Genomic DNA, 71,659 nt, shown 5'->3' with positions numbered 1-71,659 from the left:
ACTGTGAATTTCTTGCTAAGATAGTAGATGGCCTGCTCCTTCCTTCCTGTGTCATCATGTTTCCCCAGTACACAACCAAATGAATTTTCCAAGACTGTCAGGTAAAGGATTAGGGGTTTCCCGGGCTTAGGCGGGACCAACACGGGTGGATTAGACAGATACCCTTTGATTTGGTCGAAAGCCTCTTGACACTCTGTCGTCCAACCTTCTGCAGCATCCTTTCTCAGTAGCCGAAATATGGGCTCACAAGTTGCTGTGAGTTGAGCGATGAACCTGCTGATGTAATTGAGTCTACCCAGCAAACTCATTACCTCTGTTTTGTTCCTTGGCGGTGGCAAGTCTCGGATGGATTCAATTTTGGATGGGTCTAACTCAATCCCCCGTCGACTGACGATGAATCCTAGCAACTTTCCTGATGGAACCCCGAATGCGCATTTGGCCGGGTTAAGCTTGATATCATACCTCCGGAGTCTTTGGAAAAATCTCCTTAGGTCTGCCACATGGTCCTCCTGACGCCAAGATTTGATGATCACATCATCGACGTACACCTCTATTTCTTTGTGTATCATGTCATGAAACACAGCAGTCATTGCTCGCATGTACGTTGCCCCAGCGTTCTTTAACCCGAACGGCATTACCCGATAGCAGTAGGTTCCCCATGGCGTAATAAATGCTGTCTTCTCAGCATCCTCCTCATCCATTAGGATCTGATGATAACCTGCATAGCAATCCACAAAGGATCCGATCTCGCGCCCAGCGCAATTATCGATCAGGATATGAATGTTGGGTAACGGGAAATTGTCCTTGGGACTTGCTTTGTTGAGGTTGCGGTAGTCGACGCACACCCTGATTTTTCCATCCTTCTTTGGGACTGGTACCACATTGGCCAACCACTCGGGATATCGAGTGACCCGAATGACCTTCGATTGCAACTGCTTAATCACTTCTTCTTTGATCTTTACACTCATTTCTGTTTTAAATTTCCTTAGTTTTTGCTTGACCGGAGGGTATGCCGGGTCAGTGGGCAATTTGTGAACCACTAAATCGGTGCTCAATCCAGGCATATCATCATATGACCATGCAAAAACATCTTTGAATTCCCTGAGAGTTTCGATCAATTCTGCTTTGACATTCGGCTCAATGTGGATGCTAATTTTGGTCTCTTGGATGTTATCAGCGTCTCCTAGGTTCACAGCCTCAGTGTCATTTAGGTTAGGCTTGGGTTTCTCTTCAAATTGGCACAGTTCTCGGTTTATTTCTTCGAAGGCTTCCCCTTCGTCACCTTCGGATTCATTATCACAAACGACCTCTTGCATCATTGAGTCAGATTCAGATTGATTATTTAGACTAGGTCGAAGATCCGTTGTGCATGCCATGTCATTAGGACCAGTAAAAAGAGAACTGTTCAGAAAGAAAAAGAACAAAACAAGAAATTAAAATGGGACAAAAGAAAAGAACTTTATTAAATTTGCAGGATAAAAAGGGTTCACACTTTTACAAAACGGGAGTAAAATTTGGATTACACCCTTGAATAATCCGATCAAACAAATAAACAAACAAAACATTAATCAAAGCCTACTACCAAGACTCCCCTCGGACAGGAAGAGGAGTAACCGTCCAATTGTTGGTCTTGGCCTCAGGCCCCACGAATTGTATCTCTGCTCTGCTGGAACCCTCTCCAGCTTCCACCATACTGACATCCGCGAATAGTCTCTCAAAACTCTGATCCAGGTCTTCACTTATGCCGATCAAAGGTCCTCGAATCTTTGGGATCGCTGATCCCTTGGCCCTAGCTTTAACAAAAGACCTTGAGAGGCGTGGCACTGGTTTAGGCAGAGACCAGACTCTCTTCTTCATTTTTCGCGCTTGCTTCCTGTCTGCTGCGGTTGGTTTGAACCCCAACCCGAAAGTTTCCAGATTCTTAGGAAGGGAGACAGGTTGGACTATCCCTTGAAGTTCAACTCCCAGGCCTTTTCCCGGCACAAACCCATTACCCAGCATTTCTGATACCATCATGACTGTTGCGGCAGTCACCCTAGGGTGCGGGATGATTTCTCCTTCAGAAATTTTGTTGGCCGACCCTGTATCGAGAATCTGGTAGACCCAGGGACCCTTGTCATCAGTGGTCTCTATGAAAGGCACAATGGTTCCGCCCATGGTGCATGTTGTATCCTCGCCGTGCAACACGACCTCTTGTCTTTCCCACTCGAACTTCACTGTCTGATGTAGGGTGGAAGGCACCGCTTTAGCCGCATGAATCCAAGGTCGTCCTAACAGCAAGTTGTAAGATACCGTGGCGTCCAACACCTGGAATTCCATGGTAAATAGGACCGGACCAATGGTTAATTCAAGTACAACATCCCCCACAGTGGCTGTTCCGTTTCCGTCAAACCCCCGGACACAGATGCTATTCTCCCGGATTCTTCCACGGTCAATCTTTAACTGGTCCAGGGTGGATAATGGACAAATATTGGCGCTTGAGCCGTTATCCACCAATACTCGGGTTACCACCGAGTCTTCACATTTGACAGCTAGGTATAGAGCTTTGTTATGCTCCGTACCTTCCACCGGCAGGTCATCATCTGAGAATGTTACCCTGTTCACCTCGAAAATCTTGCTGGCAATGGTTTCCAGGTGGTTTACAGAAATCTCACTGGGTACATGGGCCTCGTTCAATATCTTTAACAGGGCCCGGCGATGTTCCTCGGAATGGAGGAGTAATGACAATAGTGAGATCTGGGCGGGTGTTTTTCTCAGCTGCTCGACCACAGAATAGTCTTGCACTTTCATTTTCCTCAGGAAGTCTTCAGCCTCCTCTTCTGACACTGGCTTCTTGGTTGCCACTGGGTTTGTTTTTCTTAACTCCACCGGAGCAAAGCATCGACCTGATCGAGTCAGCCCTTGCGCTTCACAACTGACTTCTTCCACCTGTTTTCCTTGGTATGTCACCACTGCTTTTTCATATTTCCAGGGCACAGCCCTGCTGTCAAGCATTGGCAGTTGGACCACCGGCTTTATGGTCACCCGTTCTCTACATACCCCTTTCAACATGACTGCCGGTGTGGGCAGAATCCCTGGTATTACCAACTTGCTTGGCTCGGGTTTGCTTGCTATGACGGACGGGCTCTTCCCCCATATTACTACCGGCTTGACGCCTTCTCCCTGCGACTGGTTAAGACTCCTCCGTTGGACAATATTCTGGTCACGATATAAGGCCCTTGCCAATTTGGGGCGAATTTGCCTTTTGCCTCGACCTGATGTGGGAGGATCTTCTTTAATACCTGCTGCCCTACTTCAAACTTCCTGGGGCGCACCTTTTTATTATACGCTCTTGCCATTCTCTTCTGGTACAGCTGACCATGGCACACTGCTGCCAATCTTTTCTCATCTATCAGGCTCAACTGTTCCAAGCGAGCTTTGATCCATTCATCATCATCAATTCCGGCTTCAGCGACAATTCGGAGGGACGGAATTTCGACCTCCGCTGGTATCACGGCCTCAGTTCCATACACCAACAAATAAGGAGTTGTGCCTATGGAAGTCCGGACGGTAGTGCGGTAACCCAACAAAGCAAAGGGTAATTTCTCGTGCCATTGTCTGGATCCTTCCACCATCTTCCGCAGTATCTTCTTGATATTCTTGTTGGCTGCTTCGACTGCTCCATTCGCCTTGGGACGATATGGGGTGGAATTGCGGTGTGTAATCTTGAATTGTTGGCATACCTCTCTCATCAAGCTACTATTAAGATTCGCACCGTTATCCGTGATGATCACTTTTGGGATCCCAAATCTACAGATGATATGGGAGTGAACAAAGTCCACCACTGCCTTCTTGGTTACTGATTTGAAGGTTTTAGCCTCAACCCATTTGGTGAAGTAATCAATGGTCACCAGGATGAACCTATGACCGTTGGATGCTGCCGGCTCGATGGGCCCAATGGACATCCATGCCCCATGCTACAAACGGCCAGGGTGCTGACATCGTATGTAACTCTGTTGGCGGAGAATGAATCAAATCTCCATGTATCTGGCACTGATGGCATTTCCTTACGAAAGTGATACAGTCGTGTTCCATGGTTAGCCAATAACACCCTGTTCGAAGGATCTTTCTTGCCAATACATATCCACTCATGTGGGGCCCACAAACTCCAGCATGTACTTCTGCCATAACCGTCGTTGCCTGCCCGGCATCTATGCATCTCAACAATCCCAAATCCGGGGTTCTTTTGTACAATACCCCTCCACTGAGGAAGAAACCATTCGACAACCGCCGAAGGGCTCTTTTTTGGTCTCCAGAGGCATGTTCTGGATATATCCCCATCCTGAGGTATTCTTTGATATCATGAAACCAGGGTTCGCCATCCGCTTCTTCTTCTATGGCATTGCAGTAGGCGTGCTGATCACGGACCTGGATGTGTAGAGGATCAACATACATTTTGTCAGGGTGGTGCAGCATTGATGCTAAGGTGGCTAAGGCATCCGCAACCTCATTGTGAACTCTCGGGATGTGTTTGAACTTTACCGATCGAAATTGCTTGCTCAGATCATGCAAGCATTGTCGGTATGGTACGAGTTTTAGATCTCGTGTTTCCCATTCTCCCTGAATTTGATGTATCAAGAGGTCCGAGTCTCCCAAGACCAAGATGTCTTGGACATCCATGTCGGCAGCCAGGCGCAGACCCAGAATGCAAGCCTCATATTCGGCCATATTGTTGGTGCAATAGAAGCGCAGTTGAGCCGTAACAGGATAATGCCGTCTTGTTTCAGAAATGAGTACTGCTTCTATTCCAACCCCTTTTGCGTTTGCAGCTCCATCGAAGAAAAGCTTCCAACCCGGTTCCTCAGGTAATTCCAAATCAGTCGTGTGCATCACTTCTTCGTCAGGAAAATACGTTCTTAAGGGCTCGTATTTTTCGTCAACGGGATTCTCTGCCAAATGGTCTGCCAGTGCCTGGGCTTTCATGGCCGTCCTCGTTACGTAGATGATATCAAACTCTGTGAGCAGAATTTGCCACTTTGCCAACCTTCCCGTGGGCATAGGTTTCTGAAAGATATACTTCAATGGGTCCAAGCGGGATATGAGATAAGTAGTATATGAAGACAGGTAGTGCTTCAACTTCTGAGCTACCCAAGTTAGGGCGCAGCATGTTTTCTCGAGTTGAGTGTACTTGACCTCATGCACTGTGAATTTCTTGCTAAGATAGTAGATGACCTGCTCCTTCCTTCCTGTGTCATCATGTTTCCCCAGTACACAACCAAATGAATTTTCCAAGACTGTCAGGTAAAGGATTAGGGGTTTCCCGGGCTTAGGCGGGACCAACACGGGTGGATTAGACAGATACCCTTTGATTTGGTCGAAAGCCTCTTGACACTCTGTCGTCCAACCTTCTGCAGCATCCTTTCTCAGTAGCCGAAATATGGGCTCACAAGTTGCTGTGAGTTGAGCGATGAACCTGCTGATGTAATTGAGTCTACCCAGCAAACTCATTACCTCTGTTTTGTTCCTTGGCGGTGGCAAGTCTCGGATGGATTCAATTTTGGATGGGTCTAACTCAATCCCCCGTCGACTGACGATGAATCCTAGCAACTTTCCTGATGGAACCCCGAATGCGCATTTGGCCGGGTTAAGCTTGATATCATACCTCCGGAGTCTTTGGAAAAATCTCCTTAGGTCTGCCACATGGTCCTCCTGACGCCAAGATTTGATGATCACATCATCGACGTACACCTCTATTTCTTTGTGTATCATGTCATGAAACACAGCAGTCATTGCTCGCATGTACGTTGCCCCAGCGTTCTTTAACCCGAACGGCATTACCCGATAGCAGTAGGTTCCCCATGGCGTAATAAATGCTGTCTTCTCAGCATCCTCCTCATCCATTAGGATCTGATGATAACCTGCATAGCAATCCACAAAGGATCCGATCTCGCGCCCAGCGCAATTATCGATCAGGATATGAATGTTGGGTAACGGGAAATTGTCCTTGGGACTTGCTTTGTTGAGGTTGCGGTAGTCGACGCACACCCTGATTTTTCCATCCTTCTTTGGGACTGGTACCACATTGGCCAACCACTCGGGATATCGAGTGACCCGAATGACCTTCGATTGCAACTGCTTAATCACTTCTTCTTTGATCTTTACACTCATTTCTGTTTTAAATTTCCTTAGTTTTTGCTTGACCGGAGGGTATGCCGGGTCAGTGGGCAATTTGTGAACCACTAAATCGGTGCTCAATCCAGGCATATCATCATATGACCATGCAAAAACATCTTTGAATTCCCTGAGAGTTTCGATCAATTCTGCTTTGACATTCGGCTCAATGTGGATGCTAATTTTGGTCTCTTGGATGTTATCAGCGTCTCCTAGGTTCACAGCCTCAGTGTCATTTAGGTTAGGCTTGGGTTTCTCTTCAAATTGGCACAGTTCTCGGTTTATTTCTTCGAAGGCTTCCCCTTCGTCACCTTCGGATTCATTATCACAAACGACCTCTTGCATCATTGAGTCAGATTCAGATTGATTATTTAGACTAGGTCGAAGATCCGTTGTGCATGCCATGTCATTAGGACCAGTAAAAAGAGAACTGTTCAGAAAGAAAAAGAACAAAACAAGAAATTAAAATGGGACAAAAGAAAAGAACTTTATTAAATTTGCAGGATAAAAAGGGTTCACACTTTTACAAAACGGGAGTAAAATTTGGATTACACCCTTGAATAATCCGATCAAACAAATAAACAAACAAAACATTAATCAAAGCCTACTACCAAGACTCCCCTCGGACAGGAAGAGGAGTAACCGTCCAATTGTTGGTCTTGGCCTCAGGCCCCACGAATTGTATCTCTGCTCTGCTGGAACCCTCTCCAGCTTCCACCATACTGACATCCGCGAATAGTCTCTCAAAACTCTGATCCAGGTCTTCACTTATGCCGATCAAAGGTCCTCGAATCTTTGGGATCGCTGATCCCTTGGCCCTAGCTTTAACAAAAGACCTTGAGAGGCGTGGCACTGGTTTAGGCAGAGACCAGACTCTCTTCTTCATTTTTCGCGCTTGCTTCCTGTCTGCTGCGGTTGGTTTGAACCCCAACCCGAAAGTTTCCAGATTCTTAGGAAGGGAGACAGGTTGGACTATCCCTTGAAGTTCAACTCCCAGGCCTTTTCCCGGCACAAACCCATTACCCAGCATTTCTGATACCATCATGACTGTTGCGGCAGTCACCCTAGGGTGCGGGATGATTTCTCCTTCAGAAATTTTGTTGGCCGACCCTGTATCGAGAATCTGGTAGACCCAGGGACCCTTGTCATCAGTGGTCTCTATGAAAGGCACAATGGTTCCGCCCATGGTGCATGTTGTATCCTCGCCGTGCAACACGACCTCTTGTCTTTCCCACTCGAACTTCACTGTCTGATGTAGGGTGGAAGGCACCGCTTTAGCCGCATGAATCCAAGGTCGTCCTAACAGCAAGTTGTAAGATACCGTGGCGTCCAACACCTGGAATTCCATGGTAAATAGGACCGGACCAATGGTTAATTCAAGTACAACATCCCCCACAGTGGCTGTTCCGTTTCCGTCAAACCCCCGGACACAGATGCTATTCTCCCGGATTCTTCCACGGTCAATCTTTAACTGGTCCAGGGTGGATAATGGACAAATATTGGCGCTTGAGCCGTTATCCACCAATACTCGGGTTACCACCGAGTCTTCACATTTGACAGCTAGGTATAGAGCTTTGTTATGCTCCGTACCTTCCACCGGCAGGTCATCATCTGAGAATGTTACCCTGTTCACCTCGAAAATCTTGCTGGCAATGGTTTCCAGGTGGTTTACAGAAATCTCACTGGGTACATGGGCCTCGTTCAATATCTTTAACAGGGCCCGGCGATGTTCCTCGGAATGGAGGAGTAATGACAATAGTGAGATCTGGGCGGGTGTTTTTCTCAGCTGCTCGACCACAGAATAGTCTTGCACTTTCATTTTCCTCAGGAAGTCTTCAGCCTCCTCTTCTGACACTGGCTTCTTGGTTGCCACTGGGTTTGTTTTTCTTAACTCCACCGGAGCAAAGCATCGACCTGATCGAGTCAGCCCTTGCGCTTCACAACTGACTTCTTCCACCTGTTTTCCTTGGTATGTCACCACTGCTTTTTCATATTTCCAGGGCACAGCCCTGCTGTCAAGCATTGGCAGTTGGACCACCGGCTTTATGGTCACCCGTTCTCTACATACCCCTTTCAACATGACTGCCGGTGTGGGCAGAATCCCTGGTATTACCAACTTGCTTGGCTCGGGTTTGCTTGCTATGATGGACGGGCTCTTCCCCCATATTACTACCGGCTTGACGCCTTCTCCCTGCGACTGTACATTTGTTCCTCCACTGGTTAAGACTTCTCTTGGGGCAGCTTGGATCATCATCACTGTTTGTGAGGGTTTTCTTAATTCTCCTCCCTCACACACCAACTCAATCATGTGAGTTTCGTGGTGCGCTGGCAGTGGGTTTTGGTTGATGTTAGGAGCCTCCGGTGTCTGGACCTCGATCTTATTGGTGTCAATAAGATCCTGTATGGCATGCCTTAACTTCCAGCACTTCTCGGTATCGTGCCCGAGCATCCCTGAACAGTATTCACAACTGATTGAACGATCCAAATTCTGAGGCGGGGGATTTGGTTCCCGAGTATGGACAGGACTAACCAAACCCAATTGCCGCAGCTTGTGGAACACAGCGGTGTAGGTTTCTCCCAGTTCGGTGAAGGTTCTTTGCTTCCGCAACCTGTCATTCCTGGCATCTGGATTTCCCCGGAAACCTGCCCCTGAAGGATTTCTATATGCCCTTGGTGGAGGGTAGGTGTTTTGTGGTGGTGCATATATGTTCTGGGGAGCCGGTGCGCGCCATTGTGGGCGAACCGGAGGCTGAGTGTATACCTGGGCTTGGTGTACGGAACAATGTGGTTCTCGAGGTGGATAGAAATTTTGTGGTGGGTTGTATGGGTAGTTTGACCTGTGAGGCCTGGGTTGGTTGTAGTGCGGCCTGCCAGCCCTGGACCAACTGCCTGCCTCGATCGTGGCAACCTCTTCTTTCTTTCTTCTTAGCGCACCTCCCGTGCCGCTTTGAATAGCCTGGGTTGTGGCCTTAAGTGCCGAATAGTTTAAGATCTTGTCCGACCTCAAACCTTCTTCTATCATGACCCCTATTTTGACCACCTCGTTGAAAGATTTTCCAACCGTTGTCACCAAGTGACCAAAGTAGGTTGGATCCAATGTCTGCAAAAAATAGTCCACCATCTCTCCCTCTCTCATGGGAGGATCGACTCTAGCTGCTTGTTCTCTCCAGCGGAACCCGAACTCGCGAAAACTTTCTCCGGGTTTCTTCCCAGTTCTCAATAACGTGAGACGGTCAGGGACTATCTCCAGATTGTACTGGAAATGACCTGCAAAAGCCTGCGCCAGGTCATCCCACGTGTACCACCTGCTGAAATCCTGCCTGGTATACCATTCCAGTGCAGATCCGCTCAGACTTTGGCCGAAATAAGCTATCAAAAGCTCATCCTTGCCTCCTGCCCCTCTCATTTTGCTACAGAATCCCCGCAAATGTGCCATGGGATCACCGTGCCCTTCATATAAATCAAACTTGGGCATCTTGAACCCAGCCGGGAGTTGGACATCTGGGAAAGGGCACAGATCTTTGTATGCCACGCTGACTTGATTGCCCAGCCCGTGTAAGTTCCTGAAGGATTGCTCCAGGCTTTTGAACTTTCTCAACACTTCATCCTGTTCAGGGGCCTTAACCGGCTTCTCAACCTCTGCCGGTACTTCCAAATGGGGATTGTAAGCCTGTGGTTCGGGTGCATGGAATGTAGGCTCAGGGGGATAGTATTGTGTATCATGAGCCTGAAACAATGGCTCACTGGTCGTTCGCTGCAAAGGGGCTGATGCAGGTCCCACAAAAATGGGAATATTGGGTGTTGGGAGAGGTTGATGGGGTGGTGGAGCTTGGGAATCATGAGGGCTTCTTTCTTGATGATAGAGGGGATTTGGGCGGCTTGTGGAAGGGCCAGAGTGAGGGTACTCCGGCATGTGTCCCAGTGTCTCAGGGCTCTTTTGTGTTTTGGCCAGGGCTAGCTGCATTGCATGCATCTCTAGTCCCATCCTTTCAATTTTTTCCATTGCTTCTTTTAGCAACTGGCTCATCGGCCTTTCTTCCTCATTACTATTCTCTGAAGTTGTCATGCTTGTTGCTACCGGTCCTTTGGATCTGGTTTGGTATGAATGTGTTGCCAGAATTCTTTAACAACTAACTGTCTGGTATCAGACAACAACAAACTTTGTTAGTGTTAGAGCTTAACAGATTTGATCATAACACATAGAGGATGCAATGCACCTAGGCAGTTAACCGTTTCTACATGCTTTGCTTCAAACCACATGCGTCATCCCGGTTTGTTCATTCGTCTCTTTTTAGAGTATTCTGCGAAACCCCGCGTTTTATTTTATTTACATTTTCTTTTCTTTATTTATTAAAAGCGGTCGAATCTTATGGGGATTGCCTACGTATCACGTCCCCGCGTGAATCAGACCAGGCGTAGTTCTGCCTCAAAGTAAAGACACATAGAAATTCTTCCGGAGTCACTTAATTTCATTATCAAAATTTGCTATTACACATTGCTTCAAACAAAATAGCAACAGTACAGACTCCACGGTTCTTTGACCCTATTTGATTGAAGGCAAAGTGGAAAACAACATATGGGAAAACATCAAAGCTCAACAAGACTCGACCAGAGGTTAATTTTCCAACTTAGGGACCCGCGAGGCGTCGTTCGGCCTTTTCGCGGTTCTAGGTGCGAGATCCCTTTCGAGCTGCTCCAACTCGTGCATGGTCTGTTTGACATAACCCATCACTGCTGGGAGAACGGTAACGCATGTCATGTTTTCACACCGCCGACACCTTATGATGATGGCATGGGCAATGGCCCTGATCTTGTCTCTGGTTTGTTTCCTCTCTATGAGTAGGTGTCTTATCTGATCACTGCACGTCTTGAATACCTGTGAGTCCTGTATATGCTGATCCCTTAGCTGCCGCACTTCTTCCTTCATTTGGGCCAACAAGTCGTAACAGTATCTACTCTCCGATTGGAAATCCCCGGCCTGCTTAACTGCTTTAAACTCAAGTGTAGCCATCTCCCTCTTTATTTTGGCCACAGTCTTCTCGTGGTCACGTTTCAATTGGTTCAAACATCGGCGATGCTTATCTACTCTTGTTCCCCACCGTGCCTTGAACTCTGTCATGACCTTTTCGGATTCCTCTAACCTGTCTCGCCATTCCGTGATCTCTCTTTTCAAACCCTTTATCAACCGCTGGTCTGATCGACTTCTGGGATGCTCATCAAGAGACAATCTCAATTTTTGGACTTGGGCCTTAAGCTCTTCATTCTCTTGGATCAATCTATTCTTTTCGCTTCGATCTGCCGCGATTTGTACGCTGTTATCGAATTTCAGACTGTCCATTTGTAGCTTCAAATCGCCAATCTCTGCCCGATAACCCTTCTCTTTTGCTAACCAGTTCCATTGTCCTTGGGATGATTCTACGAAATCTTTGAGATGCGGCCTCTTAGCCGGTCTTTCGTAGGACAGGCTACCTCTAAACCAAGCGTGATATCCCGGGGCGACTTCCCCTTTTGCCGTATCAATCACACAAGTGTCTGCTGTCAGATGTTGGCATTCACTCCAGATTTGGCGAACTTCTTCTTCAGGGAAACGACCGTTCGGACTGATTTCAATCACTTGGGTACTCAAATCTTCATCTTTCGGTACCACTTGGTACCTCCCAAGTTGCCTCAAAACCCGATACGGTGCATAGGGTTGGATACTTTTCAGTCCCATCAACAGAAAGTGAGGCCGGGTTGCCGGCATGTATATGATTTCCTCGATAGGTGACCATCCGAGTGTCCATTGGATTTGGCTGTCAGTGAGAGTTCGGAGAAATGAGGTCCATGATGTGACTCCCTCAGGTAAATTGAGCCCTTTGATTCTCGTGTAGAATTCTCCAATACAAGTTTTCTCTGGCGAACCATAACCCAAAAGTGAGGAGCGATGGCATAAATGATCGGTCATCCACATTTGCAACAGTAGGTTACATCCTTCGAAAAAGTCGCCCCTGGCTCGACAAGCAGTGAGAGCCCGGAAAATGTCAGCCATAATCATAGGCGCCAGAGTACTTTTATCTTGGGTAAGCAAAGTATTGACGACCCCGGTTATCCTTAGATCAATGTTTCCATCTTTCCTAGGGAACACTATAAGACCCAGAAAGGCTGTCATAAAAGCCACTAGCCTGTGTTCGTCCCACTTTTGTCGGTTGCCTCTACTGCATAGTTTGAAATCCGGCTTATTGAACCCGCCCACGTGGCCGTATCTAGCATATATGAGGTGGAGACTGCAGAATCCTTTGGCAAGATCTGGATGGTGGAACGTCCGAGGTATTTTTAGGAAATCCAGAAACCTGTGTACCGTGATAGCTCTAGGTGCAATCAAGTATTTGAACCTAAAAGGGGCTTCATCCATCCCGATGTACCCTGCTATTTCTTCCAACGTCGGGGTGAGCTCGAAGTCCGAAAAATGGAACACGTTGTGTGCGGAATCCCAACAAGTGACCAATGATCTGATGATATCACCCCGAGGCTGAACGTTTAGTAGGTCCGGGAGACCTTTCAGATATTTCCTTACTTTGTCTTGCCCTTCTTTGCCTAAGTCGTTCCACCATAACCGCAACTCAAACGGGATCTTGGTCATTACTGAAAAAGGTTCGTTTTGTACCGTGCTCATCCTGCACATTTATTAGGGTGATTATGCCAAGTGAATAAAAAATAAAACTTTATTTAGACGTATACTTTTTATAAAACTTTATGAAAACCCCTCTTCTTTTTTTTTTTTTATATATATATATATATAAAAAGTATATAAAAGCAGAACGACGACCCCTTTTTTTCTCTTCTTTTCTATTTCCCCTTTGCATTTAATAAAACAAAACTAATAAGACATTTTCTTTTCATTTTCTCAAAATTTCGGCAGAGTTTTGACGGTATTTTGGCATTGGCCTTTTTTCAAAAATAAACAATTAACTCCTTAACCGCTATTCCTTCCCCTTTTTTTTTCATAATTTTCCAAATATTCAAACACCGGTCAGCATGCGGGCATGAGACAAATAAATGCACGAAAAACAATAGGATGCATCAGAATGGTCTTTTCATATCAGGTCGCTAGTCCTAGACGGACCCAACCCCTGTGTTGAGTCCCCTAAGTCATATGCAACATGATGCAAATAAGCGTTCCTACTAGGGATCCGGCATGAAGTCACGTTATTCTATGTTCAAAACCTGGGTCAGTGTTCTAGACAGTGTACCCGAGCGGACAACTCGAGCCGAGGAGGGGCAACTTACCGGGAACCAAAAGGCCGTCCGGCTTCGTAACTTATCCGTCCTCTTTCTTATTTCGGGTATTGACACTAACAGAATAGGGAGTCTCGACCAGCGAGCTTCTCCCCGTAGGTAAGAAGAGAAGGGTTTCGGCACAGTTTATATACAGTCCAAATAATATCAAAGCGGTAACAGCAGCATTTAGCACATTAGGCTCAAACATGTAAAAATCAGATAATAAATAAAGCCAAATAATAACAATTATTTTAAGCTCGAATTCTTAACCCTGAACCAGTGGTTCTGGGTCATGTCCCCAGCAGAGTCGCCAGAGCTGTCACACCTCCTTTTTCCGCACCCGCAGGGCGCAAGGGAGTTTTTTCCAATTAAAGGACAATCGAAAGGGGATTTATTTGTTTATTTCAGAGTCGCCACTTGGGAGGTTTAGGGTGTCCCAAGTCACCAATTTTAATCCCGAATCGAGGAAAATAATGACTCTATATTACAGTCTGCGTACCAGAAATCCGGATAAGGAATTCTGTTAACCCGGGAGAAGGTGTTAGGCATTCCCGAGTTCCGTGGTTCTAGCACGGTCGCTCAACTGTTATATTCGGCTTGATTATCTGATTTTATACAAGTGTGAACTTATGTGCAAAATTTAACTTTTAACCGCTTTTATCATTTACTGTTTTTATCAAGAATTGCAACGTTGTGAAAATGTATCTCGAACCGCGTTACAATCAATGTACCCGTGGTCGTCGACACACTTTGACTCCGTTGAGATTTGGATTTGGGTCACATCAATGTGCACCCGAGTTTAAGGAAATTAGATTATTAAAGGCGCGCCTAAAGCGACTAGCGTATTCATTTTGGGTAAGACCGTGGAATTTTACTAAACGGTCCATCCCGAAGTCCAAATAATTTTTTAAAGCCAATATTTACTGAGGGCCCCGCAATTTGTACTTTATTTGGCGAGGCTCATCTCATTCTTATTATTTTATTATTATTTTTTTTAAAAAAAATGAATTTGCAACGTCATGGACACGCACCTCGAACCACGCCACAATCAATGTACCCGTGATTAGAAACACATTTCGACTCCGTTGAGAATTGGATTTGGGTCACATAAATGCGCACCCGAGTTTAAGAAGGTAAGATTTATTAAGGCGCGTCCTAAAGAGTCTAACGTATTGTTATTTTTAGGAGAGTTGTGAGATTTGCTAAACAACCCGTCCTGGAACCTAGATGCTTTGATAATACACATTTAAACAAGGGCCCCGCGTCTGCGCGTTTTGTTTATTTTCATCGAGGCTCATCTCGTTCTTATTTTTTTTTTTTTTAAAAAAAAGGATATCCTATAACAACTACGTTTCTCGTCGTGTTTGTCTTTATCAATTGAAAACAGTAGATAGTCCTAATTAATTAAATGCTTGCAAGTTGTTTGTAATGACATTCAGAAAAGCTAAAAAAAATCAGAAATGAGGCTGTATGTACAGTCAGCCGAACAAACAATTATAGGCCCAAATCCAGCCCATGCGTGATAGGCCAGACCTGGGCCTCTGCCTGTTCGACGCGGACCTACTTGGTTTGCTTCGATTTGGGCTCGACCTTCATGAGGTTGAGGCCCTGAACTGATTCTTTGTTCTGTGAAATGAGTTTACCAATTTATTTGACAATATGGCAAAAGGAGAAAGAACTTTAATTAAAACGGATAGCCTTCCTATTTGGCCTACATTAGAGAATATACTACACCATCAGACTAAGTCTGAAATACAACTTATTACACTGGGCATATTTTCACCTAGCAGCATACATACAAGGCTAGCATTCGTTAACCTACATTGATATACTTAGTATGTAGGCTGCTTCTATTGTCCAAACAAAAATGTAACTATTTCATGACGTTTAGAGTAACAGTTCATGTATATATATAAAAACAATCTGCAGGTCTTCTCTTTTGCATTCATGCTCAAACTTTCAGTTACATTTGTGGTATTAATTGTGTACCTGGTATGGAGGACAAAGAAGGAAGGAATGATCAGCTAGGCAGTATGCAGTAAACACAGCAACAACAGATACACAGCAACAACCAAATAGCCACGAAGATGAAGCTCACACGTTGGTCGAACAGCAGACAAATATTCCCAGGAAGCAAGATAGGAAACAAGACCAATCGAGAAAAGAACCAGAATATTTTGTGCTATAGCCAACAGAAATTCAATAACCACCAAAGCTCAGTACACAACCAGCACAGTTTCAAACAATCGAGGAAGACTACAACTCAATGTACAGCACACAAAACTCAATGTAGTAGCAATCACAGCTGAAGATACACAGGCTTCTCTTAATGGAACAGTAATCAACCTAGTTAGGATGACCAGCTTGATTTCTTATGCAGTTTTGGACAATATTCAGTTACAGTATTTTCTGGAAATTTCTTTCTGTTTTTCTTCACTTTTCTTTAACTCACAATATCCCTCTCAAAACTAAAATTTCCAGCCTTTTCTCTTTTTTTTCTGAAGACTCAAAATCCAGCCCCCTTTCAGTTCTCAAATGGCCTATTTATAAGCCAAATGACTCAGTGCAGCTAGCTGCCTGCCCTTCCAATTGGCAGAATGCCCATACCCTTTAAGGCCCATGCCTAAGCATCTTTTGGTGTCAGCCCCCTTTATTCCCCACGCCTGGTTTTGTTTAATCAGGAGTTATGGGCATCATTTTATTATTCAATTTAAGCCCCATACCCTTGTGTCTTGTTCCCCCATTGGCATTAGTTTAATCCTAATTTAGTACCCCATTTGTCAGCTCACTTAAACTAATTACTTCTGTTCTTTTTAACACCCCAGAATACCCCTGTCAACCTTGATTATTACTGCCCCTGCCTATTGCAGCATCAGGGCATTTTTTGAACTGATGAAAGTTCGAACTCAAGACTGCCTGGGCTGAACCTTTTCAGTCAGTTTTACAGTGCAAACAAACCATTTCAAACAATGCTGGGGCATACAGTCAGTGACAAAGCTCAATTAGTCATGCGACATTATTAGCTCATTCGATTTATTAGTTATAGAAAGCTAATCGACGATATTTATCGAGTCGACTATACTAATTATAACAGGTAATAATCAATCGCTCACATAAACAATATGTTTAGGGACCTAAAGGGCATCAGACAATTTTTGTTCAATTACTGGGGCCTATATGAGTTAACTTATCTGACGATTAAACTAATCGACGATCATGTTTATCACAGAGTACATTCAGAATACACACATAGAAAATCAACCGACCAAAGAAAAAGGTCTTTAAAGAGATGAAAGAAATCCGAATGAAAAATAACAAAAATAACAAACAAACCCAACGAAACATGCTGACCACTTAATTAAAACTAACACAAAAGAAAGGAAAACGTACCGAAAATGTTTAAATCAAACAGACCCAAATCTGATTCATCTTCGAACTTTTGAGGCCGAACAAACTTTAATCAGGGTGTTCTCACATGAGAACACCTTGATTAAGGTCTATTAGACCTCAAACCCTTGTCAAAACTGGCCGGGTTCCCCAGGTGCATGTGTTTCAAGTTCTGGATTTCCAGATCTGGATTTTTAGGAGTTGTGGGTAGATTCGGACCAAACCAAGCTTGGTTTGGTCACGAGGAAGGTCAGGGGAATGTCTGGTATGAAGATGGGGTGGTTTGGCATAGGTCCGGGTTCGACTCAAATCTTCAAACGAAGATTCGAGACGAGGGAAGGTGATTCGAGGCAAGAGGGTAACAGATCCATGTTCAGGAGAGTGAGGGGGTCTTAGGGTGTTCAGGAGGTGGTCACCGGCGTTCGTGCCGCCGGCTTTAATGGCGAGGGAGACGAGGGCGGCTAGGGTTTCTAATGGGAGGTCCGGGTTCGACTTGGGGACGAAGGGGTGGGGTGTTGGTATAGGGGGCGTGGGTATAAGGGAAGGTTTATATATGGTCTATGGGATTGGATCTGAGCCGTTAGATCAGATGATCTCAACGGCTTGGATCTGATGCTGAGAAATGAGACGGGGTCGTTTGGCAGTTAAACGGGGTCGTTTGGTTTAAGTGAGGGGTTGGGTCAGGCTGGTTATTTGGGTCGGGTTTGAACATGGGTCGCTGAAAGAGGTCCTGAACCGTTGGATCGGCTGGGACGGACGGCTCAGATTGATTTGCCTGAAACGACGTCGTTTCAGGAGATGCCTGGGCAGGCCTGGTCTGGACCGGGTCAGATCGTTGGTTTGGGCTTGTTTTTGTCTTATTTTTTTGGCCCAAATTGATTTCAACTTTCTTTTGTTTTCCAATTTAAAGAAAAATAAAAAATAAAAATAACTAATAAAACAAAATGAAATTAAAACAAATAACAATATGGCATTTCAACATAATTATCATACCAAGTAAGTTAAATCACAACCTAAAACGGACGATGCACATATATTTATATTTTTGAATTTTCTTTTAACGCCACATATATTTTTTGTATTTTTGTTTGATAATGACTAGATGCAAAATGGACAGACTCACAAACGACTAACAAAACATGTCACGGAAAGACCGAAAAATTGTACAGCGAAGCCTTTTGCCACTATTTTTATTTTCTTTTGGAGCGATTGTCCGTGAAGCAAAAATCACGTGCTTACATCAGGAATGATGATTTCAAGGTGAAATAAATTTATTCAAGTTAATATGACTGATTTATTTATCGAATCTATTCCAATAATTTTCGAAGATGGTGCACAAAATTGGAATGCAAAGACTCAAATATCTGAATTGATGCTCTTATCAGGGGGAGTTAATACGTGATGATAGGCTATAATTACGTATTTTTAGTCGCCTATTACACTCAAATTTACTGCACTTTAGTTGAGTTTGCGCTTTAATCGCTAGTGTTTTGCACTAACAATATATTTTATGCCTTGTAGGAGTGATTCCAAGCTATATAGATATTATGGAACAAGTGATTTAGAGCTTTGAAGTCTGAGTAAAAGACCAAGAAATTAAGTCGAGATCGTATTCGGGGTTCAACGGATGATAGAGCAACAAAACGAAGAATCGAGTAGGCATATTGTGCACTGTATAGTAAAATATATATAACTTTTTGGTCAAAACTCCATTTGGGCTCCACAATATATGGGTGGAAAGCTAACTCAAAGGGATATAACTTTAATGTTTTATGTTTTTTCAAATTCCAAATGAAACAGAGTGAAAAATTCAGTCTAAATCGCGACCGCGGACCTGACGCGGACAAAAACAGTAGCCTTGCAATGTACCGCGCCCGTACTGCAGTTGACCGCGGTCGTCCAGACCTGAAAAATTTGTCTTTTTTCGCGTAGGAGAAGGTATAATTATTTGGGTCCGACCCTACTTGGTATATATACATGGGAAAACGGTATTTTAAGAGGTTGGACACACTTTTGACATAATTTAGACCTAAAGAGGCAGGAGGAGACCGATTTTGGACACGGATTTGACCTAATGAGGCAAAGACACAATCGGTGCAGGGGGAGGAATTCTTCTACGAGTTTTTCCTTCCCCTTCCTATTTTTCATTATTGATTATGACTTTTAGTATTTTAATTTTACATACTATTATGAATAGCTAATTTGTTATCTAGGGTTTTGATAGAACCTTTTGTAGGATAAATTCTTGTTATGTTTTTATATAATTGAACCATTGGATTTCTCTACTTGTTCAACTACGTGTTTATTGTTGTTGATTGACTGGCCATCGATTGACTGTGTCTATTTATTATATGTTGCTTGAGAAAGGATACATATTTAGGCGGTTGTTGAACAACGTCACTCCTAACGTATATGAGAAATCAATACAATGGGTTTAAAGGCAGGTTTAGAAATAACAAAGCCTTGACGTGGTCATAATGAGCGGTTAGATAAAGCCAACTAGCGTAGTTCGAGAGAATATGTCTAGTAAATTGTTGTGGTTGCTCGAGAGAGAATTACGGCACCTAAAGTGCTCACGATCAGTAGAGAATATATTGGCAAATTGTACGGAACATGGCTAGAAGGATTACGACAATTGGGGAAATCATAACTCTAGACTTCCTTAATTTAGTCTCCAACCCTTTGTCTCGTTAGTTGATAATTTTACCGCTTTGTAGTATTTGCTAGTTAATTAGTTAGAAATATAAATCTCAATTTTTATAATTGAGAAAATTGTTCAATCTTGTCTTCTTAGTGATATTAAATAGATACAACTAAGTCTTAGTTCTCTATGGGATTCGACTCCGAACTTTTAGACCGGATTATATTTGCAGCGACCGCTTATCCTTTTTAGGACTAGAGTTGAGCGTGATCAATACGCATTGTACTCTTTTTTCCGTACAAGGTTTTGTCCCACTGGATTTTCCTTGCAAGGTTTTTAACGAGGCAACCAAAAAACGTATTGTTAGATATGTGTACTCTTTTTCCTTCTCTAGATTTTTTCCACTTGGTTTTATTTAGTTAAGATTTTAACGAGGTACATTATCTGTTGAATAGACATTTAAGGGGGAATGTTATAAATAGTATTTTATTTATGGTGAATGTCTATATTTTAGAGAGATTTAGGGTTTGTTACTTGGTGGCTAAGTCACTTTTCCCTATAAATAGAGGGGGTTCTATTCCATTGTAATTGATCCCAAATCAATAAGAATTCTCTCTCCGTACTTTTCTCTGCAATACTCTTCTTCTTTTATTGTTTTATAACAGTTAGAGAGTTTTATTAACAATCAAATAAACCCACAAAAAATATTAAACTTCGCATTGATTTTAGCACTATCAAACATCAGATGAAAATAAGTGATTTTACATTTTTAAAAAATAGAAACCTTTGTCGAATTTGGGATTGAAAGAAAGGTTTTATTTTATTTATTTATTGGTCTTTTCGTGTCACCTGAAAATACTAGCAAGTGAAGTTGATTAGTTTTAACAAAAATTTAAAGGTTACAGCTAGTTTAAGAGTTTTGAAACAAAAGTATAGACTTTTATACATCAAGAACAATTATTTGTTATTGATTAGTATACAATAAGGGCTATAGTCCAACCCAATACATTAAGGACCAATTTTATTATTTTCTCTAATATATAACTAATCAATTGGCAATTGATTTATAAAACATAGTTATTGTGTGCATAAAAAAGTAGGGAAACTTAGACAAATATTCCAAATAAGGTTCAACTTACCAACCTCTAGCCATTAGTCATAGACTTACCAAAACTAGTCAAACACATATAAAAATTGAAAAATCAAATAAATAAGGTTCTTTCTCTCAAAGAATCACATGCAAAAATCACCTTCCATATATTTTAAGTGTGATTAGCAACATTAGATACAAGACGGAAAGAAAATTTCATGGATGAGGTAGCAAATAAGGTGAAAAAATACAAAAAAATATATACAATATTCCAAAAATCTAAACAAAAAAGTAATTTTTTAATGGGTATAGTTGCAATTTATTAAAAACATATAGATAAGTCAATATATAAAATTTGAGGAAGATTGGAGGTGATTTGGACTGGTTTTGTATCAAAATTCGTAATGAAATCGAGTTCAAAAAATTCTTCTACGACACATGTATCAAACATGTATCACGCGTGTATCTCACAAACGAGTATACATGGATATACATTTGATACACAATTGATAGAAATATGATACATATGTGATACACAAATGATATACAATGTGATACATATATCATTTTTTTCATATTTAGTTTTTACTTCGAATTTTCAATTCAAACCACCTCAAAACTTCACCAAATCGTCCCCAAACTGAGATTCAAGCTCCTTAAGATCTACCGAATCTATTCTAATAGCACCCACTCAAAAGAAAGCAAATATTTGATTTTTTTTGCTACAAATAGCTAATTGGCTAATATTAGTAATATTTTAGGAATTGACCAATTTTTATATTGAGCTACTTATAAATGGACATAACTGGTAGTTTTCCAAAAAAAATAATAATAGTATTATGTTCTTTTTGCTTTTGACCATGTGTCAAGTACCCACTCGAAGCAAGCCAGTTGATTAATAGTATATTATTTAGAATAAGTTTTCCAGATTAAATATCTAAATATTGATGTGTATTAAGATTAAGATATTTGAATATGATTATAGATCTAAATACTGAAATATATTTGATTTATACGTCTTAATCTTAATATTTAGGTGTGCATTGAGATTTTTATGTCTTAGAATCTTAATCTTAAGAAAAACAAACATGGCCGTATGACAACATTGGTTAAGCAAGAGGTTAGAGCTACAAATTAAGAAAGAAAAAGGGCTGGAGTGAATTTTCATAGACTGAAGGGGTTATGTGTAGTTCCACAAAAAGTCAATAGATCGCAGTATTGGTACTCAAATTTGCCAGACGATTGCCGGAACTGAAAAAAAGCTCCCCTTTCCGGGAATGGCAGGAATGGCGATGTTTGCCTCAAATCTCTCCAGCGAGGTATAGTCTCTCAATCTCTGAAGTTTTCACACACTCACATATTTAGGATGTGTAGTTGCGTATAGTAACTATCCTTTTTGCTGCCCGTTCTGATCCGTACTATATTTCATATATAAATTAGGGTGCTTTTAATCTAACTGGGATTCGTTGCAGGATCATTAGCAATTAAGAGGTTTAGTATATGCTGATGCTTCGATTTATCAGAATATTGAAAGATACTTATCGACTTATCGTCAGTATATTCTCCCAGTTACAACAACTCTTCTTTTTGTTAATTGTTTGACCAAAAAGTGTTAAGCTTTTTGTTAAACTAATTAATGAGAAGAGAAGGATAAATCTTAGCCAATGATAATTAACTCTAGATCAAAGCATGCTAAAGACGAGAACAAAATATAATCAAGCTCATAACTCTTTTTAATGTTATAAAGATATCAAATATAAATGACAAGCTTACATTCTCAATGCATTGTTCCGTAATGTAAGAGCAAAGAAGAAAAGGATGGGGGGGGGGTGCTATTGATAGCTAAGGGATCTGCCTTTATTGATTCAACAACGATGATTACAAAGATTTGCAACAAGGATCTAGACTTTTATTTTGTGGTTGTCAGAGGTTCTCTTTGTTCTTCTGTCTCCCTTCCTTGGAGGAGGAGAGATCCCCTTTCTTATCTTCTTACCTACTAAATATACTATCAGTATTCCCTTTTGTCCATCGGTCCTTAATCGGAATGCCTTCATCCCTTGACTGTCCTTCACGTCGCCTCCCTCAAATATCACGATTTTTACTTCACCCTACAGGCTTTTGGGATGGCTCGATCTCGGCAGTGGCCGAGGTCTTTGTTGTTATTACACCCCGTGGGTATGACCACAGCTTAGTCGACCTCTTACCATCCCTGTTAGCGCTAATCCACGTGTGGTCAGATTTTGATCCATACAGTTAGTCCCTCCGTCCGTTGGGGTCCCTCCGTCAGTTGATTCAAAAATCGGGAGAAATCTGAATGCTTTATGCGAGGGCCGAGGACCTCATGGCGAGGCAGCGACGTGACGCTTCGAGGATCGCGTTGGACCGTTATGTCAGTTCAAGATTGAACCGTCACGTCAGTTCAAGATGTCATCAATATTCCCCATGCGTCATTATCGCGCACGTTTTCTAGGTGTTGTATCGTTTCCCCTACCTTTTCCGTTTTCTAACTGGCAGCTCTTGGTTTTCCTGCTCGGGACATTTATATCCCTATAAATAAGGGGGGAACCCTCTCATTTGAAGGTTACGTTTTCCGATTGCTTAAGGGAGAATTTCGCAAATCTTCTCCTCTTTCTTTAATCTTTCATATTTCTGCCTCTGCTAAGATTCGTTGTGGCCATCATCTATTTGTTTCATCATCTTCGTTTCTTTTGATCAAAGAAAACAAATGGCTAGTTCTTCTTCCCATTCTGACAGAGTTGTAGGTGCTCCGGTGCCGGAGAATGACGTATCCCTACTAGAAGAGGGAGTGGAAGTGGTGGAAGATGAGGGGTTTCCATCGGTGGATGAGGTGGTTCCCCGCCCGGGGAAGGCGAGGACCTATTTCAACAGCCCCATCGGAGATGAACCGAAGCCCGTTCCTTCCACGATGGATGCTGAGGCGATCACAACGTTTAAAGCCAAATGGGGGATTCCCGTTCATATTGAAATGGTGCCGGCGGATAAGGATATAGTGCATTTGCACCTCCAGGGCTACTGCGCGTTTTACGCGTATCCCTTTGTTATTGGGTACACGCTTCCCCTTCCTTGGTGGTGGATTTTTGCCGTTACTATGAGGTGTGCCCGACCCAACTCTCTCCGTACGCGTACAAGCTCTTTCTTATGCTTATCAAGTACGCAGAGCTGGCCGGTCGAGGAATCTCCCTAGGACACATGCTTCACCTCTTTGCCCCCCATTTTCTTCGAGGTACGATGATCCATATGCGTCATCGAGGGACCAAGAGTTTGGTGGTGAAGATGGACGATAAGGCTAACCGCCGCTTTTGGGAGAGTTATTTCTATGTCTGAATAAGGCATATCGTGTCGAACCCTGCAGTGTTTCTTGAGACGTGGAACTTCGCTCGTGAGTTTTCCTGTTTACTTTATGCAATTTTTCTTAAGACGGTCATCAGTCGTCTCCTATTCACGACTTCACTGAGGAGTTGCTTTATTTTTGCAGCCGAGAGACTACCTCCCTCGCTGGTCGTCGATATCCGCGAATGGGTCAGCGCAATTCTCCCCGACACGATGAGGATTCATGAGTGGGCGCCTTTCCATGAGAAGTTTGGGTGCAAGCCTCTTACTGGTGAGTTGGCTCGTCGTAGTTTTGCTTTGTTCTTTGTTTCATAGTTTCTTCAACTTTGTCATTATATGATCGAATTCCTCCTTATTGACAGGTCGGAGAGGAGTAAGAAGGAGGAGGGCTCCTCCGCTCGCATTCTGTCAACCGGTGCCCTCTGCTCGGCCTGCACCAAAAGCTACTGCCTGGCCTGTGCCCGCAGTCGAAACCGTGCGCTTGGAGGTTACTCCTCAACCGGAGACTCCGGTTCTCGCAGTTCGTTCAACGAGCGAATCTTCCCGCGTCGGTAGTGGAGAGGCCCCGTCGAAGAGGCGAAGGGTAGTGTTGGAAGGGGCTTCTTTAGCCGAAACACCCTCGAGGGGCGACCTTGTTTCGACGGCGCCCGAGATCGGTGGTGGTGCCAACCTGGATATGGAGGCGACTCCCGTTGCAAGCGTTCAAGAGGCTACTGTGACGGAGGGACGAAGTTCTAAGGCTGATATTGTTGTTCCGAGCAGGCCTTCGTCATCTCGGCCGAACAACACCCCTTCTTCGGCCAATGAGAGGGGGGAAAGGTGTCATGGTTGAGGATTATGAATCCGAATCCGACATTGACCCTGAGAACATGAGGATATTCGAGGAGGGTTTTACCCGAACTGTGGTAAGAGCGGAAGGCCCTTCCCGAATACTCGAAATTCCATCGGATCTCAACCTGTTGCAAGACACGGTTGATTTGGTGCCACAGTTCGATCTTCTATGCTCCGCCGCTGAGAGCGAATCCCTTCAGGAGGTCAACGATTCTGGGTTGTCACGCGGTGTGGCCGCGATGGCCTTAAGTCCCCTTTTGGTTTCTTCGTTTTGTGACCTTTGTTTTTACACTGACTCTTTCTTCCCTCTCTTTTTTTTAGACTTACATGCTGGAGATCGAGAGTGCTCGCAGGGCTGAGACGCGAGCCAAGATTTTTCTGAAAATGGCCGAGAAGTATCGGCGGTATCGCAACAGATGCCGTGAGATGCACTAGCAGCTCAGAGCGGGCGCTAGTACCTAGTCTACCAGGGAGGAGTTGAAGAAAAGAGATGAGGAACTGATGCGGTCTATCCGCAGATGCAGTGAGCTTGAGGAGTTGCTCCATGCCAAGGACGAAGAGCTCGAGGTGGGCAAAGGGATTGCCGCGAAGTGCGAGGACTTTCAGGCGAATGTACTATCTTTACGAGCTGAGCTTGAGCAAAATGCTACTAAGGTCGACACTCTGAGTGTAGAATGGGCGGAGAAGGTGGCCGAACTAGAAAAGAAAGTGGCCGAGATGGAGAGAGCCGAGGATGCTCGAGTGTTGGCTTTGGCGAGGGCGGCGACGCTAGAGGACACCATTCGTGTCCTCAAGTCTGAGCAGGAAACTGAGAGGGCGACGATCACACTGAGGGAGGCATGACTCGAGTAACGTATTGGTGAAATTGACCGCGAAGCTTCGAGCCTAGGAGACCGGGTCGCAACTCTAGAGGCCGAGAAGGCGCAACTATTGGCTCAGATCGATTCTGCCTCTGTCGCTGTCCCCCGCTGCTTGTATGAGTTATGGGTCCATGTCGAGGCCCAACGTGATATATACAAGGGTTTGTGGGAGGCAGGGAGTATCCTTGAGGCCGCCTTTGAAGATGCTCGGGCGAAGGCATGCGAGGCTCGTATTTTTGCGGTTACGACCCTGCGACATCGGAGGCTGGTGAGGGCGTTGAGGTTGAGGATGGACTTTCTGATGATGATGATGATGATGTGGAGAACGGCGGTGGAGATGACTCCGAGTGAAACTTTGTCGCAACATTTGTACTTTTTTTTTGTTCTTTTGTTGTTTAGTTTCAACTTTTTCTTGAGGGCCTGCTTTGGCCTTTTGTAAGGTGCGACTGTTGCGCATGTACATTTGAATAAAATAGTTGCTTCGTCTTTGTTTGTGTATCTTTTGACTTTCTTTCTTGGGGAGAAGATCTTCGGATTTCTCCGTGACAAGTCCCTGAACTTTTAATTGGGAATCCGACTTCGCTCGGATCAAATTTGAGTCAGATTTCGTGGTGTGAGTTCGAATGGAGTCGCCCCGGATCTGCAAGTTCGGACGAGGTCGACTTCTGATTTGCCAACTTGGGCTGAATCAACCTTGATTTGTCTATTCGAATGAGGTTGAATTGACTTGCCAACTTGGGCGAAGTCAATCTTGACTTAAGTATTCGAACGGGGTCGAACTTAGACTTGCCAATTTGGGCGAAGTCAGTCTTGACTTATATATTCGAGCAAGGTCGAACTTAGAGTTGCCAATTTGGGCGAAGTCAGTTTTGACTTATATATTCGAACGAGGTCGAACTTAGAGTTGCCAATTTGGGTGAAGTCAATTTTGACTTATATATTCGAGCGAGGTCGAACTTTCCTTTCATTTGGCGATAGCCGATGGCCGTAAGGGTGTTAATTCGAGCGAGGTCGGTATTGTAACCCGTTTGTAAATTCGAGCGAGGTCGAATTTTCCTTTCGTTTGGCGATGGTCGATGGCCGTAAGGGTGTTAATTCGAGCGAGGTCGGAATTGTAACCCGTTTGTAAATTCGAGCGAGGTCGAATTCTCCTTTCGTTTGGCGATGGCCGTAAAGGTGTTATCGAGCGAGGTCGGAATTGTAACCCGTTTGTAAATTCGAGCGAGGTCGAATTCTCCTTTCGTTTGGCGATGGTCGATGGCCGTAAGGGTGTTAATTCGAGCGAGGTCGGAATTGTAACCCGTTGCATTACTTTTATTGAATGTTACTCGTCGCCGTATTGTTTATGCGTGCGTCGGGGTGAGTCCCGGTTTGCTTAATTTTGCTTTCATTAGAGAGTACTGTGCGTTTCCTGGGTGAGTCCCAGTCTGCTCAGTTTGCTTTCATTGGGGAATACTATGCGTTTCATGGGTGAGTCCCAGTCTGCTTAGCTTTGCTTTCATTGGGGAATACTGTGCGTTTCATGGGCCCATTGCTCAGTCTCTTGTTCTGGAGATTGTTTCTTAGTAGTCGACCTGTGCTGAGCCGTTTCTATTATTTGTAGTGCGGTACGGCTTAGAGGGCTTTGCTCGGTCATTGCTTGCGAGATGGTATGGTACGGAACCTTCTCCTGGTGTGTTTTGGTGGCGTTCGTTCCTTGTTCGCGTACCTTTAAGAACGCTCGTGTTCTTGTTCTGAACCAAAAAGGGAGCATGATAAGCTAAACCCAAACGAAATTGCTTGTTACCTTGGCCTGGTAAACGGTGAGAGGGGGTGCGGCGCTGTAGGGTCACTCGCTTCGCCTCGTGCTCGAATGACGGTTTCAGATTTGGCAGCCGTGTTCGGCTTCGTCGTTAGTCGCGTCTAGGCCTCTCATGGGTTGGACTTACCTTGCCCGTTGGGGTATCGAGATCGAGTCCCAATCCGATATGTGCAAACAATAAGGGAAACATGTCATACTTTGCTCATAAATCACACGGTGCGTGTGGGTATGAAAATGAGGCAGGGTATGCCCGTTATTTCAAAGAATCACACAGTAGGATATTGTCTCTTCCTAAGGGGTGGAATTACATGCCGGTATATAAGGTGAATATGTCAAATGGGATTGCGGTCATGTTAAGTGCATAGTGACCGTGCGGTCATGCTAAGTGCATAGTGACCGTGCGGTCATGCTAAGTGCATAGTGACCGTGATCCTGCTTTAAACATGCATATGACGTGCCAAACCTATCGCTAAAGATGAGGCGTGGGTTTTGCATAGACATCGGGCATAATTTCTATTTCGTGTAGGGACCTGACCTAGATTGGTTTGGTTATCTCAAAAGCTTATCTACCACTTTTTCGAGTTGGTGTTTATACCGAGATGGTGATGCTATGACAGCCTGGGAGTGATACTTGGCTGGTTTTAGATCTAAAGGAAACTAAAATTTTGGCTAAGAAATCCCCACAGACGGCGCCAAATTGTTTGACCAAAAAGTGTTAAGCTTTTTGTTAAACTAATTAATGAGAAGCTGAATTAATTCTAGATCAAAGCATGCTAAAGACGAGAACAAAATATAATCAAGCTCATAACTCTTTTTAATGTTATAAAGATATCAAATATAAATGACAAGCTTACATTCTCGATGCATTGTTCCGTAATGTAAGAGCGAAGAAGAAAAGGGGGGGGGGGTGCTATTGATTATTGATTCAGCAACGATGATTACAAAGATTTGCCACCAGGATCTAGACTTTTACTTTGTGGTTGTCAGAGGTTCTCTTTGTTCTTCTGTCTCCCTTCCTTGGAGGAGGAGAGGCTCCCTTTCTTGTCTTCTTACCTCCTATATATACTATCAATATTCCCTTTTCTCCATCGGTCTTTAACCGGAATGCCTTCATCCCTTGACTGTCCTTCACGTCGCCTCCCTCAAATATCACGATATTTACTTCACCCTACAGGCTTTTGGGATGGCTCGATTTCGGCAGTGGCCGAGGTCTTCCTTGTTATTACACCCCGTGGGTATGACCACGGCTTAGTCGACCTCTTACCATCCCTGGTAGCGCTAATCCACGTGTGGTCGGATTTTGACCCATACATTAATAAATGGCGAATTACAAACAACTCGCCAACTTGCATGCACATGTGTACCGGGTAACTCTGTCTACCAATGCTTGGAGATGGGAAGAAATTACCTAGTGTTTTTTGAACAAATTTTTTAATATATAAGTTAAATAATGATATATTCATTCAAACGGGCCAAGAAGGTGCTAAAATGAGTGTTACAACTTACATACAAAAGTTCTGGCCCAATGTTTCAGATAGGGAGTTTAATCTTCATTCAAAGCATCTCTGATTACTCTTTTTTCCCAAATAAGACATATACTAGAAGTGTTTCAGACGATTCTATTGCTTTCCTGAATTTTCCTCTCCTTTTAGCTAAAGAAAAATTGTCTAATATACTTACACACCACCCATTGTACCGCAGAAAGACTCAGAAATGTACACAAGATCTGAAAAACTAATGGGCAGTGTAAAATTAGGATGATCTACATTTTTGAATTCTCATTTCTATGTAACATCTGCTGCATATTATAAATCCCCCTTTTCTTAAATGTTTTTTTCATTTTAAAGTCAGGCATGTTAATGAATTTCTTGTGGATGTTTCATCGATTACCTATCCAACCTAACAATTTTCCTTGAAATACTAGATTGAGGGTTCGTGGGATATCAGTCCTTATATTAGGAAAAGAGGTATCCAGTCCTCCCGGATTAGATTGAATAAGTGAAATAGTGTGTGGATTGAATTTCTATTTCATGTCTGGCATGAAGGATGATGCACCAGAGAAATACAGATTAATTTTTTCATTTCCATATGCCTCTAATTAAATGAAAGAATTTCACTAAAAAGTCAGATGAAGGATCAAAAACACAACAGAAGAATCTCTTATATTAGAGGATTATTTTGACATTTGGCCTTTCAGAGGGATCCCCCACCCACGGTAGATGACAGTGAGGGTTTTCCAGATTGGCCTGCCAAAGGTGGGATTAGAGTAGATAAATCCCAACCAGTCGATCTCCAATCCCTCATGCTAAACGACCCTAAAGGTGTCAACATTAGTATAAAATAAATGAATTGATCAGATTGGAAAGGGTAGCAACAACAACAACAACAACAACTTACCCAGTATAATCCTACAGGTGAGGTCTTGGGAGGTTAGTGTGTACGCAGACCTTACCCCTACCTGGAGAGGTAGAGAGGTTATTTCCGATAGACCCTTGGCTCAAGAAAAGGTGGAAAGGAAGAAAAGGGAAGAAGAAGAAGAAAGAGGGGGGAGAAAGTTCGATACCTACTGGGTGCAAACAATTTCTGAGGGCCATCGGACTGGGTAAAACTTGAATTAACCGTGGTGCACTTGCGGGAAACTCCTTGCCGAGGGCCTGTGCACCCCCGGGATTAGTCGGGGCTCGAAGAGACTCGGACACCCGGTGCAAATCAAAAAAGAAAGAGGGGGAAGAAAGAAAGAAGAGGGAGACAAAAGACGATAAGGAAAAAGGGGAGAAAAAGTAGCATCAAATAGTAACAATCAGGGAGCAACAATTTCCAGTAAAACGGAGAAAAAGTAGCATCAAATAGTAATAATCAGGAGTAGCAATTTTCAAAACAATGGACGTGGTTGCTAAGTACCAGATATAATAGCAAACTAGAAGAAAGTATCTTTCAACCAACAACAAGAATATTGTTAGTACTACTGGTAAACCTAGGAGAAACTCACAACTACCTGTCAACCCACCACCTTAATCCTCGATCTTCACACTTTCTTATCGCTAGTCATGTCCTCGGTTAGGTGAAGCACCGACATGTCCTGCCTAATCATCTCTCCTCAATACTTCTTTGTCCTACCCCTGCCCTTCCTCAAGCCCGCCATGGCCAACCTCTCACACCTCTTGACCAGGGCATCTATGTCTCTCCTCCTCACATGCCCAAACCATTGCAGCCTCGATTCCCGCAACTTGTCTTCCACGGATGCCACTCCAATCTTGTCCTTAATAACTTCATTCCTAATCTTGTCTTTCCTAGTATGTCCACACATCCATCTCAACATCCTCATTTCAGCTACGCTTATATTCTGGACATGGGACTTCTTGACGGGCCAGCACTCAGCTTCATACAACATAGCCGGTCTAACCACAACCCTGTAGAATTTGCCCTTAAGTCTAGGCGGCACTTTCTTATCGCATAAAACCCTCGAAGCTAGCCTCCATCTCATCCAACCCGCTCCAATGCGGTGAGTAACATCCTCGTCAATCTCCCAGTTGCCTTGAATTATAGACCCAAGATACTTGAAACTATCTATTTTGGGAATGACTTGAGTATCAATCTTTACTTCCACTTCTTCTTCATGCCTCTCAGATTGGGAAGGGCATTAGAAGCATAAATAGAGTATTGTCATTTTTGTAATGCTTTAATATTCTGAGGAAATATCGTAACAGACAGTAATCTGTTAGATCTTCTTGCTTGTTATGGTTACTTGGCAAGTAGGTAAAATTTGTGAGTATCCTAAACTACTTCCCCCCGTCTTAAAAGTGTTTGAACTGGCCAACCAGTCATGTTCTACAGCCCTGATGTCCGTCTTACAAGTTTTTGTTTTCAAGCTTCACTAAAACTACTCTTCTATTACTGGTCATCCTTGCGCTTATAACTTTCATTTATGTCATGCATCCAGAAGGTGTTGTATTTTTCTTCTTCTCTGCTCTCACATCACTTTCATTTGATGCAGGTTGGGTTAAAATTGCTTCTTAGTCCGCTTAATACTAATGTTGTTGTCCGCACTGCATGGTGAGCTCTTATTCGAGTTTGGAGATTTTCTTTTCATGATCCAATTGACTTTGCCTACAGTCACTTTTAAGGTTTAAGAAGGAATTCTACACTGTTGCTTGGGATGAGCCAGATGCAAAAGTTTCATATCCATTTCAGAATCCTTGTTTCTTATTGATATTCTGAATTCTATGTTTTAGCTGCATTTATTATTTGGCAAAGTGGAAGATTCTAGTTAAACTTTTAAAGGTATTTGCAGCTGTTCTGTGGGCATTCTTTTGCCTGTTTATTCTACTTTCAAAGCAATTGAGATGAGGGATCAAAACGAGCAACAGAAATGGCTTCTGTACTGGGCAGGTGATGATGCTTTTCAAAACATTACAAATATTGTTTTGCTTTGAAAATCTTGAAATTCCTTTTTTCTCCACAAGATACTAAGATATTCTCACCACAAAGTATCTCCGCTAAGAGTTCTATTATATGTCCTTACCAAAAGAAGAGTTTCATATGTACTTCTGTTTTCCGTAATACCGTGTGAAATCATTGCTGGGCGATTAACCTGTAGAGTTTCATTTGAAAAGCAATAAAAAGAAGCTATTGAGTCTACACAACAAGAACTTAAGTTAAATCTTCCTTTAAATCATCTCATTTTTTTAAGAATGGCGTTGCTACACTTGTATATCTCAATACTTGCTAAGACACCTAATTTGATATACAACCTCAGCAGAAATTGGGCTGTCGATACAGATTGGTGTCTATCTTTTTCTTCCACTTCTGGTTATTGATTCTATGATTGACACTAACTTCATCTTTTTGGAGGCAATTAAGCAATGCATATGCTTCATGATTATATGTTTTATGACATTTTTCGACATAGTAAATAATTCTATAATAGGCATCACTGATTCTTTCACCCCCCCCCCCACCCACCCACACACACACACACACAAAATAAGTAAATAATAATATAATAAAAGAAACCCTCACTCCATGAATACTTTGCTTTACTGGTGGCTTATGCTTAACCAATTCAAGGCCTAATCACTGTGGATTGGAGGCCTCACGGTAACTAGTTAGACTTTTAGGTTATTGTAATTATCTCGCCCATATGTCTCTGTTCAGTCAAGCATAACCTACTCTCCCTCTCTCTGCTTGCAGCATATGGATCTTTCAGTATTCTTGAAGCATTCACGGATAAATTTCTCTACTGGTGACTACTTTCACTTCCTTTTTCTAATTTTTTTTATAGCCAGTAATGTGTTTAAATGAGGTTATTTTGGGAATACCAAAGTAACATGGAAGAGCTTTGTCTTATTTCATAGGTTCCCACTATACTATCATGTGAAGTTCGCATTTCTTGTTTGGCTTCAACTTCCATCTGCTGATGTGAGTTCAACAGATATTTCTGTTTCTTGAAGTTTTATCTTTTTCTTCCCTTTCCATTTTGCTTACCTGCTTTGGGGAGGATGGATGTAAAACAATTTCACTATCATGGTTTATATCTCCTGAATATATCCTGCCCATTTCAAAAGGTAAGTGCTTGGGAAATATAGCCAGCACCTCTTTACCGTTACAAAGACTATGACTTTGGGAGCTTACTACTTCTAATTGGATACTCTTTCCATATGAAAGCCAATTGTTGATTCTGCTGGTGAGAGAAAACCGAGGAAGGATAGAAGAATAACACGTTTGGGAGGAGAAGATAGAGGAAGTAGGTGTAGTGTAGGTTTCAAACAAGAGAAAAGGAACATGCAGCTTAGGTTTCACACCGGCGTCAAGGAAGGCGGAGTCTAAGGATGGTTGAGAGATGAGTGGGTGGCGGGTGGGTGAGGGGAAGCTAGTGAATCTGGCAGACAGTGGAAAATAGAGAATGGCGAGGATAGTGAACTAAGTTTAAAAAAAAAAATAATCATCATGGGGGGCCTTCTGTGACTTTTTTTAAAATTAGCATTAAAATGTCCTAATCTCAACACACTTGCGAGCGTGTCAGGCCAAATAAAAAAATATCTAGCTGCTTTTGAGGTGAATTCTGCTGAACTGCTTAATTAGAGTTAATGATGTAGCTTTAGCTTGAAGTTTATACTTACCATTTCACTGAAAATGGATTTTTGGAAAGTGATGCACTTCTTTGGTGTTACACAGGGTGCTAAGCAATTGTACACAAACCATCTGCGCCCTTTCCTCATGAGACATCAAGGAAGACTGGATAATATTTTGGAATTATTTCATGGAGTACTGGTAAAAGTTATCTATTATTGTATGTCATAAATTTGACTTTGAAATGTGTTGATGCAACTTGCCGATTAATTTAACGTTATGTAAAATGTAATCTAATTCAATTTACTAGGATGTAACATTCTGTCACTTGATGCTTTGGCTCTTTTTCAAAGATTTTCATAAATTCCAGAGTAAGGTTGGATGAAACTGTGCTTGTGCATGTAAGTCAAAACGACTGCTTAAGGTTTTTGATCAGTAGTTTGTCTCTTATATGTATTGTGTAACTGCAGCTTCTTAAGGAATTTTTAATCGTAAATTCAGATTGTCTTATAGAAATATAATTTGCAGGCCAAATTTATTAGCACCCACCAAACAGAAATCCAGTTTGCTCAGATGCTTCTTGCCAAAAGTTTATTATCAGGTGATTCTTTCTTATAGTAACAGATTCCCTTCGTCTTATGTTTGTTTCCACAAGCTATTTCAGGGTGGACATCAGTATTTATCCATCCTATAATTATAGAAGAAAAGCACCTTCATATTTTAGTTTGGTATATGCATAACCCATTTAATTTACTTTTTTAGTTGGGAGTATTCTTCAACCTGGGCAAGGACGAGTTGTTGGTACAATTGAAGGTCCAGCAGTGCAAGTAGAGACTTCAGTACAGCAAGTAGAGACTTCAGAATCAGAAGATGAATCGTGATGCTTTTTTTTCAAAACCAGATGAAGTACCTTCTCTCTGTTGTACATCATATCAACTTAGTTTAGCTAGATTTTTTTTCTTGTTCTCAGCATGTTTGATGCAAAATATATAAAAAGTAATCAGAGTGTACATAATTTTCGGAGGAGTCAATTTTGTTGTGAGTTTGTGGTTTTCCTTCTTCGTTTTCCTGTAAATATTTATCAACAGAAAGTGCTGAACTCACCCACAATATTAAGTATTACTATGCATACAGGGGTAAGTTCTGCCTGCATACGACGCAGTACCTTTTTCAGACCCCACTTGGCACTTGTGGGAATATAGTGGATTTTTTATTGTTGTTTGATGTTGTTGTTATGAATAATTGCATATACCTAACATATAATCATACAAACTTTTTAAAAGATGATTTAAATTATTGAATTTGCTGAACAAGAACTGAGTAAATCCTAAATCTATATTCGCTCCAGATTAGATTTTCAATTAAAACTAGATTCATAATATTTGCCATCTCAAAATCCTAAAACATAACATAATCAGTGCGAAATTGCGAACTCTCAACTACCCGGGTCTTTATCGCATCTTTCAAATAAATAGAGCACCAGTTTGTAATTAATTTAAAATGTAGCCGTCCATTTTTCTCATTACGGATCCATCGGCAAGCAGCAAAATACACTAAAGCAACCGACATCGGCGGGTTCACGTCATAATTCGGGTTTCTTCCTCGGTTTATTTCCTCAACCTATCACTCATGGCGGCGGCGGCGGCTGTAGCAGACACGCGAAAGCTCCCACGGCCGGGGAGGGGCGGCGTCGTCTCCCTTGGCCTGACGGAGGAAGAAGCCAGAGTTCGTGCTATAACGGAGATCGTCAACAACATGGTGGAACTCTCACGGAAAGGCAAGGACGTAGACTTAAATGCGTTAAAGTCAGCAGCGTGCCGCAAATACGGGCTTTCTAGGGCTCCAAAGTTGGTAGAGATGATCGCTGCTTTGCCTGACTCCGAACGTGAATCACTGCTTCCCAAACTCCGAGCCAAGCCCGTTCGTACAGCGTCGGGCATAGCAGTGGTTGCTGTAATGTCCAAGCCTCATCGCTGTCCTCATATAGCTACCACTGGAAACATTTGTGTTTATTGCCCTGGTGGACCCGATTCTGATTTTGAGTACAGTACACAGTCATACACTGGATATGAGCCTACTAGTATGCGAGCTATTCGAGCTAGGTGACAATCAATTATGTCTCTTTTTTTTCATTATGAAGATAGATAGTCTAAACTGTGAATTTGTTTAAAGCTTTTCTTCTCCAGGAATTATCGGTCTTAGAAATTTAAAATTCGTTACGGAAAAAATGTGGATGTACTTGCATTTACTTTACACATAGTTTTCTGAAGTTCTTTTACTCTCGTTTATTCAAAAAGGTGTTTTGAAGAGAAAATCACGGGTTGTACCAGATACTTAATGTACTTATGTCGTTCATGTTGCCAGATACAACCCTTATGTACAAGCTCGAAGCCGGATTGATCAACTTAAGAGATTGGGTCACAGTGTTGACAAGGTTTCTTCCTTGTAAATACTGCTAATTCTTTCTGGTTTTGGAAATTTTTTGCGAATACTCATAGTTATGATAATGCAGGTTGAATTCATCTTGATGGGAGGTACATTCATGTCGTTGCCAGCAGAATACCGTGACTACTTCATACGGAATCTTCATGATGCTTTATCTGGACATACTTCTGCCAATGTTGAAGAGGCTGTTGCTTACTCCGAACATGGGGCTACAAAGTGCATTGGGATGACAATTGAAACGTGAGTAACTATTTGCTAGATGTGAAAGTGGTTTAAAAATCACAGTGAAAAGCACTTGCCAAAAAAGAAAAATCCACAGGGAAAAGCACCCCGGGAAACTATTTTGACTTATAACTTGGTCCTCTATTACTGAGACATTCTCTTGTCATTTACTTGATTCGTCTTCCTTTTGTCTTGCTTTTTTCATGTGCTAGCTGAGTTCAGACTGAGTTCTAATGCATGATAGTGTGTCCTCCAGTAGGAAAGAGAACATTTTGAGTTCTCATCTTCCTCCTCCTCATGATTATCACTGACATCTTGTGTTTATTAGTTACTATAATATTATTCTGCAATCTTTGAATTGTTGTTATTGTAATTATTCTTCTGCCGTATTCAATGATCAGAAGACTGGTAAGGTGATGGAAAATAATTTGAACTAAGAAAAGAAGCAAGCAAAGTGGTATACTTAAATTTAACCTACCTTATTAAAAAAAACAAGAAGTAGGCAAAGTGCTATACTTAATTTCTTTAGAAGAGTTGGTGGAGCTTTTACCTCTTAATAATACTAGCATTTTGTTCATATCTGTGTTGTGTACTCAATCATGTTTTTTTCGCCAATAGATGGCCAGACTACTGCCTTGGACCTCATCTGAGGCCGATGCTTTCTTACTTAATTTCTTTAGGAGAGTTGGTCGAGCTTTTACCTCTTTACTAATATAAGCATACAGCATTTTGTTCATATCTGTATTGTGTACTCAATCGTGTGTTTTTTGCCAATAGGAGGCCAGACTACTGCCTTGGACCTCATCTGAGGCAGATGCTTTCTTATGGTTGTACTCGGCTAGAAATTGGAGTCCAGAGCACATACGAGGATGTTGCTCGTGATACAAATAGAGGCCACACTGTAGCAGCTGTGGCTGATTGCTTTTGTTTGGCAAAGGATGCTGGCTTCAAGGTGCTTTTCTAACTTCTTTTGTTGGTGGTTTGGGTAGAATCTCTACATTTAGTTGCAGGCTACAAAGCCTTCCACCTCTAATCCCCTCTTCCCCAAGCCGCATGTTGAAGATGAGCCTTGAAGAATAAATGAAAATGGAAATATAATGAGTAAGGTCAATTTTACATTGTGTTGCGATGTTATTATTTGGAGGATTTGACATGAAGTTTTGCCTTGAAGCTGTTATAATCATTCATACATTCAATTCCTTTCTATCTTTTTGGACTTTAAGGTATATTTTCTAGTATCTACTGGTAAAGTTGTCATTCATACATTTGTTAAAATTTTGTAGGTCGTTGCTCATATGATGCCTGACCTTCCAAATGTTGGTGTTGAGAGAGATATGGAGAGTTTTAAGGAATTCTTTGAAAGTCCTTCATTTAGGGCAGATGGACTTAAAATTTATCCGACCCTTGTTATTCGTGGCACGGGACTTTATGAACTGTGGAAAACTGGAAGGTGTAGTCAACTTTCTGGATTTTGTTATGCTACATGTTTTTTTTCCATCACTGACATCATTTATTAACAATCCAATAACACTTATTTCATGCAACCTAGTTGTAGATAGTACTAAGACCATATTGTTGGATGCAAACTTGAAATTATTACTTCAGTGAGATCATCATAAGTGTTATCATGTCCAGGTATCGGAATTATCCGCCAGAGCAGCTTGTAGACATTGTAGCAAGGATTCTTTCGCTGGTGCCACCTTGGACACGTGTTTACAGGGTTCAACGTGATATCCCTATGCCTCTAGTGACTTCAGGAGTTGAGAAAGGGAATCTCCGAGAACTGGCTTTAGCTCGAATGGATGATCTTGGCTTGAAATGCCGAGATGTCCGAACACGTGAAGCTGGGATCCAGGTAATATAATTTTGTTATCTACTTTCTTGCATTTCATCCAATGTGGTCTCAAAACTCAAATCTTTTGATCGAAATAACATATTAGGACATCCACCACAAGATAAAGCCTGAAGAAGTTGAGCTTGTTCGCCGTGATTATACAGCAAATGACGGATGGGAAACTTTCCTTTCATACGAAGATACACGCCAGGTATGTCAACTCAGCTGGTTGCTCTTTGTTGATTTTCAACTCCTTCCTGGTTCTAGTGTAACAACAACAACAACAACAACAACAATAAACCCAGAATAATCCTACAAGTAAGGTCTGGTGAGGGTAGTGTGTACGCATACCTTACCCCCCTACCTTGTGAAGTTAGAGATTTCCTGGCTCTAGTGTCAAAATAGCAAATCGAACTCAATGCATTTTGCTGCCAAAAGCAGTTACTTGTTCTAGATTTGTTTTAGTTCTGCTATGGAATCAGCTCGGAACTTCGTAAACCTATGGAACCGAACCTTTTTTCCCTTTTATAAGGAAATTTCTCGGAACAGTCATGTCCTGCAACTAAAAACAAAGAAAATGGGCTGGAGGAGGGGTGGTGTGGTGTAGGGTTGAAGGGTTGGGGTTCATAATTCTATTTTTCCTTTTAATCTTATAAAATTTAATAGCAGTAGATCCTAGCTTATCTAAACAAGTCTTTTATGTCTTTTTATAAGTGCTGGTAACTGCAAACTATTGCAACAGTGGGTCCTCTTGCAATAGGAAGAGTTCATTGTATGACTGTTAACGTCTTCATTATGAGAAGGAAACCTGAATCAAATTAGACTTTCTTTTTTCTTTTTCTTTTGATACAGGATATTCTTGTTGGATTGCTACGACTGCGGAAGTGTGGACGGAATGTAACTTGCCCAGAACTCATTGGGAGGTGTTCTATTGTTCGTGAGCTTCATGTGTATGGGACAGCAGTTCCTGTCCATGGTCGAGACACAGATAAGCTGCAGCACCAGGGTTATGGTACTCTGCTGATGGAGGAGGGGGAGAGAATTGCTCTAAGGGAGCATAGGTCGACCAAACTGGCAGTTATCTCAGGTGTAGGAACCCGGCATTACTATAGAAAGCTAGGCTATGAGCTTGAAGGTCCGTACATGGTAAAAAACCTCGTGTAGAAGTACACTTGTTACTTTGCTGTAGGGATGGTTTTCCTATTAGTCCCTCGACAAGTTTTGTATTTTAAATGGTATGCAGAGTCTAATTCTGGTAATGACAAGTTTAAATGGTATCTTCCTTCTCTGACCCATTCCCCAAAACCTCCAACTGCTGAAAGCTCCGCTCTTTTTAAAAAAAGAATTTTTTGGGAAATATCCCTTCTAAGATGAGCATCTTATACTGTTTTTTTATTTTGAAATTCCTAAGCTCTAATATATTATCATACCAATGCAATAGTTAATGGAGTTGTCAAGTCCAATTTTAAACCCATAGTGGTTGACTGGATTTGACGAGCAATTTTAGGTCTTCGATTGTCCCCATACTTGGTTATTCGAGGAACTAAGTGGGTGGAAAGGCAAGTGCATGTCGAAATAAATAGCTTTGTTAGGAATTCCTAATGATTATATATATTGTCTTTAATTCTTCTTTTCACGTCGTGGTTGACCAAGGGCATATATATCATTTCATAAAAATTTCATGTTTGCATTTCTACACGTGGACCCCACATTCCTCTAGCCACAACTCTTCTTTAAATGCACTATGCATGTATTGATTAGACTGTTTGTGCAGTGCAAATGCTCATTTCCAATCTTTTTCTCGTTTTAAAATTATTAATTTTGGATTATTCAAATAGAAGTTTCCATAGAGAAAATAAAATTAATTTTAATAATACAACAACAAAAAGAAGTATCGATATTTACTAGATTTTCATATTTGCCCATACTATCTTAAAGCAATTTGAAAATAAAATTAAATGATTTTCATCTATACATACTATTTGAAGACGATTTCAAACTAAATATTTTTATATTCAAAAGTAATTTTAAAAAATATAGCTGGTTAAACCTCAAAAGTTAATTAATTAAACACCAACAAATAATAATTTTAATAAAATTGCAATGTTGGGCCGGTATACGGGAGAGTATGGGTTCACGTGAACTCATATGCCTAAGTCTAGATACGCCCATGTAGGCTATGATGCGAGAGAGAGGTGTTAAATAATGATAAGAACTGATTTATATTAATAGGTTCTTAAGTTAGGTTTAACGTTTATTTTTCTATTATTTCCTTTTATGTCGAAATGAGTCAATAATTATTGTTGAGCCCATTTATACCCCCTTTTTCTTGCATTATAGTTTTTTTTTCATTGCATCTCTTTTTAAGAAAGACCATACTTGTATTGCGCTTTGCGCCTAAATCTCCAATAAACCTGGAGCACCTTTTAAAGTTTTTCGCTAGTGTAGTTCATGTTATTTTTATTTTTTTGGGGTCTTCACCCTTACAGAGATTGTCAATTTTTGCCTATTTGTGTTATGTCTGGCCTTCTGTTCTCGGAGTTGTTTTTACACTTTTTTATTTGTAATCACAATTTTATGTGCATATATATCATTTTCTTTTTCTTTTTTAATAATTTCTTGATGGAATTCTATATGCATATTAGACTTATTAGTGATTGTGCCTGATTTGCACATGCATTATGTTTGATTAATTTTGTCTTACAAACTAATTAGTGCAAAACTAACCAGAAAATCTGAGATATAAAAAGTGACTCGAATTTTGAAGTGAACTATGCACACAAGGTGGTTGATGATATGTCTGCAAGTGGTAATATGGAACTTTCCCATGGTTATGTCTACCACTGATTTTAGACTTTGATCTCTCGAACCAGAGGCAAACAACTACGCCTCAATCCCAACTTGGATCAAGTTATACAAATTTTTGCTTATTCTTGATCAAGTTTTCAACTTCAAACTTGAATATGAATGCGATAATTGTACTTAACTAGAGGCATTTGTGAAGCAGCTATTTCCAAAATGTTTTCTTAAGGTTTTTTGGAAATTTATTTTAGAGTGAGCAAATCTATCTATTAATAGAAAAGGCAAAACACTCTTAGAATGTCAAGTGTCATCAAATATTATTAGCCAAGCGTACAATTTTTAGGACAAAATTCTAACTTTGTTGGAGTAGTTGGATTTTATTTTTTTTTGGTCGTTCCAAAACGTGAGTTGTAATAAGAACGTAGGTGTTTCAATTCTAAACTGATGTGGGAGCATAAAACGAATGTGGTATTTGGTAAAGAATATTAAATAATTAACTAAATAACTTGCTAAATAAAATAATATCAACATGGTACTTCTAAAACAAGATTCCAAAGTGATGTGGGAGCATAAAACTAATGTTGTATTTGTTAAGAAAAATAAATAATTTGCTAAGTTAAATATCGTCATGTGAACATTCAAAGTTAGTTTTTGAATTTGAATTTAAAAGAATTTAACATCTGTATATTTTTTAAGGAGATAATAATTTTTATATATTGGGATAAGTTAAAATATAAAATAAAGTAAATAAATTTACTTAACATATTAAATATTTTATGACTTTAAAAATTAAAAAATTTCAAGTAGCAAAATAAGATCCTAGATAAATATCTACTATATCAAGGTAATATAAAGTGTATTTTAATAACTCTCAAAAATATTATTAATAATAAAAACGTGGGAGTTTCAATTTCAAACTGATGTGGTAGCATGAAACTAATGTAGTAGTTATAAAAATAAATAAATAATTAACTAAATAATTGCTAAAATTAAATAATATAAAAATGGTAGTTCCAAAACATGGTTCCAATGTGATGTGGGAGAACTAATACAGTATTTGGTAAAGGAAATTAAATAATTAATTAAATAATTTTCTAAACAAAGAATATCGTCATCTTAACATTCTAAGTTATTTTTTGTATTTGAATTTAAAAAGATTTAAATATCTATACTTTTTTAAGGAAACACTAATTTTATATATTAGGATAAGTTAAAATATGAAATAAAGTAAATATATTTACTTAAGATATTACATATTTGATGACTTTGAAAATTAAAAAATTTCAAGTAGCAAAATAAGATCTTAAATAAGATATCTATATTATAGAGGTAATGTAAGAGTATTTTAATAACTCTCAAAAATATTATTAATAAATAATACCTGAATTTTTTAGAAATAAAATCTAAGTGAATAAATATTATTTTAGGAGTAGACCAAAAAATCTATATTATACTTTTTTATATTCAATTTCTTTAAGAAAATAGTACTTTCTATGTATTGGAAATACTTAATCTGAAACATATTCTATTTTAAATGGAGAAGTTACCAACGCGTAATATAACTCCATTCATGCGCATGTTTGCCGTAAAAAATATCAAACCTAAGATCTAATTATTTGGTCGTAGTCATTTGTTACAGCCTTATAATCTATATTATATGAAAGGAGAGTATGTAACAACAACAACGACCCAGTATAATCTCATAAGTGGGGTCTAGGGAGGGTAATATGTACGCAGACCTTACCCCTATCCCGAAGGGTAGAGAGGCTGTTTCCAGGAGACCCTCGGCTCAAAAAAAGCAACAGGAGCCGATATATTAGTACCATAAAAATGCATAATAAAATAACAACAATATAAGAGATATGAAATACAGAATACGAAATACGAAATAGATGGCTGGTATAGTAAAAACTAGCAGGTAAAGCCCTGCATCAATAGACGACCAATGACATTCTTAGTCTAACTCCTAACTGGCTAGTCTCACTATATTGTGCTGTAGAAATATTCACAACTTTCCCCTAACCTACAACCTTAATGCTCGACCTCCATAATTCCCTGCCAAGGGTCATGTCCTCAGTAATCCTAAGTCGCGTCATATCATGTCTGATCACCTCTCCCCAATACTTCTTAGTTCGCCCTCTACCTCTCTGCGTGCCCACTACAGCCAGTCGCTCACATCTCCTCACCGGTGCATCAGTGCTCCTCCTCTGAATGTGCCCGAACCATCTGAGTCTTACTTCCCGCATCTTGTCCTCCATGGGGGCCACGCCCACCTTCTCTCGAATATCTTCATTCCTAATCTTATCCATCCTTGTATGCCCGCACATCCACCTCAACATCCTCATCTCTGCTACTTTCATCTTCTGGATGTGTGAGTTCTTTACCGGCCAACATTCAGTTCCATATAACATGGCAGGCCTAACCACTGCTCTATAAAACTTACCTTTTAGTAACGGTGGCACTTTCTTGTCACACAAGACTCCCGACGCTAACCTCCACTTCATCCACCCCACCCCTATACGGTGTGTGACATCCTCGTCAATCTCCCCGATCCCCTGAATAACCGATCCAAGGTACTTGAAACTACCCCTCTTGGGAATGACTTGAGAGTCAAGCCTCACTTCAACTCCCGCTTCCGTCGGCTCAACCCCAAATTTGCACTCGAGGTATTCCGTCTTCGTCCTGCTCAACTTGAAACCTTTAGACTCAAGAGCATGTCTCCAAATCTCTAGCCTCTCGTTGACGCCGCCTCGTGTCTCGTCAATTAGAATAATGTCATCAGCAAATAGCATGCACCATGGCACCTCCCCTTGAATATGATGAGTCAGTGCATCCATCACCAGGGCAAATAGGAATGGGCTGAGCGCAGACCCTTGGTGCAACCCCGTAATAACTGGAAAATGTTCAGAGTCGCCTCCTACTGTCCTAACCCGAGTCTTAGCTCCATCATACATGTCTTTAATCACCCTAATATAGTCAATCGGGACATGAAGGTGACATATTAATTAAAAATTTATAATATAAAAAAAACTAAAAATTATAAAAAGACGTAAATTGAGATAATTTACGACTATTTATACTTTAGGGTAAATTAAAATATAAAATAAAATAAATAAATTTATTTAAGATATTAAAGATTTGATGACTTTGAAAATTAAAAAAATTCAAGCAACAGATCTTAAATAAAATATCTATATTATATAGATAATGTGAGAGTACATTAATAATACTTAAAAATATATTGATAAATTTAAATAATACCTGAATTTTTTGGCAATAAAATCAAAGCGAATAAACTAACTTTTCAGGAGTAAGAAAAATCTATATTATACTTTCTTATATTAAGAAATGATATTTCGTCTCCATGCACGTGTTTGCCGTAAAAATATAGATTTTTAAGATATAATTATTTGTCCATTGCTATTTGGTCATAGGTCATTGGTTACGAAGTTAGAATCTATATCTATATCTATATCTATGTTATAATAAAAGAAGAGAACTTAAATATTATTATAAGAAAAATCTATTTGTTGGATTATATTTGCTTATATTTTGAAAAAATATCATTAATTAATATTCTTGTATCTGATTTATGGTTAAGAATAATAATTTAAGTGGAAAGATATAATATTATATAATAGAATTCTCTAGAAAATCTTTAAAACACTATTGAGAAAATGCCACCTAGAACTTTTAGGATAAAATCTAAAAGTTTTTAATAAATTCAATTTATATATCTATAGATAAATTCACTCATCAATTTTCATTTATGTTCACTAGAAATATGGATGTCTATTAAATAAAAAATTATAATATAAAAAGATAAAAATTGAAGAAAGACGTAGATTGAGATAACTTATGGTTATTTATAATTTGGGACGCAATAAAATAAAGTAAAGTAAATTAATTTACTTAACATATTAAAAATTTGATGACTTTGAAAATTTAGAAATTGCAAGCAATAAGATAAGATCTTAAATGAAATATCTATATTATAGAGGTAATACGAGTATTTTAATAATACCCAAATTAAAATAGATTCACCCGCATCCAAACGCGCAAACAAAAATACTTTTTTCTTTAGTCTATCCTTCTTCCTCTCCATATTTAACCTTCTTCCTCTCCATCTTCTATTTCCTTATCCTCTTTCTTTTCAAAAATACTCCAATATCCAGAACTCTCATACACCCATTTTTTAAGCAAACAAAACTCTCTCTTACAATTCATCACCTCTGTCTTCCTATTTCTTCCTCCATTAAATATATACATCGACACTCCTATTTTTTTCATCACAAAAATACCATTCATCATCAAATTTTTTTTACTACACTTCACTATTTCTTACAGTAAACTCAGCGAAGTGTTTGTTATAGTCACCTTCCTTAATAAGCTGTATTCTCTCATATTCTTAGACATAGACTCTCAAATATTCCTCTTGATTTTGTTGTCTCTTTCTTGAGATTGGCAGTGTTGATATAGCCTGATAAGCATCCTCGTACTACAACTTAATTTATGGACATGACCATATGTTCAAGAAATATACACTGAAAAACATTGCAAATGCTTAATGACCATCACTGTCGACTCTCCTTTAGTGTTCATACGTTCGGGTAAAAGTTGTATGACGTAAAGTGTTGGTGACTAAAAAAATTAATTGTCTAAAAATAAAACTTTAATGATGGTTGTGGTGATTATTCAAATGAAGTGCAAGGTCACAAAAAAAATGAGAGGAAGAATATGGACGCATAGACGCTGTGGGGAGGGGGGGGGCGGAGAGATCGATAAGGTGATGTATTTTTTTGAGAAGAAGATAACGCTTGGAGAAGGAGAAGAGTAGAGAAAAGTTTAGTTTTTTGGGTATGGGTTTTGGATGCGGTGGATTTATTTTAATTTGGGTAGATTTTAAGTTAGACCAATATGACGATGACACGCGGAAATTAATTAAAGTTTTTTAACCAAACAGGGCCGTTAGTCACAAGGGTAGTCTGGAGGCGAAAACTAAACGGTGAAGGTTACAAAATAGGTAAATAGAGGGTATTATTACCAACTCTAATAGTTTAGGGACAATTTTGACTATTTTCCGTTATAACTATTAGATTTGTTGTTGTTCAAAAACTTTGAATTTGTTCATCATGCATTAGATTATTCTTTCGTTTACTTTCAACAAATGGACCTAAGATTCCTTTGCGGTCCATGCCTCTACAAACCGCAACTTTACTCCTGTAGAGAATGATCAATTATGCCACTTAATCACGTTATTAGTTGCATATAGTACCCAAAAAAGTTGTCGAAATTATGGTCAATTGTTCTTTCCTTGACGAGTATTAATCGTTATATCATATATATAATTTAAATAAGTTTGACTTCTGAATGACAGTGCATCTAAAGTATAATTATATGTAATTGCAGAATTATGTAACCTTAGGAGTAGGACGACAACAACAACAACAACAACCCAGTGTAATCCTACAAGTGGGGTCTGGGGAGGGCAACCTTAGGAGTAGGACAAATAACATTATACAACACCAACAAGCCCAGTAGTTTTTCACAAATAGGGTATAGGGGGGGAGGGTAAGATATACACTACCCCTACCCCTGGAAGGGCAGGGAGACTGTTTTCGATAGACTCCCGGCTAGAAAACGACTGAAAAGGAAAAGGTAATTGCAACAAGTAGGAATAACAGCAAGATGAAATAAGATCTAATCCAAGAATGCAGTCAAACTCTAGGTAATAATAGCCATCTATAGATAAAAGATATCACATCAATACTAATGCTAGCGAAACGAGTAAGACAAAGAGAAACGCTCGATTACTTACGAACCTTCTACCCTAATCTTTGACCTCCACATCCTCCCGTCTAGGGCCATGTCCTCAGTCAGCTCTAGCCATGCATGTCCTGCCTAATAACCTATCTCCGAGACTTCTTAGGCCTACCTCCCGCCTAATAAGATCGAGGCTAACCGCTCACACCTTCTAACTAGGGCTTCTATACTTCTGCTCTTAACATGACCGAACCATCTCAACCTCGCCTCCCACATCTTATCCTCTACATGGGCCACTCCTACCTTTTTCGGATAACTTCATTCTTAATCTTATCCAATCGGGTATGTCTAACACTATAACTACCATGAAATAGAAGTGGTGCCTCACTATATACATCGAAAAGAGAGTCATTCTAGCCTCATCCACTCATCACATGCCACATCTCATTCTGAAAACATGTAAAGTAAGCGGGGTCCTAAGGGTTGAGTTTACTAATACTCCCTCCGTTTTAATTTATGTGAACTTATTTGACCGTGCACATAGTTTAACAAAAGGGAGAAGACTATTGAAGTTGTGGTGTAAAACGAGGCACATATATTTTGTGTGGCTATAAATCACTGCATAAAGGTAAATTAATTTCAAATAAGCAAATGAGACATTCTTTTTGGCACAGACTAAAAAGGAGATATGTTCACATAAATTGAAATTGAGGGAGTATAATAATAGTATCATAACTCTACAACTGGATATAAGTTAATATCAAATTTGATTACTTTAGTTGTTAATGTTATTATTACCAGCGTTTTAAAAGGCGTGGGTGTAAGGCGAGCCGTTTTACATATGCCTCAGCGAGGCGTAAACCCCAAGACACGAGGTGTAAGCCCCATGAATATTTAATTTTTAATATTTTATAAAATAATATAATTACAATAAATATTTATAAACAGGTAAAATTGTACAAAAATTGAAGAAAACTATAAATACATTCTTCTCCATCCTCACAAAAAACTAGTCAAAACAATCTATTATACGCTGCTTACAAGCACAAGTAACTTGAGTCGGAAAAGAAGGGATGACTAACCTACAATTTGAACTTTGAACTTGCTGCTATGAAGGAGAATGAAGTTCTCTTTGTATTTGTAAAAGAAAAATTGAATATTCTTTGCTTTTGAGAGATATTAGCAAACTAGCGGGTAAGATAAAGAATTGAAAAATGCTATAAATTAGGGCTTCAATCAATAAAAAAGGTACTGGCTTTTAAATTTAATATATTTCAGTTACTTTTTAAACTTTTGAGTAATTACAAACTGACTTTTAAGAATTTGAGTATTATATGAAGGATTTATTCAACAAATTTTATTTTAATTTTAAAAAGTCTCTAAGACTTACGCCTCATTACAAAAACGTACCTTAAACGCCCGAGCGTACGCCTCTCGAGACTTTCGCCCCACACCATTGTCTTAGGACATTTTTGGTACGCCTCACCTCAGGGCTCGCCCTGAAAACGCCTTTTAAACACTAATTATTACTAGAATTCAATTAGATTTGACTCCTTTAATGCTTAGTGATTAATAACAAAAGAGAAAAGTTAAGATATTGGGCATCTGACAATTTGTTTGGATGGTTGTTACATATTGTATCCTATTGTGTTGTTACTTTATATAGTATTTTTTATTGTTATTTTTAGTTTTATTGTATTGTATTGTATTATTAAATCTGTTGCTATGTAAAAATGAAAAGACCCCTTTTGCATAACCATCAATTTGGTATGATCGCATCGTTATCTTATTTTTTTCTCATCTTGGCCTAACTATAATTATAATTTACTCTTCGTCCACCATTTTTAATAATTAATAATTGCTCTTTCTTATACTCTACTTTTTTTTTATATAATATTGTACGCATATTTTTTAAATTGCTAATATGTGACCTTATAAAATGATAAAATTGGATATAATCTATCCAAATATTACTACCATCAAAATAATAGTACGGATACGATACATTAATAAGCTATATATAACAACCATCCAATAAATGGAAAAATTAAAAACAAAAAAGCTAAAAAGTGTGAAGGTGGAATACTCCTATCCGAATTAATTTTGGATTCATCATCCCCGCACCAACCCGCTGATACCCCCATCTAATAATAATAATAATATAATATAATAGTAATAATATACAAATCAAAAGAAAACACCAAGAAATAAAGAAAACCCAAACAACTCTTTCTTTTTCTCTCTCTGCAGAGTTTTTTCTGTCTCAAGGAAAAAATGGTTGCGACGAGACGAAGTGGATCTCTGCCGTCCACTGTTAAACGGTCGTCCTCCTCCTCCTCCGATTCTTCCTCCAAACGCCAAAAGGTAATTTCAGCTCACTTCAATTGGCTCTGCCGTTATCTTTTATTTTTATTTATTTATTTAAGTTCGGTGAGTCAATTTTTATTGATTTTTCAATTTTGTTTTTATTTGGATTGGGTGATTTTAGGTAGATAATAATAATGCGGAGTCGTCGGAGAAACCAAAGTCGTCTCTTCCACCGCCGACGGAGAATCCCAAGGAGTTAGGCTCTACTGACCCGCCGGAATCCGGCGCCGTTACTCCTCAGGCTACTTCCGGCGACGGTGAGACCGCTGCCAAGATTAATGATGCACCTGCCGTATCCGTTGTCGCACCTATAACAGAAGGCAACTCGCTTTTAACCTTTTTATTGCGAAATTTACTGTTTTTTACTACTACTTGTTTACTTTAAATCTTGATCATATCCAAAGTGTATGTAAGTTAGTTGCTTTCTCATTTTCTGGGGTTTTAGGGGCAACACCTGCTATAGTTGATAAACCGAGGAGTTCCATGAGTTTGAGGAAGCAAAATCAAGGTTCTGAAACTACGTCACCTTGGTGTTGGCTTATGTCAGAGTATCCACAGGTTAACTTTCTTGCATCAAGACTCTCTTTTGAATGTAATTTGATTGTCGTAACTCCCATTTGTTTGGAGCTAATGTTTTGCAATTCAAGATAGTATATTTATTTTCGTTGTATGTACTGCAGAACCCAACTATACATGTTTCGGCTACGAATTTCTTGGTTGGTTCTAGCAAAAACGCTCATTTGCATATCAAGCACCAAACAGTTAGTGCAACCTTATGTTCATTAAGGCTTACACAGGTATTGCTTCAATTTCTGGTCTTTACCCCGATCTATTCCCAAATTTTGTTGCTATCTGACCATGGGTTTAAGACTTTTCCCTGTGCCGGTGACAGTATTAATACAAAGAATTTGTGAAAAAGAAGAAATAAAGAATAAAAAGAAACTTTTGGTAATTTAGATTTCCGCCCTTTTTTGGTCAGCTCATGGACTGTTTCTGTCCAAGATTGCAATTACAACCTAAGTTGCTCGGACTTGGGTGCGGGTTTTCGATACGGGGACGAATCCGAATATCGGATTCGGCAAAACCTAAATTTTAAGACTCGGGGGTGCGGATTCGGATATGGATACGGGTGCGGGGATTTGACTAATAAAAAATAGAGCTATAAAAATATTGTAAATTTTGAGAGATATTCTGTGAAAAAATTACATGAATATTATAGAATTCAATCTTTTATTCTCCAAGATGGACATTATTCTTTCATTCTCTTAAATCTGTTTTATTTTTGATTTTGAGAAATCAAAATCTCAATTTTTCTCCCAAATTTTTCGATGGACTCCAGTCAAAGTGTCCGTAGTCAGTTGACCGTATCCGGGACGTATCCCGCTCCCGTCCCGGTCTCGTATCGGGACGGGGACGGCATCAAAAGCGAAGAGTCCACGCAACTTAGATTACAACTAATCTGTAGCACAGTCTAACTTGGTGTGGCCCTGCCATTTTTTCCGGATCACTGATGCTAGACTGTAACAGCTACTGCCCAGTTGATAAATGTCCACGTTCTGAAATTTTGTTTAAAAGTTATAAACAATTCATAGCACTGTTTACATGTTGGCTGAATCTTTTCAAGTTATTTGGAGTAAATGATCTTTGGGTGCTTCTGGAAATTTTTCCGTACCTGGCTTTCAATCACTGCATATGAAAATTCACTCTTGGAACAAATATATCCGTGCTCACTTTGGTGTTTATTTTATATTCTTTTTTTTGGGGATGAACTTCACACTGTCTATATGCGTTATGAGTACTCATTGTTTGTGAAAATGATCAGCATGAAGGAAATTGGGTTGCTGTGCTCGAGAGCAGGGGCAAAGGATCTGTGCAAGTTAATGGAAAAACAATAAAGAAGAATACTAATTGCATTCTCAATTCGGGTGATGGGCTTGCTTTTGGTCTTGTGGGAAATCATGCTTATGTATCCTTAGAGTTACTTTCGTGTTTCCTCCCGTGTCTTGTAATTTTTCTGATTTTTTTGGGGTTTTGTCAAGTTCTGTTTTCTTTCTTTTCTTTGCCTACATGATTTGTAGGAATATCCTTAACATTTGCATGTATAGATATTTCAGCAGCTTCCATATGAGCTTGGAGTTAAGTCGCCTCCTTCAGATGTTAGGACCAGTGCAGGTAAATTGCTGCGCGTTGAAAAGAGAGCAGGAGATGCTTCAGCTGTAGCTGGTGCTTCCATTTTGGCATCGCTTTCAAGCCTGCGGCAAGATCCGTCGCGCTTGAAACCTACGTCTCAGGTTAGTGGGAATGAGCTGCCTTCTTCCCCTGTTATTCATGAAGATGAGCTTGATGGCCTCGAAGTCGACTCAGCTGCAAATGTTAGCAGCAGCAGTGCTGCTGATGTTGGGTTGACTAGCAAGATCCTCCCTCTTGATGGAGACCTGAACTCTGGCAGAGAGGCAGGCAATGTAAAGTGTCGAACTAATTTATTTCTTTTTTGTATTTTATTATGGGTATGAGCTCACTTATATGTGAGATAAACTAATTAGAATTATGCATGGACAGATACTGGAGGAAAGAGACTGGACCAGAGATGCGCCAGCTTCCGCAACAGGGGTGTCTCTAAGATGTGCAGTATTTAAAGAAGAGATTCATGCTGCAATAGTTGATGGACAACAGCTAGAAGTTTCATTTGATAGCTTTCCATATTACTTAAGGTATGCCCCAAGACCACTGTGCATTATCCTATTACATCCTGTACTTCTTATAGTCTTTTATACTTGTGGCTTTCTGCTTGTTACTCTTGGCACTTTTGATTATTTACCTCACCACGTGAAATGTGAAAAATGTCAACTTAAGCCAGTTTATGCTTGTACTAAAGTCAAATATGGCGCTGTTGATACTTGTTAAATTCAGAGGGAGTAGGACATCTGTGTTAGGCTTCAAGTGATATCCACAAATGGAGTAACTAGCAGGTGGCGGTTTAGTAATTGGGCTGTGTGGGAGCAACTTTCACTAAAGTGCGCTTGTAGTTACTGGAAGGAATTTGATAGTACAGAAAGACTCTTGCATAAAATGCAAAACCAACGAAGTATGCACTCTTCACTTACTACTTTACGGCGAAAATTCTAACTTACATTAAAGAGAGACAATTCTTAAGTTAAAAGATTGAAAGAATATGTCAGGTAACTGATGTTTCATTTCACTATTTGCAAGAAGCTTCACTGTACTTATATATTTCAAAGAAGCTTATATGAAAGTCAGAATGTTTTTATTCGCTGTAATGTACACTTCATAGCTTTGTGCTTGTTGCTTGATTGTCTTATTTACTGGCTCACTAAAATTTAAAACAACAACAACTACGCCTCAGTCTCAAGTTTGGGTCGGCGATATGGATCTTCATTTCTTTCTTTAAGTTCAACTCGTATTCTCATCATTACGAAAATAAAATATAAGTCAAAGTAAAAAATAAGGATAAGTATCTATAGATAATAGTATTAATCAGTGTTGTCAAAAGTGAAAAGCTCTAAAAAGCGCTCCAGGCCGATTGGGGCTTTAAGCGCAAAGCCCAAATAAAGTGCGGGCTTGATTAAAAAAAGGTTCACCAAGGAAAAAATAAAAATACATATGTAATTACAGAAAAAAGAAACAAATTCACTCCTAATGTTTCCTCAACAACTAATACACTTATTTGCTAATAATATTTGTTGCTTAGTACTGTCCAGTTTAAGATAGAACTCATAGGCATTGAGTTGCACGCCTTAGTGCCTTGCCTACACTGAAGCGCAACTTAAGCGAGGCGAAGCGCGCTCCTTGAGCTTTTCTGAGCTTCCGGGCTTAAGCGCGCCTTAAATGAGCCTTTGACAACATTGATATTAATAATAAGAATAATATTAGTAGTTCTCTGCCAAGTCTAAAGCCTATTCTCAACTAGTAGGTATCACTTATAAGGATCTTTCTCTTCCATTGTGCCTTTATATTTAGCTAAGTCTGCATTGATTCAAAGGATTTATAGGTCTTTCGAGACTACTTCCTTCCATGTGATTTTGGGTCTAGTCCGTCCCCTTCTAGCACCTTTTCTCATCATAGTTTCACTTTCACACCATGGACCGGTGCATCCGTAGGTCGACGCATAAGCAATTTTCTCTTATTTTATCCTCAGATAGTTTGCAAGTCATCTCCTTTCCACTCTACTCTTAAGCTTTTACATCTAGGACTAATAAACCTATGTTGGGTGGTCATCGCTTCTCCTGGAACGACCTTGCAGTCCTTGCATGTATTTCTATCCCCTTTTTTGGTAAGGATAAAGTCTATTGACTATGGTTACCCCACTATTATAAGTTAGTAGGTGCGAATCTCTCTTTCTAAAATGTGTTAGCTACCATTGAATCATAAGCTAAAGCGAATACTAAAATAGTCACCTTCATCATTCCTAGTACCATAACTATAACCACCATGTACTTGTTCAAAACCATCACTATCTTAACCATTTAGACCCCCTTCCCCCTAAAGATTTGTTGGTCCCCTAGAATCTGTTGAACCAAACAATCCATATCCTCCCAAAACTAGCTTTAGCTTCTACATCTAATCCTATTTGCGGAGCATAGGCACTAATAACGTTGATTCTCTTCCGTATACTAGCCGTAGTACAATAATCCTATCCCCAACTCGTTTTACCTCTACAACCTTATCTTTAAGTCCTGGTTCTACAATAATACCCTCTCCATTCCTATTTTTATCTGTCTCACAATACCATAATTTTTAACCGTGTTACCTATCTCTCTAGACTTTTGCACTGTCCATTTAGTTTCCTGAACGCATACAATACCTACTCTCTTCCTTTTTGGGGTATCCCCTAATTCCATCGATTTTTCTGTCAGAGTGCCTATATTTTAGCACCTACCCGAATCCGCCGCTCTTGTACTTGCTTTTTTATTGTGGATTTCACTTCAATGAAGCAGTTTTTGCTTTAAGCCCTAGGGACTGTTGCATTTCTGAATGATGTTAGCGAGTTACAACTTGTGCCGATCTGTTACGAGAGTCACAATCATAACTTGTTTGCGCTTTAGCCCTCACAAAAAACTTTTTTTTGTTACCCCTGCTTCGGGCAATTGCCATGTCAAAATGTTTGTGCATTAGTTTAAGTGACAGAGTATTCTTTGTTTGTAAAATATTTCTGCTAGAAGAAGAAAAAATAATCTAAATTAAGCTTTTTTCTGGAATTTCGAATGCAAAAAAATATAGCTGTAAAATGTTCTCAATGTATTTCTTTTGAGAGTTTGTGCCTATCTAGAAGGTAAAAAGTTTATCATTAGAAAAAAAGAGTTTATCATAGAAATAAAACAACTAGGAGGATGAGTTAATGGATACAGTTAAGTAGGCGTTGGATAATATTTATGTTGAAGTTGAAAAAAAAAAGGTATTTCTGGCTTAGGCTGGAGAAAAGTTTGTCGAAGTTTTTGAACATGAATTCACTTGGGAAAAAGTTGAAGATTTGTTAGTGGTAACCAGTATTTCACTTGAAACACACCTTCAAACCACTATTATAATATTTTCATGAAGTTTAAATACTGAACATAGTATTTGCAACTATTCATGACCAAACAAGTAGTTGCAAGTACTGAAATTCAATATTTAGAAGTGCTGAAATAATATTAATGCGCAAATGAGTAGCTTAACGGTAATATAACTTATTTTAACCTAAACAAGAGTAGGCTACAGGCAAGTGTTTCCTCTGTTTTTTGGTTGCAAGAGTGTGTGTGTTTGGGGGGGGGGGGGGGCTATCATCATTTTTCTGTGTGGAGATTTGCGTTCAATAATTTAGTTTTTCTGCTCCCAAAGGAACCTTACAATCTTTTAATGCAATGAATGATCACACTCCAAAATGTGATCTGTTTCAGGGCTAAAGACAGCCCTTTGGGCGGTGCTAGCATTTACAAATGTGATTTCTTTCAGGTGGCCTGGGTGAAATAAGTGCATTGCTAACGTTATGAACTACTTCTCAAGTTGCTAAAAGAATGCGTTCAATTTTCTGTTCCTTACTGAGCATTGTAGTGATAATATTCTGTTGGTTGTTTCCCAGGACTACCTGTGCCTGATTTTCTTTTCTTGATTGGTTAGCAATCTCATAGTAGTAGTTAATTATATAAAATAGTAAATTTATTTCCAACAACATGGTTGGTGAAGATTCATTGATATCTGAACTTGCAGTGAGAACACAAAAAATGTGCTGATTGCGTCTTCATATATACACCTGAAGCATAAAGAACAAGTAAAATATACATCTGAGCTACCTACTATCAACCCAAGAATTCTGCTCTCAGGTCCTGCAGGTAAGTCGCTTTCCTTAGTATTTTGTATTGAAATACTTCTTATTAATTGTTTTTCTTGTAAATTCTTGGTAATAAATTTTAATGTCTGTGTATTAACCACTTCTGCTTTTGTATAGCAGGATCTGAGATATATCAGGAGATGCTGGCAAAGGCACTTGCTCAGTATTATGGAGCTAAATTGCTTATATTTGATAGCCATTCTTTTTTGGGTGTAAGACAATATTCATGTCATCTATTTCTAAGGGTATTGCATGATACAACAACAACAAAAAACCCAGTTTGATCCCAACAGGTGGGGTCTGGGGAGGGTAGTCTGTACGCAGACCTTACCCCTACCTAATGCAGGTAGAGAGACTGTTTCCAATAGATCCTCGGCTCAGTAAGGACAAGAAGAAGAAGTGGAAAGCAAGGAAGGAAGAGAAAAGAAAGGGGAGGGGAACACAACCACATAACGTAATAGAAATCTAAGAATATGAAGGGACATGCATGCTACTAAGACTATCGGTGAACAACTATAAACTACCTACTAACCTTCTACCTTAATCCTCGACCTCCACACCCTCCTATCAAGGGACATGTCCTCAGTGAGCTGAAGGAGCGCCATGTCGTGTCTAATCACCTCTCCCCAGTACTTCTTAGGCCTACCTCGACCTCTTCTCAAACTCTCCATGGCCAACCTCTCACACCTCCTGACAGGAGCATCAATGCTTCTTCTCTTAACATGTCCGAGCCATCTCAGCCTCGACTCCCGCATCTTGTCCTCCACGGAGGCTACTCCCACTCTGTCCCGGATAGCTTCATTCTTAATCCTATCTCTCCTAGTATGTCCACACATCCATCTCAACATCCTCATCTCTGCTACTCTCATCTTCTGCAGGTGGGAGTTTTTGACTGGCCAACACTCAGCCCAATACAGCATAGTCGGTCGAACCACCACAACTTACCCTTAAGTCTTAGTGGCACATTCCTATCACACAAAACACCGGAAGCGAGCCTCCACTTTATCCATCCCGCTCCGATGCGATGTGCGACATCTTTGACCTCCCCTGCTCCTGTAATACTTTGATTCCTACCTTGTTCAGGTCAACCTTTTATTTATGAATGCATCGATTGCCACTTGTCATGTTGCAACATTGTTGGTATGTATGGTGGACCTCTTTCGGGATCTGTAGTCACTAATAGTGGAGTTAGCCGGGTTTTTGAACGTAAAAGGGGTTATGGACATATTGGGATGATATGGAAGTAACATCAACATTGTGAAAAGACTTCTTTTTTCTCTTAAGTGTTTTCGCGTGGGGGGATGTCAGATGTCTTCCTATTTTGTAACAGTGGGAATTCTTGCTTTATTTCTGATTTTCTAGAATCATCAAACTAGTAAACTTTTCATGTTTGGTTTTTGTCATACTGTTGCCCCTTTTACTGCCATTAAACTGTTATAACATAATGCAACTTATGGATTACTATCTTATCATTCAGGGTCTATCTGCGAAGGAGGCTGAACTACTAAAAGAGGGATGCAGTTCACATAAGATGTCCACAAACTCCAAGCAGATTCCTGGAGAACCCGATTGGCCTAACGGCAATGGGTCGTCATCTGGTCAAGCAGCTAATACTAACACTCTGACTGATCCTTTGGGTTTGGAAGCACAACCAAAGATGGAGAGTGGCAATGTAACCTCTTTAGCCGGAACATCGAAGAATACCTTGTTTAGGACAGGTATTGCCGTTGGGTTTTAATATTGATCGGCTGTTACTCGTCTAATTTTTTTTTGAGTATCTAAGCATTCTACGGTTTCTTTTGCTCTTTTATCTTAGTAACCAATGTTGGTAATATTTAGGTGATAGAGTGAGATTCATTGGTTCTTCTGGTGGTGGGTACTCAGCCTCCATCAGGTAAGTCCTAGAGAACGTTTTCTTCTTGAAACCTTCTATCATTTACTCTTTCTCTGCCCAAAATGAGTTGTGTCATTCACTACCTGATGTTATTTTTGTATTTTTTTTTTTTGATATTGTATCTGTTAACTCTTTTTCTGAAACTTTTTGTTTTGAATTTGGATGCATTTGAAAATGATGCACTGCTTTTGCCCCAAGCAGTATAACTGTTATGGTTGTCAAAAGATAGATGCCATTGTTGTGACTTATCAAGCTAGAGTATGCCTATTTCTTTGGCTGTAATATCCAATTAAATTGTAAGGTAGAACAACTTGTTTAGGTTGAGATATTAGGAACGGAATACAGGAGAGAACAGTATGCTTATCAATTTTCTGATTAGGTCCATTTGTGGGGATGATTCAGGGGCTTATGTAGAAAGTTCAATTGTTTCTTTTTTGCCTGTCTGCAAGTGAAGTGAAGTTGGGAATAGAAACACAGTTTAAATAATGCCAAAGGCGGTCATGGTAATGAGTTTGAAAATTTTAAGAGCACTTTTTGAAGTCAAGCAACTCATATCAGTTAGTCTTTTTCTTTCCTAGCCAAAGAAAAACACAAATCAGCATGATTGGCTATATTTATTTCTTTAGTGGCAATCTTTGCTCAGTTGATTTGATTCAAACACATTCTAAATGAAAGCTGATGTGCTAACATTTGTTTTATTTACCATGAAACGGGGTTGGGGGGGGGGAGGAATAGGTGTTTTGCTTCCACTTTTCTCCATAAATTTCCGTACTATACTACCAATTTTCCAAAAAAACTAGGAAAGCATATGAGTTGCAGGAACTTTAACGAGTCAAATAAATAATTTGGAGGAATTTGAAGTGTGAGGGGTTTGGACCTGCTGTACAACAACAACAAATAATCCCTTATAACCTATTTGGAGACCTAATTCGTTATTAACTGTGATGGTATTTTTCTCTTAAAGCATCTCGTAGTCCTGTTGGTGCTTGCCATATGGATGTTTATAAGATTTAGTAAATAATCCCAAGAGGGGGTTTACAAATCCCTAACCTATTTGGAGACCTAATTTCTTAATAGCTTTGATTTATTTCTTTTAACCAAATGACCCTGATAGCTTTTGCAAGAACCGGATATTCAAATCTAAAATTCTTTAAATATAACCGGTAAGATGAAAGTGATAGGTGGCGAGTCCATTTTATCAATTTATCTTCGTAGTGAACTTGAAGGCGGATCTTCTGTTCTGACAATGTTCGTTAATATTGAGCATGCAACTTGCATGAATTCAGCGCCGTTCCCAAATGTGTTACCTTTTATAATTTTTTTTTTTCATTTTGTGGAACTTTAGGATTGAGGCGCTGTTTGATCGAATTCTGTTCTGGGCCTGGCATGCACATGTATTGCATGCTTTTACTTGCATCATTGTTTTGGTGCCTTTTGTATTTGTCAACTTTATGTTTTACTTGAATCTCGATGCGTCCTCCATAATTTGATTTCATATGGACTTCCATTATGGATGCATATAATCTCTTCTTCAGTTCTTCCTCCTTTTTCATCTGTGGCCTTATCCTTTTAAAGATTAAAATTTATCTAGTACTTCTCTATTATCATTTTTGGTCGATTTTTGTTTTCGAGATTTCGGATCGTGTTTAACCGCCCCATATTGTTGATTGTGAACTAGTCATGCTTTTAAACATTTATATTCTGCAAGAGTGCCTTTGCTTCAGTTACAGTACATTTTAAAACTGTTGTTTAAAGTTATCTATCTTGGTCCGGATTACTAGGGGCCCAGCTTTTGGCACTCGAGGGAAGGTTGTGTTGCCTTTTGAAGATAATCCATCATCAAAAATTGGTGTAAGGTTTGATAAGCCTATATCAGACGGGGTTAACCTTGGGGGTCTTTGTGATGAAGGTCATGGGTTCTTTTGCAAAGGTATTTCCAGCATGGTCATACTTTCCTTTCCTTTAATTTGTCAAGTTCAGTAATGCAGAATCTAATCTTTGCTTTTTATCATCTCTTTCTCTCTCAGCCAATGATTTGCGGTTGGAAGCCACAGGTGTCGATGATCTGGACAAGTTACTCATAAGCTCATTGTTTGAGGTTTGATCCTTATGATTACTTTGAGAACTAACGATGTTGAACTTGTGGTCACTTTTCTGGTTATTCTAAGGTCCTAATTATCTCTGTTAATTTTTTTCTGCTTATTAGGTTGTATTCAACGAAAGCAGAAATTCCCCCTTCATTTTATTTATGAAAGATGCTGAGAAATCTATGGCAGGAAATTCAGAATCATATTCAACTTTCAAAAGTCGGCTTGAAAAGCTTCCTGCTAATATCGTTGTTATAGGATCTCACGCTCATACAGATAACCGTAAGGAAAAGGTACTTTTGCTTTCCAGGTTGTTGTTAAATGTAGTGGTATACAATTATGTTGTTTTCGGTATGCACATGTTGTGTGCTAGTGTGAATCTTTTAGGGATTAATTTCTTGATTAAGAAGTCATAGGTGTATAGAGGGAGAGGCATGATAAGGAAAGTGAGCGGTGAATCTTTGTTTTTTGATGACCGAGAAATCCGTCTTGGCCAACCCTTAGACCAACCTCAGTCTTCTAAACTCGGCGATAATGGGCCCACCCCTCTACCCTTCTCCACTCAAATACCAGGCTTAGTTTGCATGGTGCAGGGCTCGAACCTGAAAAAGAGAAACAGACAGATTAGTTGTCTGTCATGCTTGCAACAAGGGCAGTTTTTTCATAAAAGAAAGCAGGCAGGAGGTTTGAATTACTAAGATAAAGTTATAGCATGACTGGTGGAGGTCCGCATGGGAACTATACAAAGATTTATTAAATAGGGTTGAGTGCCTGACTCCTGCTTTATCATATGCTTTATGATTAAACGTGCAGATATAACACAAAATAGTTTTGGAAAGTTTCTTACGGCATCGATTTTATTATGTATAGCGGTGTTATCGGATTCTTTGCTTCTTTCTCCTCTCTCCAATAGTGTGTGAGGGTTTTTAATTTTCTTTTAAAATTGTTGATCTTTGTATTGACTGTTAATTAGTTGGGATAAGGTTAACATTTTTTTCTCGTTCTGCTCCCTTGTAGTCACATCCTGGGGGATTGCTCTTCACCAAATTTGGAAGCAATCAAACTGCCTTGCTTGATTTGGCTTTCCCGGTATAGAATCTCTCAATCTTTTCTTCCATAAATTCCAGGGGTATAGTATGTTGTTTTTTAATTGTGCACTTTTCTTTCTGCAAGTATTTTGTACATGGTGATGCCAATTGAAAACAATGGTTTTTTGTGTCTATTCTTTTCTTTGTATTCTTTTTTTTTTCTCTCTTCCTTTGGGGGGGGGGGTGTGTGTTAATTTTGGGGAAGAAGTACCCATAGTATGAGTGTACTATACTTGTGCATCGTACTGGCAATTTTTTGCGGATAGACCTATGACACATCTTTATTTCCTTTATGAACAAGCCTCCAATTCTCTTTGATTTGAACTTCCTTCCCTTCTTTTTTAAAGTGGATGGTTTTTTCTTTTCACCAACTTTGTTATGTCGTTACATCTGAAAAGCTGGAATCTGGCAACCCTAAGCCTGGCGCTTTGCGTTGTTCCCTTTTCTCTGGACATAGTCTGTCCCTTGTGCCAATGTTACTCCCACTTGGATTTTTTTTTTCTCGAACTTTAACCCACGGGCTTATAGTACCTAAATTTGATGACCTCAGGATAGTTTTGGGAAGTTGCATGACAGGGGGAAGGAAGTGACCAAGACAACTAAACTTCTGACGAAGCTTTTCCCCAACAAAGTGACCATTCACATGCCGCAGGTCTGTTTTTCAAAATTTTAGAATTTTTTATGCTTTTACTGTCTTGTATAACTGATGATCTGTTATGGCTATTGCAGGATGAAGCGCTTATATCTGCTTGGAAGCAACAGTTGGATCGAGATGCTGATACCCTAAAAATGAAAGGAAATTTGAATAGCTTGCGAACAGTAAGAGCTTGTAACCTGTCTTTCACCTGTTTGTTGATTATGTTGCTGCTAATCATCCTTGCTGAAAATGTATACTTAATATTTGAACTGTTCAGTATTTAAATCAATTGGCATCTCTTGCATTCGGGTGAAGAGACCAGCTTCTTTAATTTTGGTGGTTCGTTTTCTCAGCATGAGTTTTGCTTTTGATTATATAGAAAAGTTGAAGAAAAACTACTGCTAAACATTAATCTAAGTTTGATGATAATGCGTGCCTTGCTGTTCCTTTTTTTTCCCAGAAGTATTTCACTAGTTGTTCACCAAATAGGTTTTAAAATGCACAAACAAATAGGATGGTCGAACCACTGTCAAGGAATTTTCTCTTTACACCAAAAAGGCCCATGGTAGATGTCACTGGTCATCGATGTAGTCGCTTTCAAACCCTCCTGGTTCGCTTAGTGATAGCTGCAGCTTGCCGTAGCAAGTTCTGTCAGATTTGTCCCACCACCTGCCAGACAAGTATCTTGTCCTGGTTCGAGCCAGCAAAAACAAACTTATTTTCATGTCTCTTTCCTTGCTGCTAGACAGGCTTCTCCATTTTATCACCATGAATCTATTTTTCTTTTTGTTTGGGGTTGGGGAGAGGGTGGGTGGGTGGGGGGCTATCCTCTATGTTTAAGAAAATAAGAATGATTGGAGAGCATTAGCATTCTTTGATTCATTACAACCTTGTTATGATATGGAAAAGCAATGTAGAGAAGTAGAAGCAAAGAAGAAAAACATTGTTGCTGAGGGAGACGGAATTTCCTTTGAATCACTTCTCATCAGACAACATCTGTACCTTTGGGTCGTTTGAATTTTCAGCTTCTGCTCTTTCTAGAATTTTGAGTTGTCATTCTAATTGGCAACAGAACACGGTGCACCATTTGGTTCTATTCTTCCCCAGAAAGTGGGTAACATTTCCCAGCATTCTGAGGCAGTGTAAATTATTTAAGATTAATGAGCTCTATTATTTTATTTTTAATTGTGTGAACAAGTTGAATACCTGATATGCAAGGTCAAGAGATTAATGAAAAACTCATTACTTTTTTTTTTTTTTTTTTACTTTCTCAAATTGTTGGTTGATTCTTCCCCCTTTTTTGGGATAGGTTCTTAATCGGAATGGATTGGACTGTGATGGACTTGACACTTTGTGCATTAAAGACCAGACTTTTTCTGTTGAAAGTAAGCAACTTCTTCTCATACAGTTTACAGTTTCTTTGGGTGGGTAAGGGGATTGGTGGTGAAGGAGGTTGTCAGGCTACTTCACATTGTATTCTGTAAGGTCATACCATACCTTTCATTGTTTCATGAACATATATTTGTCATTTGATTTGATTTTGTTGTGTAAAGATAAGCGATTTAGTTTTTTCTTCTCTCTTTTGATGATTTGAAGGTGCGGAGAAGGTGGTTGGATGGGCCTTGAGCCATCATTTGATGCAGAACCTTGATGCAGACCCTGACGTTAGGCTTGTTTTGTCTCCTGTGAGGTAATAGAAGTACCAGCAGCTGAGAGTATATTGGTTCGCTTACTGTATTATTCGTGGTATTGAACAGTTCTGGGTAATCTTTTTTCAATCTAGCAGCATTCAGTATGGGTTGGAAATTCTACAAGCTATGCAAAATGAAAGCAAAAGCTTGAAGAAGTCACTTAAGGTGATCACCTTCTTTCTGGTGGTTTGGTAAACTTCAGTTTTTCTTTTTTGATGAACGAGAAATTTGTCTGGGGCAACCCTTAGGACCAACTGCGGCCTTCAAAACTCGGGGTTAATGGGCCTGCCCCTCTACCCTTCTCCACCTAAATACCAGGCTTAATTCGCATGGGGCAGGGTTGAACCTGTGACCTAAGTCCCTCGACCTTTGCCACTTGAAATAAGCGCTGGGGGCTTGCTAAACTTAATTGAGATGCTATCTTAATTCGACTGTGGGAGATATTTGACATATAACTTGCGAACAAATTGTTTGTATGACTCAGGATATTGTAACGGAGAATGAATTTGAGAAGAGACTTCTAGCAGATGTTATTCCCCCCAGTGATATTGGAGTAACATTTGATGATATTGGTGCACTTGAAAATGTCAAGGATACGTTAAAAGAGCTGGTCATGCTTCCTTTACAAAGACCTGAACTTTTCTGCAAGGGTCAACTAACCAAGGTTTTCATCTTTGTACTTGCTTGTTTACATGGTTGTTTTTATGTGGAACTGTATTGGCTGTTTAGTAGTGCTTGACCTTATGTTCAAGGATTTAACTGTTAGCACAGATGTTCTGAATCGTTTCTGTCAACTCTTTTCATCCATTTGTTGTGGTGCTGACAAAATGTAAAAGGAGAAAAAGATGACCTTAGTTTTACTTCTAGTGAATTCTTATTTTGAGGTTAGTAAACTGAGTTTTTGCGGTACTATGGTACTAGTTCACATGAGTCTTTTAAGGTGCAAATTAGAATATGCATCAACTGTGTCTGCATCACTTTTATAGCTGACTGTAAAATTAACATAAAGAAAATCTTGATTTTCTTACTCCTTGCTTTGCTTCTTGAATTTGTTTATGAAATTTCTTGTTTATTTACCTGTCACCTTCCTGTTTCAATAATTTTATTATATTTCCATTCTCTTGATCTTTGTGAGATCCTTGGTATGGATAATCAAATTGATAAAAAATATTACTCTCTCTGTTTTAATTTATTGTGGAATAATTTGACTGGGCAAGGAGTTTAAGAAAGAAACGAAGACTTCTGAGACTTGCGATCTTAAACATGTCTTCACGTTTGCGTGGCTAAAAGACTTTTGAAACATGTGACTTTAAACATTCGAGACGTTGGGGCTTGATTCGAGGGATATGGGTTAGGGATTTGGAACGGGGAGGTTGAGGGGAAGCTATGGTGTAAAGATGGGGTCGTTTGGACCACCGGAACCGCCGTGAGGCGATTTCCGGTTGGCGGTGCACGGTGGTTGATGGTGGGGATATGTTTGGTCTCTGAAGGAGACGATGAACAGGAGAGGGGGGGGTGTTTGGTTTGGGGGGGCTGGGGTAGAGGATTAAGTTTATATAGGGGAGGGGTGGATGGATCCTGGCCGTTGGATCAGGTGAGATTGATGGCCAGGATCTCCTCACTTAAGGGAACGATGTCGATTTGGTAGTGCTGGGGCGGTGCGGGTATTGGGGTGATGGGTCGGGTATTGGGGACGGGTATGAAAGATGTGATCTTGGCCGTTGATCCATTTGAGATCAACGGCCCCGCTCAACTGTGACAAAAACGGTGCCGTTCGGGCACCTCTGAGGTATAAAAACTTGTCATTAAGGGTAAAATGGTAAGTCTAAGTTAAATTGTTTCCAAATTTAGAAAGTTGCGATTCTTTTTGGAACAAACTAAAAGGAAAGGCTGCCGCATAAACTGACACAGAGAAAAGTATGTAGGGTGAGAGAAGCTTGTTGTACTTAAATACTCTCTTTTTGGTGGGGTAGAAGAGAAGGTTTCTGTGCATAAATGCTCTTTGGCTTTGCTGGGTACTCTTCTTTGTATCAGACATGAATATCACATGTATTGTCATATGTGATTGCGTAAGTTTTCGTACTGAAGAATTATGTTCTTCAACTGCTTACATTGCAGCCATGCAAGGGAATACTTCTATTTGGACCCCCTGGAACAGGGAAAACCATGCTCGCGAAAGCTGTTGCGACTGAAGCGGGTGCAAACTTTATCAATATTTCTATGTCAAGTATCACTTCAAAGGTTTGCTTCAATTGGAGTTTGTTAGACTGTTCTATCGAGCATGGATTATGTTCTCAAAGGTGCTTCTTGGCTTGTATAAACCTTACTATTGTTTTTCCATGCTGCAGTGGTTTGGCGAGGGCGAGAAATATGTGAAAGCTGTCTTCTCCCTGGCTAGTAAAATTGCTCCAAGTGTTGTCTTTGTTGATGAAGTACGCTTCGTAGAACTCTTGTTCATGTCGTTATTCTTCCATTTAATTTGATGCTATTTTCTTATTCTCTCTCTCTCTCTCTCTTGATGCGATCTACCTAAGGTTGATAGCATGCTTGGACGACGGGAAAATCCAGGAGAACACGAGGCCATGCGTAAAATGAAAAATGAATTCATGGTGAATTGGGATGGTTTACGTACAAAAGATACTGAGCGTGTGTTGGTACTTGCAGCAACAAACAGACCATATGACCTTGATGAGGCTGTCATAAGGAGACTGCCGCGTAGGTAAAAGGACCAGTAATTTTACTTATCAATGAAGTAGGAAAATTTCCACAGTCAATCTCAATGTTGTTATCATGTCATTTCATGAACAGGCTGATGGTCAATTTACCAGATGCTCCAAATAGAGCGAAAATTCTAAAAGTGATACTTGCAAAAGAAGACTTGGCTCCAGATGTTGATCTGGATGCAGTGGCAAGTTTGACCGATGGATATTCCGGAAGTGACCTTAAGGTGTCGTTTCTATTCATTTATGCATGATAAATCACCATTCTTCTGCGTCCTGATGTTTGCAGATGCTGTCTTTTCTAACTAAAGTGATTTTGCAGAATCTGTGTGTTACAGCTGCATATCGACCGATTAGGGAAATCCTAGAAAAAGAAAAAAAGGTATATTATTTCTTATTTGATGTTTGTGCGCGTAATCCTTAATTGCTAGAGAAAATATGCATTGCTTCTATAACAGATTTATGGGTGCTGTTGTTTGGATGTGTCTGCTTTCTTTCATTATTAAATGCTTCCTAGGACATTTTAGAGGCATCCATGTGCAATCAAGATGGAATAGGATCTAGGCATATCAACGTAATGTAAAGGACCTCAAGATGTGGACTTGGTTCTGCAATTTGGGAAAAGAAGATGCCTCTTCTTAAATTGTTATACTTTTTCAAATAGCTCAACCTAATGAATAGGCTTTCCCTTGGGTGAATATTCCTTTACCTAAATCTGAATTGTAACTGTAAGGAGATGGTAGGAGCCACTTTGGAAGTATTGTTGAAAAATAAACTAGTTCCATCTCAAGGATGTAGATTTTCTTAATTCATGTAATAGGATATTAATTGATTTTTCTACATGCATTTAAGAAAGGAAATACTCTAGAATGAAATTATGCTACATCTACTAGACCAAGTAAATGTTAGAAGAATGCCTATGAATCAGTGTTGTCAAAGGCGCACTTTAAGCGAGCTCAAAACATGTTGTGCTCTTCGCCTCGCTTAGCAAACACTTCAGTATCATCATCAAGGCTCTAAGGCATATTTTTTCTTGCCAATTAGCGTAACACTAAAGAGACGATGCTAAACAATTGGTATTTCACTTTATCATTACAAAAAGTCAATTTGTTTGTCCATATATTTGTCAGTCATGCTTATAATTATTAGTATTGGACTACACATACATATTTATATTTTTCTCCTTTTGCGTCTTTTTTCAGTAAAGCCCACGCTTTATTTGTGCTTTGCGCTTAAAGCCACAACGGACCCTTAGAGCTTTTTTGCGCTTTTCGCCTTTGATAACACTGCTATAAATACCTTTGTAATATTACTATTCAGGTCAAGTTGGAAGACTTGCCTTCAAAAGATTTTGATTGGTTAAAAATGTTCCTCCTCCCCGAATTTCCAACAATATGCACTTGATTTGCTACTCATAAAATTCCCCCTTTAAATAGACTTGCTACTACTGTAATCTCATGCTTGGAGTTGATTTTAGGAACATGATGCAGCTTTGGCAGAAGGTAGACCTACGCCAACACCATGCGGCAGTACAGACATTCGGCCTTTGAATATGGATGACTTTAAAAACGCTCATGAGCGGGTGAGTTGAAAAAAAAATAATGATATTTGTCTTTAAGCTTCTCTGTTTTTTTTTGCTTCATCAGAAAAATTCAAGTGCTTTTGGTGTTTTTATAGGTATGTGCAAGTGTTTCATCAGAATCCATAAATATGACGGAGCTTCTTCAGTGGAATGAACTGTATGGAGAAGGGGGCTCTAGAAGGAAGAAGTCGTTGAGTTATTTCATGTAAAAGCTGTTCATATTGTACATTGGTGTCTTAAGGAAGAAGTCCTTGAGTTATGTGATCTCCTCAGGCCCCAGGTCAGTTGCTGCCCTTTATGGTATGCCATGAAATCCTGGAAGTTTGTAAAATGAGTATAGGTCTCTTTAGTTATACATGAGTTTTGAGATGTAATGAGGGTGGAGTGGCTGACCTCCTAGGAATAGATAGTATCTCCACCTTCGTTTTTCGTTCCCGTCTTTCTCACAACGAGCAGAAAGATGTCGAGGTTATTATTTAATACTGTTGCTACTGTTGTCATTATTCATTATATGTCAACTCGGAAGCAAATAATATGGCAAGTCTTTTCATTGCTGTTGTTCTTCTTGAACTCTGTTATAGATGCTGACCTGGTTCTTTGGATATTTATGTGCTGATGAGCCCCTACTCCGGTAAAGTTCCAACAAAGAAAATCCCCTTTTGTTATTTATAGCATCATAGCATGTTTACACCAAATCGATAGATAAGTGCTTGTTTGTCATTACCAGTATTAGTAATGCCATAATATCTTTATTATTTTATACCTATCCGAAATAGGATAACACTGATTAGCACTACTAGTATAAGTCCACGTAAATGACAATTTCTTTTTGGTACTACTATTATTATTTGTTTGATTAAACATTACAAGAGCTTGTTCTAAATAAATTTTTCACTACAACTCTTTCTTGTTATATTCTTAAATGCCTTGTTTTTAATTTCTTTTTTTGTTTGAGATAATTAAAGGTAGAAATGATAGATTTTATTTTAAAACTTTTATTGCGTTATAGTAATTATTTTAATCGGATGTGCTAATAAATGAAAGAAAAAGGTATTAGTATGTTCAGAATAATGTTAGTGAAGAGTTTTGCATCCCAGGTTGAGTTGGTATGGCAGAAAACACTTCCTAAGCTGAATTCATTTTCTGGTAATTGCTGATATTAATTTCCCGGAAAAAAAATACTTATCACCAAAAGCAGAAAAAAGATTTTGGTCATAGCACTCTAACCTTGACTTTGTATCGCTTCTTTAAACCTAAACGTTTGGCAGATTTGTCATCCAAACGTTTTGCACGTCACATATGTTTATGTCACAAAAAATATTACCGAATTACTACTATTCTAAGAACTTATCATCCACTTGTACGATTTGCACGTCACATATGTTTATGTCACAATCCAAAAGAGACAAAATCAAATCTTTATAACAGTCTCGGTTGTTCTGAAAGTGTTGTTATAAAGAAAAATTTGACTTTTATAGTGAATAATTGTTCTATAGGGATGCAAGAAAAACTATCAAGATACCTCGTCAAGTTGGCGTAGTTATGCACTTATGCTAAACCTACATTTAGAAAATAATTATGTTCCCACTCCCCTCCCATTACCTTTACTTAAAATTGAAAATGGTACTATACTATTTTAGTTCTCTTGACAGTGCTATATGACTGTGTTTTAACTAATTTAAAGACCACATGCATCGCAAGATGCTTGTTAGTATAAAAGTAAGTAATATGTAGGTTTTTCTTCAATATCACTCATGTCTACCAAACGATGACAAAAACAGTACCAAGAAAGAGAAAAAAAAAATGCAAAAGCAGACGAAATTGGGTATCCAACTTCTTAAACAAAGAGTATCCATCATTAACAATGATTGATCGCACCAACAACATCACTGCAAAATTACCAAAAATATTCAACTTAGCAGGTTGGAGATACTGAATGACATTTTGTGACAACTATATCAAAAAGAAAAAGGAAACGCTTCAAACTAAAGGAAAATACCATACCATTCCTTCTTCTTCACTCAAGAAAAATCTAAAGGAAATTAACACATGTCACCCAAATTATTATAAGTTTCCCCTCTTTAGGTAGAACGTAGTTAACATAAGAAAAGAACACAATAATGCCCCCCTCTGAAATTGCTTTTCCTTTGCTTCTATTCTCACCCAAAACTCGTCTTAAAAAGACCCTTATACACAAATACTATAGAGCTATGAAATTTACAAAAAGAAATATCATCCCACTTCTTGTTTTCATCTTATCATTTGCTTCCATTCTCAGACTTGTCAAGATTTCTGTAATTACTTCATATTCCTCTCCAATATTTTTTGCCTTGTCTCCAACTGAACAACACCCTCATCTCCTTACAGAGAAAGAAATCAAGTTTCTATATAATCTTGTATCGCGAAAATCCCCCTGTAATATTCTTGTTTTCGGGCTTGAAACACAATATTCTGCTCAAATTTCAACCATCAACAAGGGTGGAATTACTGTCTTTCTCGAGGACAACCCCGAAAAAATCAAGACTATTAATGCCTCAGATCATGCTAATACTACTCGAATTTATAAAGTCGAGTATCAAACAGTTGCTAGAGATGCATACAAGCTTTTAAAACATGCTAGGCGAAACCAAAAGAATTGCTACTCACAAGATTTGCAAATAAATTCATCAAAAAGTTGCAAATTTATGTCACTTGTGACAAATATTCCTAAGGAAGTTTATGAACTGAAGTGGGATTTAGTGATTGTAGATGGACCAGATGGAGATAAACCAGAATCAAAAGGACGAATGGCTGCACTTTATATTGCTAGTGTGTTAGCAAGAAGAAGTAAGAAGAAAAATGGGACTCATGTTTTGGTACATGATATTGATCGAATGATTGAGAAATGGTTTTCTTGGGAATTCTTATGTGACATGAATTTGGTATCTTCTAAAGGGAAATTCTGGGATTTTAATATATTAGCAAAACCAAATGCCACCACATTTTGTCCCACGTGATTGAACATAGTATGCTATTGTAGAAGAAATTTTTTGATTTAGACATATAGCTTATGTTTATTTCATTATTGTAAATTGGATGCTCCTATATATCGTCTTTTGTAAATGCTGAGTAAATTCTATTTGAAGGCAACTATCTTCCTTTTACCTTGAGAAATTAACCATCTTAATTTATCTTTGTAAATTAGCTGCCTCACATTTTATTAAATGTAAATGTTGTCTCGAGTTACGTGAAAATAAATGGTACGTGTCCCTTATCACAATCTTTGCCGCAAAATAAAATAAAAACATAAAATGAAGAAGGTTAATAACGTTTCAAGAAAGTCTAAAACCAATAATTTGTTATAAAACAATAAAATAAGAAAAAGATTATTACATAGAAAAGTAGGGAGATATAATTCTTATTGATTTTGGGATGAATTACAATGAAATATGACCCCTCTATTTATAGGGAAAGAGTGACTTAGCCACCAAGTAAAATCCCTAAAATCTCTCTAAAAGATAGAGAGATTTTAGAGAGAATGCCTATTCAACAGATAATGTGCCTCGCTAGAACCTTAACTAAAATAAAACCCAGTGGAAAAAAATTCTAGAGAAGGAAAAAGAGTACAAATATCTAACAATACGCCTTTTGGTTGCCTCAATAAAACTCTTGCAAGGAAAACCCAGTGGGACAAAACCTTGTAAGGGAAAAAGAGTACAACGCGTATTAACTCCCCCCGATGAGAGCATCAATTCACATCTTTAAGCATTTGCATTCCAATCTTGTGCACCATCTTCAAAAGATCTTTGGTAGAGATTTGATAAACAAATCAACCATATTAACTTGAACGAATTTGTTTCACCTTGATATCATCATCCCTAATAGATGTATTGTCTTCATATGATCTTGTTGGAATCTTCAGTTCAATATCTTCACATAGAGATGGAAACTCTTGCTATCATATTATCATGCTTATAGTTATAGAAAGATACATTTGTGCACAAATTGCACTAAGGAAGTGGTTCTTCAAGATCAAGAATTGTATATGCTTCAAACAACTTAAATCCTTCATGAATTGTCACATAAGTTAAATCATATAAGCCATATAATAGACTTTAGATGCATATCAAGTTTCATGTCATGCTAGATATCGAAAACTGATTGCACATACCATTGACGTTATACTTTCAAGTGTTTGAACTACAGGCCTAAAACTATATGTCTTTCGTATGAAACCAATTCTATTCGAATTGTGTCTCTTTCATTTAGCCAATGTTTTGTGTTTGTATTCGACAGACTTAAGATCCTCATCTATACTTAGCGCTATCATAGATGTTGTCGACGAACATTTTATATCGGTTCCAACCTTCTTATTTTCATATAGACATAACATAGAGATCTCTCCATTCATATATTCAGGTACTTGAATCTCTCCCGAGATTTTATGAAGTATTATGTCATGTGATCTTCTAGATCAATTGCCTCCTTTATTATGGTCACTTTGATCATTTGTTCATCTTCTTTATGAAGACGTTTATTCGAAACCGATTTGTCTATACACTTTAAGCTTACCATAGACTTTGTACTTCTAGGGCTTATTCTAATAGGAGTATTTTCAGTGAGAATATAACTACTTTCTTTGGGTCACCAAATGCGTCTGGCATGCTTTGCAATATATTACACATGAATTATCTTTTTATGAACTTCAAATTCATATTATCTTATTCGAGGATCTACATGTATAAATAATAATCCATTCCATGTAACTTTTTTCTCAATTGTTGTA

General features: G+C 39.5%; 4 protein-coding genes across 6 annotated transcripts; all 4 read left to right on the top strand.

Moving 5' to 3' along the window:
- Positions 1–21,564: 21,564 nt before the first annotated feature.
- On the top strand, positions 21,565–34,661 carry LOC104214453 (HVA22-like protein k). Its single transcript, XM_009764114.2, has 8 exons — positions 21,565–21,844; positions 31,363–31,421; positions 31,660–31,757; positions 32,559–32,610; positions 32,723–32,786; positions 33,543–33,638; positions 33,966–34,038; positions 34,200–34,661. The coding sequence occupies exons 1-8, from the start codon at positions 21,803–21,805 to the stop codon at positions 34,316–34,318; spliced, it is 603 nt and encodes a 200-aa protein (XP_009762416.1). The 5' UTR covers positions 21,565–21,802; the 3' UTR covers positions 34,319–34,661.
- A 297-nt stretch (positions 34,662–34,958) lies between these two features.
- On the top strand, positions 34,959–39,226 carry LOC104214451 (elongator complex protein 3). The gene is made up of 8 exons (XM_009764112.2): positions 34,959–35,539; positions 35,802–35,871; positions 35,950–36,122; positions 36,882–37,056; positions 37,388–37,554; positions 37,740–37,959; positions 38,045–38,149; positions 38,791–39,226. Exons 1-8 carry the CDS (start codon positions 35,067–35,069, stop codon positions 39,100–39,102), a joined length of 1,695 nt encoding a protein of 564 aa, XP_009762414.1. The 5' UTR covers positions 34,959–35,066; the 3' UTR covers positions 39,103–39,226.
- Positions 39,227–48,696: 9,470 nt separating this feature from the next.
- Positions 48,697–67,444, top strand: LOC104214449 (uncharacterized). 3 transcript variants are annotated; one of them, XM_009764111.2, is made up of 28 exons: positions 48,697–48,867; positions 48,992–49,190; positions 49,316–49,428; positions 49,551–49,667; positions 50,693–50,836; positions 50,976–51,161; positions 51,430–51,581; positions 55,075–55,196; positions 55,313–55,407; positions 56,673–56,913; positions 57,035–57,089; positions 58,871–59,019; positions 59,117–59,187; positions 59,296–59,469; positions 60,194–60,265; positions 60,815–60,916; positions 60,994–61,083; positions 62,211–62,286; positions 62,498–62,591; positions 62,688–62,757; positions 63,077–63,256; positions 64,711–64,833; positions 64,941–65,024; positions 65,127–65,311; positions 65,401–65,539; positions 65,635–65,694; positions 66,790–66,894; positions 66,990–67,444. In XM_009764111.2, exons 1-28 carry the CDS (start codon positions 48,778–48,780, stop codon positions 67,101–67,103), a joined length of 3,402 nt encoding a protein of 1,133 aa, XP_009762413.1. In that variant the 5' UTR covers positions 48,697–48,777; the 3' UTR covers positions 67,104–67,444. The 3 variants fall into 3 exon arrangements, with proteins under 3 accessions (XP_009762413.1, XP_009762412.1, XP_009762411.1); XM_009764110.2 differs by having other exon boundaries at positions 50,976–51,332; positions 55,316–55,407; XM_009764109.2 differs by having other exon boundaries at positions 50,976–51,332.
- Positions 67,445–69,014: 1,570 nt separating this feature from the next.
- LOC104214448 (arabinogalactan O-methyltransferase 2) lies at positions 69,015–69,890 on the top strand. Its single transcript, XM_009764108.2, has one exon. The coding sequence runs from the start codon at positions 69,015–69,017 to the stop codon at positions 69,888–69,890; it is 876 nt and encodes a 291-aa protein (XP_009762410.1).
- The last annotated feature ends 1,769 nt before the right edge of the window (positions 69,891–71,659 follow it).

The sequence above is a fragment of the Nicotiana sylvestris genome, chromosome 3, assembly GCF_000393655.2.
Source record: "Nicotiana sylvestris chromosome 3, ASM39365v2, whole genome shotgun sequence".
Lineage (NCBI taxonomy): Eukaryota > Viridiplantae > Streptophyta > Magnoliopsida > Solanales > Solanaceae > Nicotiana > Nicotiana sylvestris.
The sequence above is the reverse complement of the archived record's forward strand: the minus strand, read 5'-3'. Positions and strand labels throughout refer to the sequence as shown.

Coding starts and splice junctions, on each gene's coding strand:
- LOC104214453 (XM_009764114.2), top strand. CDS start 21,803: ATGGCAGGAATGGCGATGTTTGCCTCAAATCTCTCCAGCGAG. Junction 31,422..31,659: donor GTTGTTGTCCGCACTGCATG/GTGAGCTCTTAT, acceptor AGGTATTTGCAG/CTGTTCTGTGGGCATTCTTT. Junction 32,611..32,722: donor ACGGATAAATTTCTCTACTG/GTGACTACTTTC, acceptor CTTATTTCATAG/GTTCCCACTATACTATCATG.
- LOC104214451 (XM_009764112.2), top strand. CDS start 35,067: ATGGCGGCGGCGGCGGCTGTAGCAGACACGCGAAAGCTCCCACGGCCG. Junction 35,540..35,801: donor ATGCGAGCTATTCGAGCTAG/GTGACAATCAAT, acceptor TCATGTTGCCAG/ATACAACCCTTATGTACAAG. Junction 36,123..36,881: donor ATTGGGATGACAATTGAAAC/GTGAGTAACTAT, acceptor TTTTGCCAATAG/GAGGCCAGACTACTGCCTTG.
- LOC104214449 (XM_009764109.2), top strand. CDS start 48,778: ATGGTTGCGACGAGACGAAGTGGATCTCTGCCGTCCACTGTTAAACGG. Junction 62,287..62,497: donor CCAGACTTTTTCTGTTGAAA/GTAAGCAACTTC, acceptor GATGATTTGAAG/GTGCGGAGAAGGTGGTTGGA. Junction 63,257..64,710: donor GCAAGGGTCAACTAACCAAG/GTTTTCATCTTT, acceptor CTTACATTGCAG/CCATGCAAGGGAATACTTCT.
- LOC104214448 (XM_009764108.2), top strand. CDS start 69,015: ATGCCCCCCTCTGAAATTGCTTTTCCTTTGCTTCTATTCTCACCCAAA.